At 36.3% G+C, this 60,948-nt stretch overlaps 12 protein-coding genes across 15 annotated transcripts; 7 read left to right on the top strand and 5 right to left on the bottom strand.

Annotated features, from left to right (window-relative positions):
- Positions 1–5,344: 5,344 nt before the first annotated feature.
- On the top strand, positions 5,345–8,633 carry LOC132181434 (Pentatricopeptide repeat (PPR) superfamily protein). Of its 2 annotated transcripts, none has more exons than XM_059594648.2 (2): positions 5,345–7,117; positions 7,437–8,633. In XM_059594648.2, the coding sequence occupies exon 1, from the start codon at positions 5,409–5,411 to the stop codon at positions 6,984–6,986; it is 1,578 nt and encodes a 525-aa protein (XP_059450631.2). In that variant the 5' UTR covers positions 5,345–5,408; the 3' UTR covers positions 6,987–7,117; positions 7,437–8,633. The 2 variants fall into 2 exon arrangements, with proteins under 2 accessions (XP_059450631.2, XP_059450630.2); XM_059594647.2 differs by having other exon boundaries at positions 7,204–8,633.
- Positions 8,634–8,735: 102 nt separating this feature from the next.
- LOC132180944 (22.0 kDa class IV heat shock protein) lies at positions 8,736–9,632 on the bottom strand. Its single transcript, XM_059593954.2, has one exon. The coding sequence runs from the start codon at positions 9,478–9,480 to the stop codon at positions 8,899–8,901; it is 582 nt and encodes a 193-aa protein (XP_059449937.2). The 5' UTR covers positions 9,481–9,632; the 3' UTR covers positions 8,736–8,898.
- A 2,299-nt stretch (positions 9,633–11,931) lies between these two features.
- Positions 11,932–13,787, top strand: LOC132182071 (B-box zinc finger protein 23-like). Its single transcript, XM_059595279.2, has 2 exons — positions 11,932–12,590; positions 13,374–13,787. The coding sequence occupies exons 1-2, from the start codon at positions 12,354–12,356 to the stop codon at positions 13,785–13,787; spliced, it is 651 nt and encodes a 216-aa protein (XP_059451262.2). The 5' UTR covers positions 11,932–12,353.
- A 2,134-nt stretch (positions 13,788–15,921) lies between these two features.
- Positions 15,922–17,043, bottom strand: LOC132182070 (ENTH/ANTH/VHS superfamily protein). The gene has a single exon (XM_059595278.2). The coding sequence runs from the start codon at positions 17,005–17,007 to the stop codon at positions 15,922–15,924; it is 1,086 nt and encodes a 361-aa protein (XP_059451261.2). The 5' UTR covers positions 17,008–17,043.
- Positions 17,044–20,102: 3,059 nt separating this feature from the next.
- Positions 20,103–24,652, bottom strand: LOC132183365 (Class I peptide chain release factor). Of its 2 annotated transcripts, none has more exons than XM_059596794.2 (7): positions 24,213–24,652; positions 24,044–24,119; positions 23,797–23,927; positions 23,631–23,701; positions 22,342–22,423; positions 20,753–20,803; positions 20,103–20,491 (listed from the first exon to the last, which is right to left on the bottom strand). In XM_059596794.2, the coding sequence occupies exons 1-6, from the start codon at positions 24,594–24,596 to the stop codon at positions 20,783–20,785; spliced, it is 765 nt and encodes a 254-aa protein (XP_059452777.2). In that variant the 5' UTR covers positions 24,597–24,652; the 3' UTR covers positions 20,103–20,491; positions 20,753–20,782. The 2 variants fall into 2 exon arrangements, with proteins under 2 accessions (XP_059452777.2, XP_059452778.2); XM_059596795.2 differs by having other exon boundaries at positions 20,103–20,483.
- A 4,400-nt stretch (positions 24,653–29,052) lies between these two features.
- Positions 29,053–31,242, top strand: LOC148585939 (monooxygenase 1-like). Its single transcript, XM_088516966.1, has 5 exons — positions 29,053–29,178; positions 29,261–29,458; positions 30,061–30,229; positions 30,353–30,581; positions 30,675–31,242. Exons 1-5 carry the CDS (start codon positions 29,099–29,101, stop codon positions 31,208–31,210), a joined length of 1,212 nt encoding a protein of 403 aa, XP_088373092.1. The 5' UTR covers positions 29,053–29,098; the 3' UTR covers positions 31,211–31,242.
- Positions 31,243–32,037: 795 nt separating this feature from the next.
- On the bottom strand, positions 32,038–34,409 carry LOC148585938 (uncharacterized). The gene is made up of 5 exons (XM_088516837.1): positions 33,962–34,409; positions 33,791–33,866; positions 33,544–33,674; positions 33,378–33,448; positions 32,038–32,173 (listed from the first exon to the last, which is right to left on the bottom strand). Exons 1-5 carry the CDS (start codon positions 34,343–34,345, stop codon positions 32,038–32,040), a joined length of 798 nt encoding a protein of 265 aa, XP_088372963.1. The 5' UTR covers positions 34,346–34,409.
- Positions 34,410–39,163: 4,754 nt separating this feature from the next.
- LOC132182503 (monooxygenase 1) lies at positions 39,164–41,592 on the top strand. Its single transcript, XM_059595768.2, has 5 exons — positions 39,164–39,406; positions 39,484–39,681; positions 40,274–40,442; positions 40,566–40,794; positions 40,928–41,592. Exons 1-5 carry the CDS (start codon positions 39,327–39,329, stop codon positions 41,461–41,463), a joined length of 1,212 nt encoding a protein of 403 aa, XP_059451751.2. The 5' UTR covers positions 39,164–39,326; the 3' UTR covers positions 41,464–41,592.
- Positions 41,593–42,840: 1,248 nt separating this feature from the next.
- LOC132182649 (monooxygenase 1) lies at positions 42,841–47,356 on the top strand. The gene is made up of 6 exons (XM_059595954.2): positions 42,841–43,010; positions 43,111–43,257; positions 44,197–44,247; positions 44,517–44,688; positions 45,538–45,766; positions 46,707–47,356. The coding sequence occupies exons 1-6, from the start codon at positions 42,928–42,930 to the stop codon at positions 47,240–47,242; spliced, it is 1,218 nt and encodes a 405-aa protein (XP_059451937.2). The 5' UTR covers positions 42,841–42,927; the 3' UTR covers positions 47,243–47,356.
- A 2,288-nt stretch (positions 47,357–49,644) lies between these two features.
- On the top strand, positions 49,645–51,129 carry LOC132182650 (B2 protein). The gene is made up of 5 exons (XM_059595955.2): positions 49,645–50,089; positions 50,216–50,316; positions 50,417–50,500; positions 50,577–50,687; positions 50,778–51,129. Exons 1-5 carry the CDS (start codon positions 49,726–49,728, stop codon positions 50,817–50,819), a joined length of 702 nt encoding a protein of 233 aa, XP_059451938.1. The 5' UTR covers positions 49,645–49,725; the 3' UTR covers positions 50,820–51,129.
- Positions 51,130–52,990: 1,861 nt separating this feature from the next.
- Positions 52,991–56,771, top strand: LOC132180904 (vacuolar protein sorting-associated protein 9A). Of its 2 annotated transcripts, none has more exons than XM_059593895.2 (6): positions 52,991–53,256; positions 53,387–53,534; positions 53,674–53,844; positions 54,916–55,095; positions 55,876–56,167; positions 56,485–56,771. In XM_059593895.2, the coding sequence occupies exons 1-6, from the start codon at positions 53,153–53,155 to the stop codon at positions 56,757–56,759; spliced, it is 1,170 nt and encodes a 389-aa protein (XP_059449878.2). In that variant the 5' UTR covers positions 52,991–53,152; the 3' UTR covers positions 56,760–56,771. The 2 variants fall into 2 exon arrangements, with proteins under 2 accessions (XP_059449878.2, XP_059449879.2); XM_059593896.2 differs by having other exon boundaries at positions 52,992–53,256; positions 56,488–56,771.
- Positions 56,772–56,954: 183 nt separating this feature from the next.
- On the bottom strand, positions 56,955–59,706 carry LOC132180903 (RING/FYVE/PHD zinc finger superfamily protein). The gene is made up of 4 exons (XM_059593894.2): positions 59,142–59,706; positions 58,760–59,030; positions 58,037–58,669; positions 56,955–57,944 (listed from the first exon to the last, which is right to left on the bottom strand). Exons 1-4 carry the CDS (start codon positions 59,476–59,478, stop codon positions 57,083–57,085), a joined length of 2,103 nt encoding a protein of 700 aa, XP_059449877.2. The 5' UTR covers positions 59,479–59,706; the 3' UTR covers positions 56,955–57,082.
- Positions 59,707–60,948: the final 1,242 nt, after the last annotated feature.

Raw genomic sequence — 60,948 nt, 5'->3', positions numbered from 1 at the left:
AGAGTTCTCAATTATTCGACGCATCATAATTGTTCCCGGATGTCCAAGACGATCATGCCAAAGCATAAACATCTTTGGATTAGAGCACTTCTGGTGCATCACAACATGTGATTCAATTGTTCTTATTGTTGTATAATACAACCCGGAAGAGAAAGCAGGCAGTTTTTCCAATATGAGCTTCTGGCCCGAAATTGTTGAAGTAATATAAAGATATTCATCACTGCCTTCATTAGTGGTTTCAACATGATAACCATTTAGACGAATATCCTTAAAACTAATTAAATTTCTTCTAGATTTAGAAGAATACAAAGCATCGTCAATACAAAATTTTGTTCCTTTTGGCAATATAATATTCGCTCTTCCAGAGCCTTCGATAAGGTTTGATGAACCTGATATTGTATTGACACTAGCTTTGTTTAATATCAAATATTGAAAATATTTCTTATCTTTAAGAATTGTGTGCGTTGTACAACTGTCTGCTAGACACAAATCTTCACCAATCATTTTGGAATTAATCATTCCATCAATATGACCCATACCTCTATATATAAACAAAATATATATTAAAATTTCATTAATAAAAAAGAAAATAACAAAATACAATGAAATTTGACAATGTAAACATACTATAATTAAGACATAAAGAAAACATATTAATTGTTGTAGACATATTCATCACCAATCAGAAGATCAGTATTTGTGTTAGAGTCTACAAAGAAATCAGAAACATCAAGATGAGTGCTACCCTCTCCATTTAGAGTATCAAGAAAAATTGGAGAATCTTCAGGATTATTGTGATTAGCAAAATTCATTTCAATCCCCTTTTCTTTTATGGAGGCTTGATATAGATCTACCAGATGTTTAGGCGTACGACAGGTACGCGACCAATGTCCTTTCATACCACACCTGTAACATTTATCTTCATAGTTCTTTGTAGGTTTATTCTGTAAACCTTTGTTTTCATTTTGTTTTGCCTCAGTGTGGTTCCACTTCTGGTGGTATGGGGTATTTCTTTTGTAAGAATTATGAGTACGTTCCCCTTGACCTCTATAATTTTTTCTACCACGTCCACGTCCACGACCACGGTTTCCTTTATTACCATGAAATGAGGTTCCATTTGCTTCAGGAAATGGTGTAGAACCCGTTGGACGAGATTGATGATTTTTCATTAATAGCTCGTTGTTTTGCTCAGCCACTAGAAGACAAGATATCAGTTCAGAATATCTTGTGAAATTACGCTCTCGATATTGCTGCTGCAGGAGCACATTCGAGGCATGAAATGTGGTATATGTTTTTTCTAACAAATCCACATCAGTGACTTTTTCTCCACACAATTTTAATTGTGAGCTGATTTTAAAGAGTGCAGAGTTATAGTCATTGACACTCTTAAAATCTTGCAACCTCAGGTGCATCCAATCATAGCGAGCTTTTGGGAGGATAACTGTCTTCTGGTGCTCGTATCTCTCCCTTAAATTATTCCACAAGGTCAAGGGATCCTTTACTGTAAGGTACTCAATTTTTAATTCTTCATGCAGATGATGGCGAAGAAAAATCATTGCTTTAGCGCGATCCTGCTGGGATGCTTGATTATCTTCCTTAATAGTATTTCCAAGATTCATAGCTTCAAGATGGATCTCAGCATCAAGGATCCAAGATAAGTAATTTTTGCCAGAAACGTCAAGAGCGACAAACTCAAGTTTTGTAAGATTTGACATTATCTATACAAAAATATATCAAGAATTAAATAAATAAACATTATTTAAAATTAAGTGATATTATACACAAACCAAAAATTTTCAAATATAAACTATTATATTCATAGCATTAGTATGATAATATTCTAGTTCATATAAATCTCACATGGATATGCAAATGTTAGAATGTTAATTAACAAAATAGATAATAAGATTACTAAACGTTAAAGAAACTTACAATGAATTGAGAATAGCTCACGGATAGCTTTTGATGTTGAAGATCAAAAGAACACAACAATTGGCTAGAGCTTCGTGCTGATAACGTGTTGTAAAATTAAAGAAAATAACAAGACAAGATAAAAGATTGCAATATATGAAACTAGTTCTTCAGGAACTATGTATTATTCTTCTCTATTATTGTGTGATTTACATACAACTCAATACTCCCTTTTATAGGCATGAAATCATAATGGGAGGTTAATGAATATGAAATGGGGAATATGAAACAAAAGGGTTAATCAATTTATTACATGGATGTTATAAGAATTCTAAAAGATGACATGAATGTGTAGAATTCCAAGAGATGGAACTAAATGGTCATCCACCTAATGCATGAATGCATTCATAACAAGGCAAAAATTTTTAATTTTTGTTACATGTTCTAGGTATTTATTGGTATTAGTCTATCAAAGCTCATCATGTCGTTGTATTAGTTGATATCAAAGCTAACCACGTTCTTGCACCATTCTACCAAAAAGATAGTTTGGTGCTCGAGATTTTATTGTAGAAGAAGTTTATGAATGAAGCAAAGCAAGGTTCCATTGACAATCGGATGCTTTTACACAACACAAAGCCGGTTCATTGCCTAGGTGAAGTAGGTGATCACCAAAGACTCTTATAGTCGAATAAAGTCCAAAATATTAATAGTATAATTAAGTTTAATTATAGGAGAAACTTCACTTACCCCCTATACTTTCGCGCTTTTTGCAGACACCCTCCCATTGTTCAAAACCTCTCACTTTGGTGTATCAAACTTTCGTTTCCTTTCAAATACCTCCTACCGTTAGTAAAAGACCTTTCTACACCTAATTTTTTTTTTAAAAAAAAATTATTTTTTAATAAAAAATAAGGGCACGATTGTAATTTTCTACTATTTCCGTTAGGATTTAACAGAAAATCCTAACGGAATGGGCAAAGTGAAAGGAAATGAAAGTTGGATACATCAAAGTGAGAGGTTTTGAACAATGAGAGAGTGTCTCCAAAAAGCGCGAAAGTATAGGGGGTGAGTGAAGTTCCCCCATAATTATATTAGGAAACAAAAAACTAATTTAAAGCCTCAATAATGATTAAAAAAAAAAGGTTGGTCAATACTCTTTAATTAAGGCTTAATTATGGTAAAAATAATTAGAAACAATTTTTTTTTTTGACACTTTCTTATTAAAATTATTCTCACGAGGATATAGCAGTACACTCCATCCTAATAATATCGGTAATACAATAAGGAGTAACAAAAATCCACTGTTGGTAACTTGGTTTACAGTCTTTGGTAGCCATCTTTGACAAAGCATGTGCAGCTGTATTTCCGTCCCTATATACGAAGGTCATCCGCCATTGAGGGACATTTTGGAGCTCAGATTTAATATCATTCACCATCAGTCCCTTACAACTCCAATCTCCTTCTATCGAGTGAACCCCGTCTACCACAAGTTTCGTTTCTCCTTCCAAATGAACCCGTTGTAGTTCCAGTGTTCTGCAAAAATGGATCGCCATCAGAGCCACCCCAGCCTCAACTAACGTCGGATCAAGACTGCCCAATTGAATCCCAAGATATTGAGACTAGAAGAAAATAAATAGACAAATGAAAAGTCACATTAATTGTTCATTAAAATAATGTTTCAAATAAAGTAAATTTCATTTTATGAAAGCTAAATTCTACGTAAAAAGAATTATATGTAGCTTAATACAAAATAAAATGTCTCGCATATGTTATTTAAAAAAAAAAAAAAATTAAAAGCACAAAGTGAAATTAATGAATTTTATTTATTTTTACAACAAATTGGGCTTTATTTAACCACCTCTTAGTGTCTTAATTTCCACTCTGCATTGACAACAAAGAAAACCACCAAAACAACATCTTCGGAAAATGTGTAAAACACAGACAATAAAGAAGTTACGGAGGATAATCTTCTAACAAAAAACGGTTGTGACAAGATTAGGATTTTACACTGATTTACAATGACTAGGATCCGACGGTGAAGATCTGGTGGAGGTGAGTTCCTTACCATGCAGTCTAGAGATTGACGCAAATCGAGATACATATAAAGTGTATGATAACCATTCATTTTTGAAAAATCAGAACACCCTATTACTATTTGATGAAAATCCACAACGAGTAGATTCAATTAGACTTAAATATTCTGTGTTCATATATTTATGTTGACAATTGTGGGGAGAAAGATCTCCTGTTAACCGGTTTGTCATCATATAATATGGAATATGCGTTCTCCACTAAACAATAAAGGAATTAAGCAACTTATGATCAAATTTGGCAAGACTTTGAGAAAAATAGAGGACTTAGAGAGGTTGACCTTGTGACCTGACCAAGCAAATAGGAGATTTGGGGTAACTTGTTAAAGAATTTTGTAGTGATTTTTCTGTTTTAACCGTAGTAATAAGTTATTGATGTGATATAAAATTAAAATGAGTTTTGAATTTTTTGTGTGAAAAAAAAAAGAAAAAAAAGTTTGGTAATAATTTTAAAAGGATGTTGATTTTTTTTTTTTTTTTTTTGCCAATAAGTATCATATGAGGACTCTATTTAGAAAGAGTAATGATATAAGGAGGACTAGAATACTCCTAGAGTCATCTCAAATGTGATGTGGCATTTAAAATCATCAATAGATCAAAATTTAATAATGATCATCTAAAATTCAATGGTGATTTTAAATGTCACATCACATTTGTGATGACTCTATGAGGACTCTAATCCTCCTTATATTATTACTCATTTAGAAATGTTGATGCCATAAAGGTTGCCGGACCATTCCTCTCCGATGATGAGTCTGGACACCTCACTTCCAAGAATGAAGAAGAATGAAAAAAGGAAATTCCCTCCCCCTCCAAGAAAAAGGGGAAATATATTTTACCTGAACTATCCACTCATTTGCACTTTTAATCCCAATGTTTAAAAATTGACACTTTACTCCCCCAAAATATCTGACATTGATACTTGACCCCATGAAATACACTTTACCCCTAAAGTATTTTGAATTGACACTTTAACCTCCTGAGTTGATATTTTACCCTCCAAAATTTAGTTATTTCGGAGAGTAAAGTGTTAACTCAAAATACTTCAGGGGTAAAGTGCACTTCATGGGGTCAAGTGTCCGATACTTTGAAGGATAAAATTTTATTTTTTAAACATTGAAGTTAAAACTTAAAAGTGCAAATTAGTGGATGGTTGTAAAGTATGTTTTCCTCAAAAAAAAAAAAAAAAAAAAAAAAAAAAATTGTGAAGAGTGAACCCAAAAACTGACTGAAGCCTAAGATCGTAGGGCATAATCTTTATATATATATATATATATATATATATATATATATATAAAAGATCAAGGGCATAAGCATTCTCGAAACAAAAGGAGGGGGCCATAAAAAGCTCGACGTGTTAGTGAACCCCAAAGACAAGTAACAACAACGCTCTCTGACCAAAATCAAATGAACCTAAACGAACATGTCTTAGCAGTACTTGCAAAATGCAATCACCTCAACCATCTCAAGCAAATCCAAGCCTTTCTCATCACCCTAGGCCATAACCAAACCCAGTTCTACGCCTTCAAGCTGGTCCGCTTCTGCGCTCTTTCTCTTGCCAACCTTCCTTACGCTCGCGTCATCTTCGATCATCTCCACTCTCCCAATGTCTATCTTTATACTGCCATGATTACTGCATATGCTTCTCGGCCCGACCACGAGTCCGCCTTTGCCTTGTACCGCAATATGGTTCGTAGAAGACACCCTCAGCCCAACCATTTTGTCTATCCGCACGTCCTGAAAGCTTGTCCCCAGGCTTTGGAGCCTCATGCAACTAAAATGGTGCATACCCAGATTTTAAAATCAGGTTTTGGTCAATACCCGGTTGTGGAAACGGCTCTTGTTGATTCATACTCGAGGTTTTGTTCGGATAATAGAAGCGCGAGACAGGTGTTTGATGAAATGTATGAGAAAAATGTTGTGTCATGGACGGCTATGATTTCTGGGTATACTCGACTTGGGGAGATTGGTAATGCAGTATCGTTGTTTGAAAAAATGCCGGATAGAGATGTTCCGGCTTGGAATGCCGTTATTTCAGGGTGCACTCAAAACGGTTTGTTCTCTGAAGCAGTTTCACTCTTCAGAAGAATGGTCAATCTTTCACAGGAGGGGCAGCATCAAGGTATTAGGCCGAATCAGGTTACAGTTGTTTGTGCGCTCTCAGCTTGTGGCCACACTGGCATGCTCCAGCTTGGTAAATGGATTCATGGTTATGTTTACAAAAATAGGGTTGATCAAGATACATTTATCTCAAACGCTCTAGTAGATATGTATGGGAAATGTGGGAACTTGAAAAAAGCAAGAAGGGTTTTTGACATGACTCCCAAGAAAAGCTTGACCTCGTGGAATTCCATGATCAATTCTTTTGCTCTCCATGGCCAAAGCGAGAGTGCAATCAGCACATTTGAGGAGATGATGCAATGTGCAGATGGTATGAAACCTGATGAGGTTACATTTGTTGGTTTGTTGAATGCTTGTACTCATGGAGGATTGGTAGCAAAAGGTCTTTCTTATTTTGAGATGATGACTAATGGTTGTAGAATTGAACCCAAAATTGAACACTATGGGTGCTTGATAGACCTGCTTGGTCGGGCAGGTCAATTTGAAGAGGCCTTGGAAGTTGTGAGGGGAATGAGTATGGAACCTGATGAGGTTGTTTGGGGTTCTTTGCTTAATGGATGTAAGATTCATGGTCGTTCTGATTTGGCAGAATTCACAGTCAGAAAATTGATTGAGATTGATCCAAACAATGGTAGTTATGGCATAATGCTGGCGAATATACATGGGGAGTTGGGGAAGTGGGATGAGGTACGGAAGGTGAGGAAGATGTTGAAGGAGCAGAATGCCTATAAAACTCCCGGTTGCAGTTGGATTGAGGTTGACAACCAAGTTTATCAGTTTTATTCTGCTGATAAATCACATTACAGAACAGAAGAGATATACAAAATCTTGGAAAGTATGATCTGTTTTGTTAGTTTGAAGTGAAAGTCAGGCAAGAATTCTCTATTTTTTTCCCTTTGCCACAAAAAAATTAAACAGAGGAGACGAGAGTGGGAGAAAGGAAATTATTCGGATAAAGGTGCATGTAATCTCTGGATCACAATCACCCGGTTCTGGTAAGAGTTTCAATTGTCTTTTTATAGATAAATATTTTGATAGATGACTTCCGTTTAAATGATTGGATTTTTTTAATGTCATCCAGAGAAGGGAAACCCTGGTGGATGTTGATTGGAGTTTGTTGGTGATTTTGCCCTCTTTCTTAATTCATTGGAGGGTCATAAATACCCTGGCATACTCATTATCATTTCATTATCTAATTTTAGTTTTTTGACCTTCAAGAAAGTCTTTAGTTCACACAAAGCTAGGCTAGCTTCAGGTTCTTCTCAAAATGCACTTCATATTCATGTGATTTGGTTGTCCTCCTTCCAAAAACAGGCTGAAAAACTGGGGTCTAAAGATGAGAGTTGAAGTTGGGTTTCTTTAGAGTTTGTTGAGTGCATTATTCACCTTCCGGGATAATATAATGGGGAAAGGTGGCCGTATATGGCGGACAAGTAAAATCTTGGAGTGCACTAAAGAGTTCCACCAAGCTCTAAGTTGCACGCGCCTATGGCTCCTATTAATGTAAGTTCCCCTTTCCCCATCCTAATCAACATATTTTTATGTGGATTTTGCATGCTTATTCATTATGTTATTTTGTCACTGATCTTGTATTCAAGTCTACTTTCTTGTTACTTTGTCTGCACTGATTGACATAAATTATTCATGATAATTCTTTTCATGAGTAAACTTCTATTCATAAAAATGCAAAAGGGTCACCGGAAGTACACATTTCCATATGATAAATTAAATATCTTTATGCTTTATTAGGAAAAAAGAAAAACAATTGATTTTGGATGTTGCAGGACTGACCAATCACAAATTTTTTTTTTGATGAGATTGTAAATGGAGTACAAAACAGAAAAACAAATACAACTGAAAAAATACACAGCCTGTCAAAAAGGAGGCCACAAAAACTCTCTAACAATGGATACAAATCTATGGGAAACTTGCCAATTGAATTGGTGGTATTGGCCTAGTGAGTTATGTTGTGAGCACAACAATTCTTATTCCTATCAATCTTGATAGTAGTCTAGTTATCAAAGGAGTTGATTGAGACCAAGAATATCAGAAATAATGGGGGCAATTCTCCAATTAGTGGTGAGGTGTGGTTTCAGGAGACCAAGTATAACAAATAAAGAATCGCTCTCTAGGACGGTATAGTGCTTGGGCTGCTTTTACTGCATGGAAGACTGCAAGAACTTCGCCCCCAGTTGAGTTGCACAGAAACCCAATGTAGCTGAGGCAAAAATAATGGACCCTTCAAAGTTTGTGCCAGTGGCAGCAAAGGCCAAGTGAGGTGCAAATGGCAGTGTCAAAGTTAAGACTTTGAGGTGGCCAAGTGGTGGGGAGGACCAGAGGATGGATTTAGGAACAAGGGCTTTCCAGGCTTTTGAGATGGGATATGCTAGTGGAGTTCATTTGCTTTGAAAGAGTCAATGGGCCAGGATTTGGATCCTTGTAAATTTTGTTAATTTGAATCCTTTGTAAAATTTGAAATTGGTTACCAAAAGAGAGCTGAGAAATTAGCGAGATAAATTGACTCCTCTCTCTCTCTCAGAATATTTGTATTTTTTTTGTTTTTTTTGTTTTGTTTTTTTTTTCCCCTCCCTAATTATATAGAAAGGCTCAAGAGAAATTAATATTAACTACATATATTAGGATATTTTAGGAGAAACTAGAAGGGATTACATCATCAGACACTGCAACAACACAACAAAACAAAACAAAAGATGAAAGATAAAGCGAAACCCTTTATTCACTCACAAAGCCACACACACAAAAGATGTTAAAAAGGTTAGAGCTCCTGCTTGGCCTCACTGCTCCTGAGCTTAGGAGGTTCATGGTCCTCTTCTCCGGCAATGCTAACTATCCTGGGACCGGGACCCTTGATCTTGTCGGGGGACAACTTGGCCAATGACAAAGTGAGCACCCCGTTCTCCAACTTGGCCTTCACAGAATCCAAGTCCACGTTCTCCGGGAACCGGAACTGCCTCCAAAACTTGCCGTAGGATCTCTCCACCCGGTGCCAACGATCCCCTTTCTTCTCCTCCTCTCTCTGCCTCTCCCCGCTTACTCTCACCACCCGGTTCTCGTCCACTTCGATCTTTATCTCCTCCTTCTTCAACCCCGGCACGTCCATCATGATAACGTGACCTTCCGGCGTCTCCTTCCAGTCGACCCTGGCCGGAGGGAGTGCCATGATATTGTCGTCTCTCTCCAGCCCATATGGGATTTGTTCCAACACTCTGAACGGGTCTGCCCAGAAATCAGCCAACATACTCCCCGGACGTTCTAGCAAAGACCCATTGGAGAACCCAACATTAACAAAGAGCAAGAGAAACAAAGCGAGAACAACTTGTTGTGCTTGTGCTCCCATTTTTCTGATATTGATGGTGGGTTACGAGCGTTGCAGCGTGCTTTGTGATTGTCACTTCTGAGTTCTGAAGAGCAAGGGGGTGCTACGCTGTTTATATGGGGAAGGGAAAAAGCAAAAGATATGGCGGACTTTGGAGAGGTGTAGAGAAATGGGGAAGGTTCCAGGTTGATTTTGTGAGGTGTTTGAGTGTTTCCAACATGTTCCAGACGCTTCATGTCATGTTCCACAACAATCATAGTTTATTTTATGATGTCAAGTATTAACACAGGTATTTCGCAAAATCATATTAAACATTAAATTACAAAATGGTCCCTGTGTTAATACTTGACATTATAAAATGGATTGGAGAGAATTTCGTTCATGGTTAGAAATATTTTAAAGAGATCTAACGACCACAACAATATCACTGTGTCCTACTAAATAGAAAATAATAAAATATTATTTAATGTTTTTTTTAAATAAAAAACAAATTAATAAAAAAATATAATTAATTATTTTTTTTTATTAGGTCCTCGGGGGTGGTTCGGCCATCATTTGGCCTGAGAGTGGCTTTGGCCACTCAAGACTGGCTAGTTTGGGGTAAACGAAGTCACTCCATGGTCCTTGAAAATAATTCGGCCACCACTAAGGGTCAAATCAATTTTTTTTTTATTTGGCCCTGTGGAGCCAAATTATATATATATATATATATATATATATATATAAAATAAAATTAAATGATATTTAATTATTTTCTATTTAGTGTGACATGTAGCATGTTGTGGTCGTTGGATCTCGTTAAAAATATCTTGATCATGAATACCTAATGTTTAATATGATTTTGTGTAAACACCAAATACTTGTGTTAATACTTGACATCATAAAATAAACGATGATTGTTGTGGAACATGACATGAAGCGTCTGGAACATGTTGGAAACACCTCACAAAATCAACCTGGAACCTTCCCCATTTCTCTACACCTCTCCAAAGTCCGCCATATCTTTTACTTTTTCCCTTCCCCATATAAACAGCGTAGCACCCCCTCTCTCTTCAGAACTCAGAAGTGAGAATCACAGAGCACGCTGCAACGCTCGTAGCCCACCATCAACATCAGAAAAATGGGAGCACAAGCACAAGAAGTTGTTCTCGCTTTGTTTCTCTTGCTCTTTGTTAATGTTGGGTTCTCCAATGGGTCTTTGCTGCCACTCGTAGAACTTCCGGGGAGTATGTTGGCTGATTTCGGGCTGATTCCGACAGGTTCCGATAGGGTCTAGGTGGGGTCCAGCGGGTTCTGGTAAGTTGCAGTGGGTAATTTTCAGTCGTGAATAAAAATTACATTTTATAGGTTAATATGATGAAATGAAAATATAAAAAATATTTGTAATTTTTTGTGCGCGCCCCAAACGCGAAAAATGATTTTATCGTAAAACATTTTCCTAAAAAATATTTTAGGCAGCAAACGGAACCTAAAATTATGGTTGAATTTTACTGATCAATACTTTGCAGTACTATTTTGAAACAAATAGTATGGCTGAGGCAAACATGCATGGATTGATTTAGGATTATGACAGAATATGACGCACAAAATTACCCATCCGAGTATTGCTACCTTTTTCTTTTCTTTTTCATACTCAAATAATAAGTGAACACCATATCTTATTAATATCTGACGAATCTTTATTTCTGGAAAATAGTATTTAGGGTGAGTTTGGGATTGCTGTTTTAATAAGTGCGATTTTAAAAATAACATTTTTGAAATCGCTACTTTTTAAAATCGTAAAGGTGTTTGGTAAAACATGTTAAAAAGTATTTTTTTTTATTAAATATTTGTTATGCGAATTCATGATTTTTGTTTAAATTCGCACTTTTTCAAATAAGTATTCCCTAGTTTACTTCTTGAAATCGCAGATTTTTTTCCTATTTTAAATTAAGTGTTTTTTAAATTGCAATGTCAAACACCTTACGTTTTGCAATGTCTTTTAAAAACACAAATTATTCTTACGAAATTGCAATCCCAAACGCACCATTAACAACAAAATTTAAAAACTCAACATAATATTGAAAACATAAGTCTGTGAAATACCCAGCACATAATATAGAGTTATGAAGCTCATGACCCTTGAAGTTTTAAATATCCAACACGAAATATACTGAATTAAGTTGAGTTTGTTACTTGCCTTAAAATTAATTCTCGCAGCTCACAAACTTTTTACCGAACTTTTTTTTTCCGGTGCAGACGGTTCTAAACACAGACCAGACACTTGCAAAAGACAATTAATGTTTTTTGTCTTTTTGGGGAAGTTCTGGTCATTATAAGTCAATAAATAGGAAAAAATTGATGGAAGGAACTAATTTGCCGCAGTTTATTAGTTTGTGAGCGTCGAATATCAGTTTTTGAACTTTAGACGGTAAAACGCAAGTGCAGGTTAAGTGTATTTTCTTCCTATTTATTGGTTAGAAAAAGGGAATGAAGGAAGCAAAACAAGAGGACTTTTCCCATGAATCATGATACAGTCGGCTCTCCGAGTAACAAAAGGTCAAGTTGTGGAAGATACAAGATATATATAGGGCCACATCCAATCTAATGTTTTTGGCAGTAGAGCATGGTGGGAGACTGGGAGAGGGATGGGGAAGATTTGAATATCACTTTAGCGCCCAGTCTCCCATACCAAATGGACCAACAAGTAAGCAAAAGCAAATCTCCCATACCAAATGGTCCCTTCCCAATTGATATCACCGCATGGGGAATGCACTGCACATCCTAGAACCCTCGAATTTAAGAAAATACCCAAGAATCTCTATTGCAGGCTTATTTATTCCTAATTAAAGAAACACAAAAAGGCATTATAAGAATAAGAAGGGAGGATCGAAGTCGAAGAAGAAGAGGAAAAAATGAAAATACAATGTGACGTGTGCGAGAAAGTGGAGGCAGAGGTGCTATGTTGCGCAGATGAGGCGGTGCTATGCAGGGGATGCGATCATAAAGTCCATGCAGCTAACAAGCTCTCACAAAAGCACGAGCGAGTTCTTCTCCTAAAAGACTCATCATCATCATTGTCCTCATCGTCCACGTCATCCTCCACCTCCTCCTCTTCCCATGCGCAGCTACCTCCATGTGATATCTGCAAGGTATGCCACCAACATTCCCAATTTCTCTGTCATCCTAACGAGAAGTGCTACACTCACCCAAAAAAAAAAAAAATCTCTAAAAATTAGTTATCTCATACCAGGAGACATCAGAACCAACTTTAAAGGAAAAAAAAAAGAGGGAAGTGTAGCATTTCTTCTTCCATCCTAATTCTCTCTCTCTCTCCCTCCAAAAAAAAATTAGAAGAGTTTTTTTAAAGATTTTTTAATGGTCTAGATTTAATTTAAGTTTTTTTTTTTAAATTAAAATAAAATTAAATTAAATCTGAACGGTTAAAAAAATTACAGAAAATCTTTATATGGATCCCGGCAATTTACCACTTCCTTTTTTGTAGGGGTGGATGTGGTGTAGGGATTTACCCTTCCAGACCACCCATTTGCAGGGCAGAACTAGAGATTTGTGTTTGAGGGGTAAAATTCTAAAAAAGAATTTTAAACTTTGTCACCTTACGTTTTTTTTTTTTTTTTTTTTTTTTTTTTTTGACATGTTCACATAAGAGAAAAATGAGGTGAATTTGAACTAGTAACCTTCGCTTCATAAGACGTGGTTCACAGCCGATTGAGCTGCTCATTGAAGACGACACCTTACATTTTAGATGCAACCTCTTATTATTGGCTTGACGTTAGAAAAAAATTACAATGCAAGAAATAAAGCAAACAGTAAGAAATGGGTCATAAAATGTCCCGTCTTCTCGGTAGGTAAGAAGATAATTTTCTTATTTGTCTTGCTTTATGGCTTAATTAATTATTTAAATATGCATGCAGGAGAGAAACGGCTACTTCTTCTGCATAGAAGATAGAGCACTCTTCTGCAAGCACTGCGACGTTTCAACCCACATGGGGAGCCCCTTCGCTTCATCCCACCGACGATTTCTTATCACAGGCGTCAAAGTCGCCCTTCAGGCTTCCATTAACACCAATGGCATAATTAGCTCGCCCATTTCGACTACTACTTCTTTCAATTTTCCTGCAGACAACGAGAGCAGGGCGGCAATGGCGCCAATGAACGTTGAAGCAGCGTCGACGACAGAAACTAGAGCTACCTTCTCAGGCGCTGAAGTTGATCCATTTGCAATCGGACCTAGTAATTGGTTACTGAATGAGATGTTTGACCCGAATGATTTTAACTACTATGAATTTTCAGAAGTTGGATCATCAAGAATAAGCACTACTCCATGAAATTCCTATTCCTCAACCCCAAATTGTTTCAAATGTGTAGCAACTTCTTTTGCTTATAATATCAATCTATATTTTGTTATGTACTATCCGATTCAATTCGTGCAAAACGCTCTTTTTGTACTAGCCTGAAGTTTACCCGACAGAAGTGGGTATACAAAGTGACCCTATCTTGAAAGATATATTCTCGTATATATAGTGACGAGACAACATATATATTCATGATGTGACATCATATACACTATTAGATTATCTTCGTTTGACTTCAAATTAATGTGCATACAAGTGGGCAGACATGGACATAGATCAAATATAGAGCGGATATGCTTGTCATGTGGTGGAAGAAATATATATATATATATATATAGCTACAAATCTTAGTTGATTATAATCACCCTTATCAATTTGAGTTTTGAAGGTGACATGATCTATTTGTAGTCACCATTCAAAGGGGCGAATCATTTTGAAAAAGTTGCATCAAACTTCCGAGTCATTGACAATATTGAAGGGATATAAACAGAACATAAATGGATGATCTTCACGAATTATTCCTCTATGTGGTTCAAATGTGATCACTTTATCATTGCCGTTGCCTTCAACTTTGTGCTTCTTTCTTTATTGTTCCACCCCACCCTTTTCCATTTTTTTTTTCCCTCTAGATCAATCTGGAATTCAATATCAAACGTTAAGGGAGCATGTTCCAAGAAGCATAACATTTTGTACTACTTGGTTAGATTATGAGGTACAACACGAGGGGGAAAAGGGGAAGCTTCCCTTTTCATATGATATATAGTACAAGTTGGTAATCATTTTGTACTACTGTATTGATTTTTGCTGGTACGATGTTATACTAGGGATTATACAATCTATTGTTGCACTTTAATCTTCATGAATGTTATTGCTCAGAAAAAGAGAGAAAAAAAGAAGAAGTAACAATTGGTGGATAATTAAAATCTCTTCCTCAAAACCCTCATGTCGATCCAGTTTGTTTTCAAGAGGGATAAAATTGTTATCCCTCTTGAAAACACTAACCGGCTGAAATGGAGAGGATCCTTCCCCATTTCTGTGGGTTGATTTTGAATATTTACCTTCATTTATAAAGAGGAAGAATTAGCATTGGGCCATAATGAGAGGTGTTCACACATTTAGTTATTAATTAACTAATACTCAAATGTCTACTTCTAATGTGATATGATCCGGTGAATTTAGTAGTGAGTGCCAATAGCTAGGTACTATGGTTTTTACTAAAGGTCCGTTTGGATTTGTAATTTTAATACATGTAATTTAAAATAATAGCAATTTTAAAACGTGATCTTTAAAACATGCATTTAAACATTTGGTAAAAATAGTGATTTGACTTTTAAAATCTTGTGTTCTTAAAAATGCACTGCATTGCTTATGATTTGAAAACACAAATTTTTTAACGTTTTCAACCCGTGATTTTTAAAAACACACTCTCAAATGATACATTTTCTGCTATCTTATTTAAAATCACAATATGAGCTACGAAATCGCACAACCAAACAAACTATAAGTCAAATTTACAATTTGATGTGATAGTTGACGTGAGACTTATCACATCAACCACTAAATAATTAAATTTATTCTCTCCACTAAAATAAGTTAGGTGAGTTTAAAAGAGAGGCATTTTTCCTTTACGCTAGTAATAGTCTACGAGCATAAACTAATTTTTTCATTTTTCCCGAAAACTTTGCGATCACCTAATTATTTATAGGTCTAATTTAGATTTGGGAATTTGGACTAGTCTCGAGAAGTATCTATATCTTTTCATCATTTCTTTTTCTTTGGTTTCTAATATCTGCCCCTTTATGCTTAATTGCTCTTCCTTAATTTGACGCCATTGAACTTGAGATCACACTTTCGCTTTTCTCACATATAAATCCTTCCTTGAAACAAGAAGCAAGCACCATTAATTAACTCACATAAGATCGATCTAAGAACAACGGAAATACAGTTGATCATAGTACAAAACCAGTTAGTTCATTGACTCCTACCAAAAAAAAAAAAAAAAAAGAAGAAAAAAACCAGAACAAAGCATTTACTTGTTGTCGGACCACGCTTGCGTTGTGTGTATATATATATATATATTTATTAATTGGTTTAGAAAAAGGCCTGTCTAGCATTTTTTACCACATGAAAGATGATCATCTTCTTCAAACAACACCCACACCATGCTTATTTTGGTCTCCAGCGCGCATGAGAAAATGTTGTTTTCATTCTTTTTCCCTTGTTTTGCTGCTCTTCTTAGGGGCTTGGCTGAGTTCGAGAGGCACCCCAAGATTGGAGGGGGTTGATTTTGCGGGCAACCCAAGCATTCCTCCAACGCCATCACATGCTCCATGGTGATGATCTGAACCGATGGGTATTCCAAGTTCTTGTTTTGGATTACCCTTTTGCACTTCTCGTACATGTCGTGAAGATCTTGAGTTTGCCGGGAAGCCCTCTTGAGAATTTCGCAGGCTAAGCCTCTCGCCGCCCTGTTCAAATCGAAGAACATGTTGACAAGAGCCGCGATGCCTTCGCAAAATGTGAAGTACAATTGGAAGCTCTCTTTCAGAGTGCTCATCATGGCCGCCTGAGCGAGGTAATCGGAGGGGAAAATATCGGACGGTGGTGAACAATCCAAGACGCGATCTATTAGAAGCTGGCATTTGGGTAATTTACGAAATACCATGTCGACTGATTTCTCTTCGTAGCATCGGAAATCCAAGCCGTGAGACATGACAACCGGCTCGAGCTTTCCGGCTTGGTTGATGAGCCACCCCATCCTTTCTTCCAGATAGGCTGCGTATTTGCTGAGGAAAGAATTCTTGGAAATCCACGGGTTGCAGAGCTGGAGATGGCCGGAAACGTGAGTGCCGCGTAGCTGCTGCTCGAAGCAGCGGTTGCCGCCTCGCAGGAGGCGGTGGATGAGGACGAGGGTCTTGAGCGCGACAAGGCGGTCTCTGGTTTTGCAAAGGCGGCGAGAAATTCGTTCGGCGAGAAAAGGAATCGACCCGGGAGAGTTGGAGACGAGGAAGAGGATCTCGTGCATGTGCTCGTCGTCGATGGGGCCGTTGTCGTGCCCTGTGGCCCGCAGGACGGCAACCTCTATGTGGGAAAAGCCGTCGTGGTGATTGTATATCATGGCTTTGCCGATCGACGCGTGGTCCTTCACGGAGCCGAGAGCTAGCCGGAGCTTTTCCTGTATATCTACGCCCATTTCCTCTGTTTTGAAATTATAATAAAACTGTGGGAGCAGTTTTTGTGGGTCGAGAGAAAGATGGGATGAGAGTAGAGATATATAAAAGAAGAAGGTTAGAGAGAGAGAGAGAGAGATAGAGAGAATCAGGAATCAAATCTGTAATATTATAACATTGATGGGTGCGCTCTCATCTCTACAGAAAACAGAGAGACAATGTGCGAAGAATGTTCTTATGAAAATACAATTTTTCCAATGGTCTTTGAAGGCCCCACAAAACTATCATTATTCTATTTCTATGCTACAAAGTAATTCACGTGGAAGTCAACGGGGACTGTACAAAATGATCCAACTGGAATTATACCTTAAAACGATTAACAGCTAAAAGAAAAATACTTTGATAAGACACCAAGCGCGTTGATCTCGTGTTAAAAAAATTTATAGCTAAAAGGAAATGCTGTTTGTTGTGTTAGTCTGATTAAATAGGTTTACATATAAACTGTCCACATAAGCTTTTGAGTAGCAGTTGATAATGGTGAGTTTATGAACAGTGTTTATGATCAATCACATTAATTTTATTTTTCTCTATTTGATTCGAAGGTTAATGTGATCGGCACAGTCTTTCAGAAATGATAGTCACACCTGCACCATTACTAGTTGCATGAATCACATGGAGTCAGAACTGATCTGAAAATTTATAGTGACTGACTATTGTATGTTATAAGGATGTAGTAGCAAACAGATATTTCTCCACAGATCTATGGGGTGGGATCCCTAACAAAGATCCATCTCGTAGGGATCTCTCCATGGGTTGCTTTGCCCATCATTTTTTTTTTTTTTTTTGCTTTTCAATTTGTTTAATTTTTAAATAATGATGATGTGGTATGACTAGTCGATCTCTGAGAAGTTTTGACATGGCGGGTCGTTAAGTTTTTTTGGATAGAGGGTCTAATTAAGGTGGCTATTTGATAATGGTCCAGAGTATAGGTAGTAAAAAATATTTAACCCCATTTTCTTTCTTTTGTTAACTGTGGGAGCAATTTGAAGGTGGGCTAAGAGTAGACATAGATAAAATCATAAAAGAAGGTTAAAGAGAGAGAGAGAGAGAGAGAGAGAGAGAGATTGAAAATAGAGAAGGAGTGAGGAATCAAATCTGTGATTTTAAAACCTAAAACATGGGTGAGTGCTCTCTCGACCCTCCAAAAAACAGAGGGACAATGTGCGAAAGAATGTTGTTATAAAATATAAGCCATTAGTCTTCAAGCCCTACAACCATCATTATTCTATGTGGCACAAAGTCATTCACCTGCAAGTCAACGATTACTGTAGAAATGAACTCCAATTATACCTTAAATCGCTTAACAGATCCAATAACCAGCCAAAAGAAAAATACTTGGATAATAACCCACCAACTGCATTAAATCCGTGTAAAAAATGAAAATCAATACACACAAACATTTCAATCAGGTTCAAATCGGAGAGGGAAAATGTCCGAAATATGTGTGCATATATACTCGTGTGGGTGTCATTGTGCAAATTCTGCATGCATGTGTTTGATGTACGATGAGCATAGAAGCATATATATATATATATATAATAATATATATGGCCTTCCATACTTGATTGAGAGAAAAATGGCAGCCCCAACAAGGGAAAAAAAAAAGAATTAATGGATAAAGGAGACTTGATTTGTTTATACAAAGAAAGAAGAAAAGGGAGTATGATAATTGGGTCATTGGGGACACCACTAAAAGCCTTGGATTCTCTTTATACTCCCCATCTAATTAATTGTTTTCATGAAGATTTCCACTTCTTAAAGGTTTACTTGATAGGAGTTATGAATATGAAAGTAGAACAAAAAGTTGGGAGGAAGCTAAGAGGGGGGGGAATAAGAAGAAAGAGTGGCTTTGAAGGCTTTCTAAACTTTCTTTTGATGTGAATGAAGTATTAGCATGCAAAAAGAGTCAACGAGGGAAAAAGTTAATTGTGGTGGTGGGGGGGAAAACAGAACCTCATTCTTTAGGAATTGGATTCTTCTGCATCAAACTCTCTTCCCATTCGCAACATCACAACATAAACAAAAGCTTTTGACCAAAATGTTTTTGGTTTTTTTTTTTTTTTTTTTTTTTTCTCATCCACACCCACAGCTTCTTTCATCGTCATCATCATTATCATCATATATATATGCAATGCAACTTTTTCTTTCTTCTTGTAGGGGGAGGTTGAAGCCCCACTCAACTGGCATAGAAAGTAAATGGAAAAAAAAAAGGAGCTTTGTCATATTCTGTAATAGCAATTATCCATATGTTTCTCCAATCACTCTTACTTTAGCCCATATTAACAACAAAATCCCACTATTATGTCCATACAAAGTAGATCACCAAACGATGCCTTATTTGTTACAATATTAATTATTTTTTATTAGCTTAACCTTTTGAGATAAGTGGTGATTTAACATGACATCAAAGCAGAAGTTTTGAGTTTGAACATTTTTTTTTGTCATTCACCTTTCATTTCAATTAAGTATTTCAGGTGTTGAATGCCATTTATTAAAAATGAATTTAAGGTCGCACACGAAATAAGTAATGATTCTACGTTATTTAGATTATGGGAAACTGGGAATTTACTTGACTGACTTATGTGAAGAAGCTGACTTGATGGAGCACTACCTTTTAGATAAAAATAAAAAATAAAAATAAAAAAATAAAAATAAAAAAACAGAAAAGAAGCATAGAAGAAAGAATATAATTATTAGCAGCATATCATACATTTATTTATATATGCGGTTTTGCCTGGCCAGAATAAATAATCATTCTCATTAGGCCAAATACCATGTATATCGTATGCATCATAATTCATAAGTAATCTGGGATGCCTGCTGAGATCTGTCAGCTTCTGATTTGTGGAGATTATTGTTGTAATTGACACTCTTGCTCTAATTGGACTATTTCTTGATTAGAAAAAACAAAAAAAATTATTCAACTGCTAAAAGATACATTACAATCTGGCCAGCAACAAACAAACATATACAATGAACCCCACCCACACTTTAACCAATATTTAGTGCGGCCTTTCCATATTAAGTATGAAATTTTTCAGGAGGCTTCTTCCAAGGCTATGATGTATAAATTCTTTAATAATATGGGTTAGTGATTTTACAATCTCTATTGACATAAAATTTCTTCTGCGTAAATACAATAACCCAAACATCAAGCATCGAGCCACATGCTTTCCAAAAGAGAATATAGGGAAGATGATACATTCAACAATAGCTGCAACCAAAAGAATAATGAAAATATCCTTCCTCTGAACTTGACTAAATCTGAATGGATGATGTCTAACCATGTCCAAGTTATGTCAGTGATGTAGAATATCAAACAGGTAAGAATTCCACCACACACGTTTTTCCCGCTATTCATGTGCCCTGGCTGCTGCTGCACACAAGAATTCCAGACCATAAAATGATGCCATAGTGATGCCTTTTACTTTTCTGAGTCCTGCATCTCTAAAATCATAGTACATTAGAAGGATGCTCCAAGTTTCCAACCATGAAGAGAGAGAATATATAAACAAATGACTTGGAAAATAAAAGAAAAACTATACAATGCGGGATGCAGAGGGATTGAGGTAAAGACAACAAATCAGGCAGTTTATGGATTCATGCAATGGAAACAGTACATGGGGCTCTGGGGTTTTAAGCAACAAGACCAGTTTCCGTGCAGAGTAGTTATGTTAGCCTGAAAAGAACAACAATTCTATATTGTACCTGATGCGTGCAATTAGCATCCAAGAACTCCTACTTGAGAGGCTTCATACCCTGCGCAAGTACCAGAACACCTTTGTTATTGTATTCCAGAACATATATTTATGTTTTAATAACTTAGGTCAACTAGAATGAATGAAGAGCCTGTAGACAGATAATGGAAATACACAACCATACTTCCATAAATTTCAACAACAATGAATACAGAGTTCACGGAAACTTCTTGGTAACTTCTTTTTTTTTTTTTTAACCCTGGTTTACACATAAATTGGCACATTTGATTAGAAAAAAAGAAGAACAGAAACAGCACACCACATTCATTCATCACGAGGAGAAAAACAACAATTGGCTTAATAATGATTCTAGATGCATATACTAGTAAGCAGGAATGTTTGGGCCAACTTCAGAACAATTTTCACGATCCAAAAAATATATGCCAGCACAAGATGTCCAAAGAAGGGTGTGTGTAGTGTGCGAAAAAACATGACCTCGTACGAAGATCCATACACCAAAGCCAAGCTTAACCACAGTCCAAGTAAGAATATCATGGATTAAGGCTTGCTAATTAAGCTGACAAATATTCCTCCAAAAAAATTAAGCTGACAGAGATCAATTCTCTAAGTTGATATAGTCTAACTGGCTTTTCCCATGGTCAGGGATGTTTTTTGGCTTTTGCTGTTTTTTCCCTGTTTAGATGACAGTCGCTATTGCGGGTAGTGGAATTTGGTCCTCTTGTTTTGAGACTCGCCCTCTTTATTTCTTGTTCTTTTGGTCTAATAAATTTCATCTTCAGTGTATCAGTAAATGGATGTCTCATTCTTTAGTTCCTTCACCTTGCATGTCCCTTCTTAGATACTAGGACAAACACTCAGACTCTCGTGATAGGAGTCACTTATTTATTATGAAAATGGAGGTTATAAACTAAAGAATGGCCTTCCAAGCCAAATGAGATCCAAGCAATTCATCTACAAACCCTGTTCTTGCAGTTGACAACATTAATGTAAACAGAGCTCCTAGTAAACAGGACTGCATTGCATTGATAGCATCTATTTCTAGGTTTCCATTAGAAACCAATCCTATTAGTTTCTTGATGTCCAATATCCTGATCAAACCATGCATTATCAAAATTACAAAATCATCCAGGCCAGTATAGAAATTTGACGCGAAAAATGCATTCGCACAAGGTGATTTCAAGAACTTCATCCAATTAGATTGCAGCCAAAACCGTGTTGATCCCATAGGAGACATCACAGTGATATGAGTTCCCGTTGCAATAATGACATCTCAGCCAAAGCCCAAAATATTGTTCATCTCAGTCATTTTGTCATCATTTTAGGACGCAATGCCAAGACATGAGAAACACTAAGCTGTCTTGCCAATATATAACCAGAGTATTTACATTTTCTGTACTATGAAAGAACAGTTTAGACGAAGCATGAGAATCCCAGCAAATCCCATGGTTAAATTGAGATTCCATATTTAAAACCATTATCTATTTACTTATTTATTTGTTTGCTTATTCAGCCATGTGATACAAACTAGTAAGCTAAAACCATTTCAAAAGCTCCTATAATATGCATAGGGTGATGTACCTTAGAAGCCCTCAGCTCATTGACCGTCTTCCGAAGAGAATCATCCGATAGTATTAAGCGTGATAGCGCACCGGTGCTTAACCTGCGATGTTTAATAGAAATGCCAGACCAGCATAAGGAGGGAATCAGTCATGTCTTTAGCATGCTATTCATCAAAAAACACCAATGGACATATTTAACAATTTGAGTTAATTGTGCTAATCTGACCAAATACATACTTGAGGCAATGATGGATCTTACCGTTGGTGGAGATAGGGGGTAAGATAGGGAGGCGATTGTCTTTGCTTCGTTTTTTAATTTATCGTATTTCCTTAAACTGAAGCAAGGAGGTGAAAGACAAGCTTTGTTGGGCCCCCACCAAGAGAGGGTTGTTCAACGTTAGATCTTTTTACATCGTTCTTGTCCCATATGATGGCACTCCCTTCCCTTGAAAGAGTATTTGGCGGATTAAGGTCTCCTTGAGAGCAACTTTCTTTGCTTGATCGGCCACCCTAAAAAAGATCCTCACCATGGATAACTAAAGGAAACAGTATATCTTTGTGGTCAACTGATGTTGTATGTGTAAGAGTATTGAGAAGTATGTGTATCATCTTCTGCTCCATTGTGAGGTTGCTAGTGCCTTACAGAGAGTGCTATTTTCAATCGTGCCGGGCTAACTTGGGTTATACCTAGACGAGTAGTAGAGCTCTTTGCTTGTTGGAAAAGGTTATATGGTAGTCCTCAGGGTGCAACAGTGTGGATGATGGTGTTTTCATGCCTTTTGTGGTGCATTTGGAGAAAAAGAAATGATAGAAGTTTTGAGGATCACCAGAGGACGATGACAGAAATAAAGTCTTTTCTCTTCAATACTCACTTTTGGACAGTAGTGTTAGACTATCCTATTTTACTTAGTTTCCTAATTTTCTTGATCTTTTTTCTCTTTTTAGATAGGTGATTCTCTTACATGCTTCTCGTGTACCTACGTTGCACCATTTTCATTTTTTTAATGATATTTTGATTATTTATAAGGAAAAAAAAAAATCCTAATTCAACCTATTGAGAACAAGAAGCCCTTTTAACCCGTAGACAAGTGTTTTTATATTTTTTACACCAATAATCTATAATCTTCGCATTTCTATGTATATCACACTGAAAAAAATGAAACTTCCGGTCATATTATAAGAATTCTCAATTTCCAATATGATGCTTTTTAGCATTTAGGATTCTGAAACTTTATTTCTAAAAATATTCTTTTATTAGTCCTGCCCCTAAAGAGAAAAACAATATCATATAGTGCAAAATTAACATACCCAAGAAACTTGGCAGCTTCTGATACAGAACCCTCAACTGCAAAAATTAGATCCAAGAGAGCTTGCAGTCCCTGTCAAGAAAGAATAACATGGTTGTTCCTAAACAAACTCCTTCTGCCCCACAATTCTGATTCAAAAAAGTAACAGAGAAAAAAAAAAATCTTACGAAACGGAATTTGGGGTTATTATGACCAATCTGGGGGCCAGTATCGGAAGGTCTAACGGTGGACTTAAGAGGCAGAATCCGAAGGAGCTCCGGTGGCGGCGAATAAGCCTCAAGATCCACATTGTTCCTCACTAACATGCAATAAAAACCGAAAATGCTAAGTAGTCAGTAGCCAAAGCCAAAGCAAAATGCCAAAAAGAATGAATTATGAAAGTAATCTCAGCCACTCCTAATCTTACCTACCTACCTCTAAGGGCTAAGACAGTGCGAAGGCGCGCTAACGCTGATGCGCGGTTCATGTGCTGCGATCGGTCCTCCACAGCCTGCAATTGAAATGCAAAAATAATAATTATAATTATAATTATTCATTTATTGACTAATTAAAATATGTATATTTTTTTTTTAAAAAAAAGGACCTGAGCAATGAGACCGGTGGGGAGGTGCTTGATGCGAACGGCAGACTCGCGCTTGTTGCGGTGCTGGCCGCCGGGGCCGGAGGCCTTGAAGGTGTCCATCTCGCACTGTTTCATGAGCTCCTGGTCAGTCAATTCCAGGTATTCTTTCCCCTTCCAATTCTCAACAACCTTGTTACTAGTTGTTGTATATGTGTATCCCTGGCGCCACCGCATGGTTCCTCTTCTGGTTATTCTTAGCGGCGATGCAGGCCGAGAAGCTTTGAGAAAGAGTGAGCTTGGCGATGATGGCGAACTACAACGACTAGAATTGTAATAGTAAGACGATGAATACCCCAAACTCATTCTCATACCCACGCACCATTTCCACACCGATTGACTCGCCATCTCTCTCTCTCTCTCGCTTCCTTCTATCAATTTCGTTCCCTTTTGCAAACGTCTCTTGCTTTGGATTTCTCCTCCTGCGTTACGTTCAGTGGCCTTCACCTGTAAACGAGTCGGATCAACCCAGACCAGCCCAGACCCAAAATGATTGGCTAGGCTCACCAAGACAAGCCCATTGAACCGGGCTGGGGAAGTATTCTTGGTCCGAAATAACTTTTGGGTTTATTTGATTTGACTTTATGGTTAAATGCATAATTGGAATATTTATCAAAACAGTAAGTTTAAGAAAGTGACAAAATTGATACGTATAATTTATAAATTTATCAAGTAGATGCTTTGCCATCTACCGTCTAAACTTAATAGATTTTTTGTCATGGGTAAAAATGTCACTTAAGCTTGACATCTAACCAAAAGCTTAAAAATTAAAGAATTTTTTTATAAAAAAAACTTTTTCTTTTTTTTAAAAATGTGGCTGAGTGGGTGTCCCTCCCCTCTCCACCACCTAGGAGGCTGGGAATGACTAGATCACCCTTTAATTTAGGGGTAAGAGCATTCACAATAGAATGGCCAAATTTTTATGCAAAATAGCTTTTTAAAACTCACTTTTATCTAGTTTAATTAATGAATTTTTAAATGCATCTGCATCCGATTAGTTATATTTTTATCTATATGATTTAAATATTATTAAAAGTGAGAAAAGTTTTGGGAAAAAGAAAACTTGCAGAGAAAAAGTAGGAAAATATTTGGGAAAAGGGGAAAACAGATGAGAGAAATAATAAAAAATAAAATTGCTCCCTTAAAAATGTTGTTACATTTAGCTTTTTTTTTAGCTCTTCCAATCAAATATTTATTTTACATTTTCTTTTGTCTAATGTAATGTAGGAGGCTTATTAAATATTTGAAGAGTCATTTTAGATAAAAGTAACATTTGGCTCTTCCATTAGGAATGCTCTAAGGGATTTGGCCACCCCCGAAAATAACTTTTAAAGGTGATTAAACCACCACCTCTAGCCTATTGGAATTAGATCCTCTCCGGTCAATTTTGGACGGGAGAAAATCCAGTTCATGATCAGGATTTCTTTAAAGAGATCCAACGACCACAACGATGCCACCCCCAAGGGCCACAATCAAATTTTTTTTTTTTTTTTTTTTAATTTTATTTGGCCATTGGTGGTGGTCAAACTATCCCCAAGGGCCATGGGGTAGCCGAAGCCACCCCAGACTAGCTGATCTCTGGTGGCTGAAGCCACCCTCAGGCCAAACGGTGGTCTTCGAGGGTGGTTCGACCAACGGGCCTAGTAAAAAAAATAATTAATTATATTTTTTTATTATTCTGTTTTTTATTCTTTTGAAAAAACGTTAAATAATATTTTATTATTTTCTATTTAGTAGGACACGTGGCATCGTTGTGGTCATTGGATCTCTTTAAAGAGATCATGACCATGAACCAAATCCTCTCCGATCTATTTGGACTAGAGAGGATTCGATTCCAAGCCTGTTAGTGGTCTAGCAACTGTGTTAATTCATTAAGGGAGTGGTTGGGCCACACCCTTAGTTAGGGTGTGTCCAGATCTTCTTCAGTTGAAATAAACGAGAGAATATCGAGTAACGTGAGGGGACAAAAATACCCCTCAACTATAACTAACTCGATATTTACTTGTTCATTTGAACTGGAGATGATCCTAATTCATCAAGAGTGGCTGAACTATCCCTCATTTAAAGGGACCACCCTCTTAGGCTCACGGGGGATTAGGTGGTGTAGAGTTCAGGGAATGGGTCGTGTGCATGGTAGAGATAAATGATAGCACTTTGCAAATTTGTGTGCAGTGCAACGACACGACAGTCTATTTTATAAAGTGATGTTGTTTCATACGTAGTTTAGAAGTTTCTTTATCAACTTATATGCAAGCATTAATCATATGCCTATATATCTAAAAACTGAAAAAACAATTCATATAATTGAAATAGGCTGAAATTTAGGGTCCGTTTGGCAAAGCTTTTTTTGCAATTTTTTACTGCTCACACATCTTTTTCTCAATAAAATTAACATCAAAACATTTTCACTTTTTATATCACATTATTTATTTTATTTATTACTATTTAAATAAAAAAAATCACTACAAAATAAAACATTTTCACTTTTCATTACAAAAAATTCAAAATTTTATAACACATTATTGGAACTGGTGGCTCATATTAATACCAGTGGAAGGCTAAGTAGACGGGAGCGGAGTGAACGTCGCGATAGCGACATTCATGGAGCGGGAGTATTTTGGGGATTTCATTAATAGTTCGTATAAGTAAGGCTTAGGGTTATATATATATGATATAACCCTGAATCATTAAGAGTAAAAATACAGTCGCCTCTCTGTAGACGTAGGCAAATTGTCGAACTACATAAATCTGTGTGTCGACTCTCTCTCTCTTAATCTCTTTCTTTTCGATTCTATATTGTTCATCAATTATTGTGTACGGTAGCAACACATATCAATCGATATCAACGACAATATCAATCGATATATCAACTACAGTATCAATTGAGATATATATATAGGGAGAGGGAAAGGAAGGGAAGGGAGGTGAAGTGAAGGGAGGTGATAATTAATTGAAAATAAAGCAGTAGAACCATCCGTGTAAGTGGTAATTGCAATTAAAATAAACATGATGCAAGAATTTTCAGAGTAAGCGCAAAATTGGAGCGTATAAAAGAAAAATGGAACAGATTGATAATGAAAAGATATCAAAAGATCTGATTAATTAACAAGAGTACTTACAGATTAAAACGTAGTTTAGAAGTAGTGAAAGTACACAAGAGCAGAAGGGATTATAAATAGTAGGCAGGATAGTTGCAGCATGATTTCAGTGTTTTAGGCTGAAAGCTTCTGCCTTACAATGAATGGGATCTGTCCTTTTATAGACAAAATCCAATGGGAAAATGAAAATTACATTAGAAAAGTTAACAGTAAAAGTAAAGAACTGTAGTATCGGTAGGAACTATTGAAGACTATAGTATCGGCAGAACTGTAGCAGAAACTGTAATGTCGGCAGGCACTGTGCCATGATGATAGGCAAATGTCTTCAAGAATAGAAATGGTACCCTGATGGGTAAATGTAGCGGTGTCTTTGTAAAAGGCAAGTTGAACGGTGCCACTGTGAAGGCAAATGATTATAAATCTTCAATTTTGGGGTAATAGTTATCGGGGCTATCGCCAGAAAAACCAGAATTTCCGTACCATTCTCTCATGGGGTTAAAACTTAAAAGTAGCTTTAGAAAATGCATAATAATTTTCTTCTTCATCTTCATCAGAATTATCATTAAGAGATTCTAGAAGTGCTTTTAAAATGTCATTCTTTTCTTTTTTCTTCATAGAAGATTTTTTCTTAGAAGATCTGGAAGAAGTAGCGAGAGTAACGGCATCTTTGGGAGGGGAAAGGAAAGTACTGAGAATTATCAGTTTGGCAGGATTGCCAATGATTAATTGATTGGGAATTGGAGGGGCTTGAATTTTTGGCAAATGTGCTAAATTTTTGACATTTTCAACGATATTATCAACTCGTGAGTAATTATCCTACCATTTTACATACCATTGTCGTTCTAGCTTGTCATCAAGAATGACTGACATATTGTAATTTTATGATCCAAGGAATTTTGAAGTTTTTGACCAAATGCAGAATGTGGGGAAATTTGGCCCCATGTTCATCAATATTATAAGATTCTTAAATGATTTGAACGTCACAACGAGTTTTAGTGGGAGGATATCAGGAATAAGACCAAACTTCATTTACCATTTGGAACCATAGAGGGAGGATGCCTCCAAATTCTTTGTCAAAGTTTATGAACTAAGAGTGGTCAAATTTGGGGTTTTGGTAGAGCATGAATTTGGACCGGGCATCAATGTAATCATAATAGCAAAACGGGATGGAGAAATCTTTTATATATATATATATATATATATATAAAAAGAAAACGTTTCTTATCGGACAACTTAAAAAATTCAAACTGAGTGTTCACAACGGTCAACATGCCGCCTTTCAATCTTTTGGAAGGTCAACAAGAAAAGTTGAAATGGAGTTAATGAAGGCAAATTGCAATTTTATTTATTTATTTTTTGGTTCTCAGAAAGTAAAAATTGAACTACCAAAGAAAAAAAAAAAGGCAAATCAAATTGCAATTCACATTTGGTCAGTGTGAGGGCTAATTAAAAAAAAAAAAAAGGTCCTCTGGAAGGTCAGCAAGCAAAGATGGATGGATATGCCATGTGGTCCACGGACAATCTGTAGGCCTGTCAGTAAACAGTTGTTGATGCATAAAGATGCGGTCAACCTTCTCTCGAAGAAGGAGAAAAGGAAAGAAACTTGCCGTGGAAACCAAGGGAGCCCTATTCATTCAAGCTTCTCTATAGTATATATACCATACGAGTATTTTTCAATCCGGTGTGAAAGAAAAGAGTGCGACTTTTCTGATAGATAAAACAGAGGAAGTAAAGGGAAAAATCGAGATCGACATGGAAGTAGTTGAAGAGATGGAGATTGTGATAGTCGGCGGTGGGATTTGTGGGCTTGCCACCGCACTTGCTCTTCACCGGTAATTTGTTTTGTTTTGTTTTCTTAACCGATTCCTAGCCGTTAATTATTTATTATTAACTGCTGCTTCATTTGACATGCAGGAAGGGTATTGCAAGTGTAGTTTTGGAGAGATCGGAGTCTCTGAGAGCCGCCGGAGGCGGTATTGCTGTTCACACTAATGGCTGGCGTGCCCTGGATCAGCTCGGTATTGCTTCTGAGCTCCGACAAACTGCCCACACTATTCAATTGTTAAGGACCATGTTTCTTGACAGTGGGAAGCAGAAAGAATCACCCGTCTCGTAAGTTTTATAGCGCTTTTCATTTTGCATTCAGTTAAAGTAATAGTTAAGTCACGTTGAAATTTACCGCTTTTTATAAGTTTTAAGTTTAAATTTTTGAGATAATTGATAATTTAATATGGTATCAGAGTTAAAGGTCCTAAGATTAAACATTGACTTTGTCTATTCATTATATTTAAATTAAATTTTTCACTTGTTGAGCTACACTTATTAAAATAGAGTTTAAACCTGCACGTGAGGAAAAGTGTTAAAGTAATGTTTAATGCAAAAATAATGAAATTTATCTCTTTTTATACGCTTAAGCTTTTTGGATAATTGGTAATTTAATATGGTATTAGAGCTAAAGGTCAGGGATCGAACTTTGATTCCGTCAATTCATCCTCCATTTAAATTAAATATTCCACGTGTTAGACCTCACCTATTAAAAAGGAATTTGAACCCGCACGTGAGGGAGAGTGTTAAAGTAATGATTAAGTCACAAGTAAAAAAATTTATCTTTTCCTATACACTTAAATTTTTGGTATAATTGGTAATTTAATACGTTCAAAATTACTTTTTAACTATTTGTACCATCAAAATAATATATACTATTTTGGCTGCAGGGAAGGGGAAGCTCGGTGTGTTGAACGGAGTAAATTAATCGAATTGCTGGCAGCTCATCTGCCGCTTGGAACAATTCGCTTTGGGTGTCAAGTAAACTCAATCAAATTGGACACACAGACTTCAACTCCAATCCTTCATATGCATGATGGAAGCATAATTAAGGCTAAGGTACTCTTTTCATTTACACTTCTTTAATCTTGTTCAGTTATTAATTAAAGAAAATTAAATTATGATCAAACACCCTTAACTTGTGTTTGTTTATGAATTTCTTACATCATTTACTCATCGCAGATTGTGATTGGATGTGATGGAGGCAACTCAATCATTGGGGAGTTTCTGGAGCTGAAGCCCCCGAAGCTTTTATCTGCATGTGCGGTGAGAGGTTTTACTAATTATCCAAATGGCCATGGATTTCCCCCTGAATACATTCGCCAAAAAAAGGGCCAAATCCTGCTTGGAAGATCTCCTGTAAATGATACATTGGTTTTCTGGTTCGTAGTTCCTCAAGGTTACCCTCAAGGTACACTCACTATATATATATACACACGCCATAATTAATTTAATTTGCATTATTTGTTAATGCTTTCTAATTAATTACGATTTATTTCTACAGATTCAGATCTTTGGAAAGATCCAGAGCTTATTAGACAATATGCTCTGGAGTTGACCAAAGACTTCCCGACAGAGATGACAGAAATGATAAACGGGAGTGACGAGAAATCATTGTCTCTCACGCACTTGAGATATCGCGAGCCACATGACGTGCTATTCGGAAGGTTTCGGAAAGGAAGTGTGACGGTGGCAGGGGATGCAATGCACATAATGGGTCCATTTCTTGGTCAGGGTGGCTCGGCGGGTGTTGAAGATGCCATCGTGCTTGCCAGATGCTTGGCGCCGAAGTTGCAGGAAGAAAATCTGGAAAGAAATGGAAGGGAAATGATGATGGTGCAGAAGGTTGGGGAGGGTTTGGACGCGTATGTGAAGGAGAGGAGAATGAGACTGGTTTGGCTGTCTACGCAAACTTATCTCATGGGGAAATTGTTGCTTGATGCTTCGCCATTGCCGATGAAGTTGCTTAGTCTTGTCATCGTGGTTGCTCTGTTTAGAGACCCAGTTGGTCATAGTCGATATGATTGTGGCCGCCTTTAAGACCAATTTCCATGCATGGGTTAATGCTATTTTGTTGTTGTAATTCAAATAATATCCCTCTGTTTTCCACTTGCTGCTTAGAGGGTAAACATATGTTCATATCTTGAATAATATTGGAACATTTTATGTAAAGTTCTCTTTGTCTTCTAGCAAGGTTTATGTAGTCTCAGGAAACTAGGTTAACTAATATACATCATTAGGAGATCTAAATAAGGAAAAATTAAGTCGGCGTTTGGACGGTCCAATGTTAACGTTCAGACGAAACTAGGGTTTCATGCCTTTTGCCTGATGGCGTTCAAACTTCCTAGCGAACATCCCACCAAATTGTTAACGTTGCCAAATTCTAATTAGCCAACGTCCGGCCACTTCATTGAACGATCCTATGAATTTATCTTGTGTCTCGCCTTTATCGAGAACTTTTTGCCTTACGATCCTATGACTCTGTAAGGCACAAGGTGATTTCAAGAACTTCATCCAATTAGATTGCAGCCAAAACCGTGTTGATCCCATAGGAGACATCACTGTGATATGAGTTCCCGTTGCTATAATGACATCTCAGCCAAAGCCCAAAATATTGTTCATCTCAGTCATTTTGTCATCATTTTAGGACGCAATGCCAAGACATGAGAAACACTAAGCTGTCTTGCCAATATATAACCAGAGTATTTACATTTTCTGTACTATGAAAGAACAGTTTAGATGAAGCATGAGAATCCCAGCAAATCCCATGGTTAAATTGAGATTCCAAATTTAAAACCATTATCTATTTACTTATTTATTTGTTTGCTTATGGTCATACTAGGTAATATTCAGCCATGTGATACAAACTAGTAAGCTAAAACCATTTCAAAAGCTCCTATAATATGCATAGGGTGATGTACCTTAGAAGCCCTCAGCTCATTGACCGTCATCCGAAGAGAATCATCCGATAGTATTAAGCGTGATAGCGCACCAGTGCTTAACCTGCAATGTTTAATAGAAATGCCAGACCAGCATAAGGAGGGAATCAGTCATGTCTTTAGCATGCTACTCATCAAAAAACACCAATGGACATATTTAACAATTTGAGTTAATTGTGCTAATCTGACCAAATACATGCTTGAGGCAATGATGGATCTTACCGGTGGTGGAGATAGGGGGTAAGATAGGGAGGTGATTGTCTTTGGTTCGTTTTTTAATTTATTGTATTTCCTTAAACTGAAGCAATGAGGTAAAAGACAAGCTTTGTTGGACCCCCTCCAAGAGAGGGTTGTTCAACGTTAGATCTTTTTACAACGTTCTTGTCCCATATGATGGCACTCCCTTTCCTTGAAAAAGTATTTGGCGGATTAAGGTCTCCTTGAGAGCAACTTTCTTTTCTTTATCGGCCGTCCTAACAAAGATCCTCACCATGGATAACTAAAGGAAACAATATGTCTTTGTGGTCAACTGATGTTGTATGTGTAAAAGTATTGAGAAGTATGTGTATCATCTTCTGCTCCATTGTGAGGTTGCTAGTGCCTTACAAAGTGCTATTTTCAATCGTGCCGGGCTAACTTAGGTTATGCCTAGACGAGCAGTAGAGCTCTTTGCTTGTTGGAAAAGGTTATATGGTAGTCCTCAGGGTGCACTAGTGTAGATGATGGTGTTTTCATGCCTTTTGTGGTGCATTTGGAGAAAAAAAAAATGATAGAAGTTTTGAGGATCACCAGAGGACGATGACAGAAATAAAGTATTTTCTCTTCAATACTCACTTTTGGACAGTAGTGTTAGACATCCTATTTTACTTAGTTTCCTAATTTTCTTGATCTTTTTTCTCTTTTTAGATAGGTGATTCTCTTACATGCTTCTCGTGTACCTAAGTTGCACCATTTACATTTTTTTAATGATATTTTTATTATTTATAAGGAAAAAAAAAAATCCTAATTCAACCTATTGAGAACAAGAAGCCCTTTTAACCCGTAGACAAGTGTTTTTATATTTTTTACACCAATAATCTATAATCTTTGCATTTCTCTGTATATCACACTGAAAAAATGAAACTTCCGGTCATATTATAAGAATACTCAATTTCCAATATGATGCTTTTTAGCATTTAGGATTCTGAAACTTTATTTCTAAAAATATTCTTTTATTAGTCCTGCCCCTAAAGAGAAAAACAATATCATATAGTGCAAAATTAACATACCCAAGAAACTTGGCAGCTTCTGATACAGAACCCTCAACTGCAAAAATTAGATCCAAGAGAGCTTGCAGTCCCTGTCAAGAAAGAATAACATGGTTGTTCCTAAACAAACTCCTTCTGCCCCACAATTCTGATTCAAAAAAGTAACAGAGAAAAAAAAAAATCTTACGAAACGGAATTTGGGGTTATTATGACCAATCTGGGGGCCAGTATCGGAAGGTCTAACGGTGGACTTAAGAGGCAGAATCCGAAGGAGCTCCGGTGGCGGCGAATAAGCCTCAAGATCCACATTGTTCCTCACTAACATGCAATAAAAACCGAAAATGCTAAGTAGTCAGTAGCCAAAGCCAAAGCAAAATGCCAAAAAGAATGAATTATGAATGTAATCTCAGCCACTCCTAATCTTACCTACCTACCTCTAAGGGCTAAGACAGTGCGAAGGCGCGCTAACGCTGATGCGCGGTTCATGTGCTGCGATCGGTCCTCCACAGCCTGCAATTGAAATGCAAAAATAATAATTATAATTATAATTATTCATTTATTGACTAATCAAAATATATTTATTTTATTTTTTTAAAAAAAAGGACCTGAGCAATGAGACCGGTGGGGAGGTGCTTGATGCGAACGGCAGACTCGCGCTTGTTGCGGTGCTGGCCGCCGGGGCCGGAGGCCTTGAAGGTGTCCATCTCGCACTGTTTCATGAGCTCCTGGTCAGTCAATTCCAGGTATTCTTTCCCCTTCCAATTCTCAACAACCTTGTTACTAGTTGTTGTATATGTGTATCCCTGGCGCCACCCCATGGTTCCTCTTCTGGTTATTCTTAGTGGCGATGCAGGCTGTGAAGCTTTGAGAAAGAGTGAGCTTGGCGATGATGGCGAACTACAACGACTAGAATTGTAATAGTAAGACGATGAATGCCCCAAACTCATTCGCATACCCACGCACCATTTCCACACCGATTGACTCGCCATCTCTCTCTCTCTCTCGCTTCCTTCTATCAATTTCGTTCCCTTTTGCAAACGTCTCTTGCTTTGGATTTCTCCTCCTGCGTTACGTTCAGGGTGGCCTTCCCCTGTAAACGAGTCGGATCAACCCAGACCAGCCCAGACCCAAAATGATTGGCTAGGCTCACCAAAACAAGCCCATTGAACCGGGCTGGGGAAGTATTCTTGGTCCGAAATAACTTTTGGGTTTATTTGATTTGACTTTAGAGTTAAATGCATAATTGGAATATTTATCAAAACAGTAAGTTTAAGAAAGTGACAAAATTGACACGTATAATTTATAAATTTATCAAGTAGATGCTTTGCCATCTACCGTCTTAACTTAATAGTAAAAATAAAAAAAATGTCACTTAAGCTTGACATCTAACCAAAAGCTTTAAAATGTGGCTGGGTGGGTGTGTCCCTCCCCTCTCCACCACCTAGGAATGACTAGATCACCCTTTTATTTAGGGGTAAGGGATTTGGCCACTCCCCAAAAGAACTTTTAAAGGTGATTGAATCACCTTTAGCCTATTGAAATTGGATTCTCTCCGGTCCATTTTGGACGGAGAGAATCCAGTTCATGATCAGGATTTTTTTAAAGAGATCCAATGACCACAACGATACCACGTGTTACACTAAATTGAAAATAATAAAATATTATTAATGTTTTTTTTTTTAAAATAAAAAACAAAATTATATATATATATATATATATATATATATATATATATATATAATTTGGCCATTTGGGGGTGGACAAGGGCCACAATCTTTTTTTTTTTTTTTTTTTGATCTAGCCCTTGGTGGTGGCCAAAGCCACCCTCAGGCCAAACATTGGTCTTCTGGAGTGGTTCGACCAACCCTAAGGGCCTAATAAAAAAAATAATTAATTATATTTTTCTATTATTCTTTTTTTTTTAATGAAAAAACGTTAAATAATATTTTATTATTTTATATTTAGTGGGACACGTGGCATTGTTGTGGTCGTTGGATCTCTTTAAAGAGATCATGACCATGAACCGAATCCTCTCCGATCTATTTGGGTTGGAGAGGATTCGATTCCAAGTCTGTTAGTGGTCTAGCAACTGCCTTAATTCATTAAGGGAGTGGTTGGGCCACACTTTTAATTAGGGTGTCTCCAGTTACCCTCAAAATTTCATCAAGAAGGAAACAGAATCCGCTTCAATTGAAATAAACGAGAGAACATCGAGTGTGAGGGGACAAAAATAACCCTTAATTATAACTAATTTGATATTCTCTAATTTATTTGAATCGGAGATTATCTTAATTTATCGAAAGTGGTTGAGCTATCCCTCATTTAAAGGGGCCACCCTAAGCAAGTAGCCAGACCACCCTCTTCGGCTCACGGGGGATTAGGTGGTGTAGAGTTCAGGGAATGGGTCGCGTGCATGGTAGAGATAAATGAGCGGCGCGCGGTAGAGTTTACTTCCAAGCTCCTACAAAAGAAAGAGAAAGAGAAAAGAGTAGTAAGGGAGAAGGGACAATATATAAAGAAGTAAGAGAAGGAGAAGAGAGCGAGAAACAGCCTTCCGAACTGTTCACTGAGATGGGGGTTTGAGAAGCTAGAGATGTTTGCTTCGTCCTCTCCACGAAATAAATGATAGCACTCTGCAAATGTGTGTGCAGTGCGACGACACGACAGTCTATTTTATAAAGTGATGTCGTTTCATACGTAGTTTAGAAGTTTCTTTATCAACTTATATGCAAGCATTAATCATATGCCTATATATCTAAAAACTGAAAAACAATTCATTGTTGTAAAATCAAAGAAAATAATAAGACAAGATAAAATATTGCAATATGTGAAATTAGTTCTTCAGGAACTATGTATGATTCTTCTTTATTATTATCTGTTTTACATACAATTCAATACTCCATTTTATAGGCATTGAATCATAATGGGAGGTTAAGGAATATGAAAGGGAGAATATGAAACAAGATGGTACATCAATGTATTACATGGATGTTATAGGAATTCTAAAAGATGACATGAATGTGTAAAATTTCAAGAGATTGAACTAAATGATCATCCACCAAATGCATGAATGCATTCATAACATTCATATAATTGAAATAGGCCAAAATTTAGGGTCTGTTTGGCAAAGCTTTTTTTGCATTCTCAATAAAATTAACATCAAAACGTTTTCACTTTTTATATCACGTCATTTATTTATTTTATTACTATTTAAATAAAAAAATCACTATAAAACAAAATATTTTCACTTTTCATTACAAAAAATTAAAAATTTTATAATACATTGTTGGAACTAGTAGCTCATATTAATACCAGTGGAAAGCCAAGTAGATGAGCGCGGAGTGAACGTCGCGATAGCAACGTTCACGGAGCGGGAGTATTTTGGGGATTTCATTAATAAGTCCGTACAAATAGGGTTTAGGGTTTTTTCTATATATATGTATGATGTAACCCTGAATCATTAAGAGTAAAAATATAGCCGCCTCTTTGTAAACGTAGGCAAATTGTCGAACCACGTAAATCTGTGTGTCGACTCTCTCTCTCTCTCTCTCTCTTTTCGATTCTATATTGTTCATAAATTATTGTGCACGATAACAACACACATCAATCGATATCAACTACAGTATCTAAGGTAAAAATACTTTGCCAAACGGATATATATTGGGAGAGGGAAAGGAAGGGAAGGGAGGTGATAATTAATTGAAAATGTATGAAAATAATTAATTGAAAATAAAGCAGTAGAACCATCCATGTAGATGGTAATTGCAATTAAAATAAACATGATGCAACAATTTCCAGAGTAAGTTGGAAATTGAAGCGTATAAAAGAGAAATGAAATAGATTGATAATGAAAAGATATTAAAAGATTTGATTAACAAGAGTACTTACAGATTCAAAAGTAGTTTAGAAGTAGTGAAAGTACACAAGAGCATAATGGATTACAAATAGTAGGCAGGATAGTTACAGAATGACTTCAGTGTTTTAGGCTGAAAGCTTATGCCTTACAATGAATGAGATCCGTCCTTTTATAGACAAAATCCAATGGGAAAATGAAAATTACATTAGAAAAGTTAACAGTAAAAGTAAAGAACTATAATGTCGGTAGGAACTGTTGAAGACTATAATGTCGGCATGAACTGTAGCAGAAACTATAGTGTCGGCATGCACTGTGCCATGATGATAGGCAAATGTCTTCAGGAATAGAAATGGTACCCTGGTGGGTAAATGTAGCGATGCCTTTATAAAAGGCAAGTTGAACGGTGCCACTGTGAAGGGCAAAGGATTATAAATCTTCAATTTCGGGGTAATAGTTATCAGGGCTATAGCTAGGAAAACCAAAATTTCCGTACCATTCTCTCATGGGGTTAAAAGTAGCTTTAGAAGATGCATCAGAATTTTCTTTTTTATCTTCATCAGAATTATCATTGAGAGATTCTAGAAGTGCATTTAAAATGTCATTCATTTCTTTTTTTTCTTCATAGAAGAACTGGAAGAAGTAGCGGGAATAGCAGCATCTTTGGGAGGGGAAATGAAAGTACTAGGAGCTATCAGTTTGGCAGGATTGCCAATGGTTAATTGATTGGGAATTGGAGGGGCTTGAGTTTTTGGCAAATGGGCTAGATTTTTGACATTTTCAACGATATTATCAACTCGTGGGTAATTATCCCACCATTTTACATACCAATGTCGTTCTAGCTTTTCATCAAGAATGGCATATTGTCATTTTATGATCCAAGGAATTTTGAACTTTTTGACAAAATGCAGAATGTGGGAAATTTGGCCCCATGTTCATCAGTATTGTAGAGATTCTTGAATGATTTGAACGTCTCAATGAGTTTTAGTGGGAGGATATCAAGAATAAGACCAAACTTCATCCACCATCTGGAGAACCATAAAGGAAGGATGCCTCCAAATTCTTTATCAAAGTTTATGAGCCAAGAGTGGTCAAACTTGGGGTTTTGATAGAGCATGAATTTGGACCAGACATTAATGTAATCATAATAGCAAATCGGGATGGAGAAATCTTTTTTATATATATATATATATATATAGAGAGAGAGAGAGAGAGAGAGAGACAAAAGAAAACGTACTTCTAATTCTTATCGGACAACTTAAAAAATTGGATGGAAGGAAAATCCAAACGAGTGTTCACATCAGTCAACAAGCCGCCTTTGGATCTTTTGGAAGGTCAACAAGAAAAGTTGAAATGGAGTTAATGAAGGCAAATTGCAATTTTATTTATTTATTATTATTATTTTTTTTGGGTGGTTCAATATATATATATATATATATATATATATATTTTGTGTTCTCAGAAAATAAAAAATTGAACAACCAAAGAAAAAAAAAAAAAAAGGCAAATCAAATTGCAATTCACATTTAGGGGGTGTTTGGCAAATGGGATGGCCTAAACACTGTAGTTGATGTAGATTGATGTGAAAAAAAGTAAGAATATTTGGTATAAAAAAAAAATGAAAAAGTGGTATGGAAAAGTGAAAAAATTTTATTTTATAGTGATTTTTTTATTTGAATAATAATAAAAAGTGAATGATTTGATATTAAAAATGAAAAAATTAGAATGTTTTGATGTTGATTTTTTTGAGAAATAGTAATAAACAGTATTTAACCCATCCCCATCCCCATTACCAAACAAACCCTTAGTCATTGTGAGGACTAAATAAAAAGTCCTCTGGAAGGTAGCAAGCAAAGACGGATGGATATGACATGTGGTCCATGGACACCTGTAGGCCTGTCAGTAAACAGTTGATGATGCATAAAATGCGGTTAACCTTCTCTGGAAGAAGGAGAAAAGGGAAGAAACTTGCCGTGGAAACCAAGATAGCCCTACTCATTCAAGCTTCTCTATAGTATATATACCATACGAGTATTTTTCAATCCGGTGTGAAAGAAAAGAGTGCTACTTTTCTGATAGATAAAACAGAGGAAGTAAAAGGAAAGATCGAGATCGACATGGAAGTAGTTGAAGAGATGGAGATTGTGATAGTCGGCGGTGGGATTTGTGGGCTTGCCACCGCACTTGCTCTTCACCGGTAATTTGTTATGTCTTCTTAACCGATTCCTATCCGTTAATTATTTATTATTAACTGCTGCTTCATTTGACATGCAGGAAGGGTATTACAAGTGTAGTTTTGGAGAAATCGGAGTCTCTGAGAGCTGGCGGAGGCGGTATTGCTGTTCACACTAATGGCTGGCGTGCCCTGGATCAGCTCGGTATTGCTTCTGAGCTCCGACAAACTGCCCACACTCTTCAATTGTCAAGGATCATGTTTCTAGACAGTGGGAAGCAGAAAGAATTACCCGTCTCGTAAGTTTTATAGGGCTTTTCATTTTGCATTCCGTTAAAGTAATAGTTAAGTCCCGTTGAAATTTACCGCTTTTTAAGTTTAAATTTTTAAGATAATTGATAATTTAATATGGTATTAGAGCTAAAGTTTTTAGGATTGAATCTTGACTCTGTCGATTCACTCTATTTAAATTAAATATTTCACGTGTTAAGCCTCACCTATTAAAATTGAGTTTGAGCCTGCACGTGAAGGAGAGTGTTAAAGTAATGATTAAGTCAAAAGTAGTGAAATTTACCTCTTCCTTTACGCTTAAGCTTTTAGGATAACTGGTAATTTAATGTGGTATCAGAGCTAAAGGTCAGGGATCAAACCTTGACTCTGTCAGTTCACCTCCATTTAAATTAAATATTCCACGTGTTAAACCTCACCTATTAAAAATGAGATACGTGAGGGAGAGTATTAAAGTAATGGTTAAGTCATAAGTAATAAAATTTACTTCTTGTTATAAACTTAAATTTTTGGAATAATTGATAATTTTACACATTCAAAATTACTTTTTAACCATTTGTACGATCAAAATAATATATATATATTTTACTATTTTGGCTGCAGGGAAGGGGAAGCTCGGTGTGTTGAACGGAGTAAATTAATTGAATTGCTGGCTGCTCATCTACCGCTTGGCACAATTCGCTTTGGGTGTCAAGTAATCTCAATCAAATTGGACACGCACACTTCAACTCCAATCCTTCATATGCATGATGGAAGCATAATTAAGGCTAAGGTACTCTTTTCATTTACACTTCTTTAATCTTGTTCAATTATTAATTAAAAAAAATTATATTATGATCAAACACCCTTAACTTGTGTTTGTTTATGAATTTCTTACATCATTTACTCATCACAGATTGTGATTGGATGTGATGGAGGCAACTCAATCATTGGGGAGTTTCTGGAGCTGAAGCCCCCGAAGCTTTTATCTGCATGTGCGTTGAGAGGTTTTACAATTTATCCAAATGGCCATGGATTTCCCCCTGATTTCATTCGCCAAAAAAAGGGCCAAATCCTGCTTGGAAGAACTCCTGTAAATGATACGTTGGTTTTCTGGTTCGTGGCTCCTCAAGGTTACCCTCAAGGTACACTCACTATATATATATATATATATATATATATATATATATATATATATATATATATATATATACTATAATTAATTTAATTTGCATTATTTCTTAATGCTTGCTAATTAATTACGATTTATTTCAACAGATTCAAATGTTTGGAAAGATCCAGAGCTTATTAGACAATATGCTCTGGAGTCGACCAAAGGCTTCCCGACAGAGATGACAGAAATGATAAACGGGAGTGACGAGAAATCATTGTCTCTCACGCACCTGAGATATCGCGAGCCACATGACGTGCTATTCGGAAGGTTTCGGAAAGGAAGCGTGACGGTGGCAGGGGATGCAATGCACATAATGGGTCCATTTCTTGGTCAGGGTGGCTCGGCGGGTGTTGAAGATGCCATCGTGCTTGCCAGATGCTTGGCGCCGAAGTTGCAGGAAGAAAATCTGGAAAGAAATGGAAGGGAGATGATGATGGTGCAGAAGGTTGGGGAGGGTTTGGACGCGTATGTGAAGGAGAGGAGAATGAGACTGGTTTGGCTGTCTACGCAAACTTATCTCACGGGGAAATTGTTGCTTGATGCTTCGCCATTTCCAATGAAGTTGCTTATTCTTGTCATCGTGGTTGCTCTGTTTAGAGACCCAGTTGGTCATAGTCGATATGATTGTGGCCGCCTTTAAGACCAATTGCCATGCATGGATTAATGCTATTTTGTTGTTGTAATTCGAATAATATCCCTCTGTTTTCCACTTGCTGCTTGGAGGGTAAACATATGTTCATATCTTGAATAATGGAACATTTTATGTAAAGTTCTCTTTGTCTTCTAGCTAGGTTTATGTAGTCTCAAAAAACTAGGTTTACTAATATATATCATTAGGCGATCTAATAAGGAAAAATTAAGTCGGCGTTTGGACGGTCCAATGTTGACGTTCAGAAGAAACTGGGGATTTACGGCTTTTGCATAGTGGCGTTCGAACTTCCTAGCGAACATCCCACTAAATTGTTAACATTGCCAAATTCTGATTAGCCAACATCTGGCCACTTTATTGAATAATCCTCTGAATGAACGTCTTAAGTTCTTTAGTTGTAGTCTCATGTTTGAATTACCATCGAACCGAGCAACAGACAAAATTCTCTATTTCTCCCAGGATTATTACATGCCCTAACCAACTAGAGAACAAAAGTCCCGGTTCTTCTAATGATGCTTCACGTCTGAACTCACTAGAGAACCTAGTAGCGAACGAAGGTCTCGGGTCCTTCCATTGATGCTCCATGTTTGAACTATACTTCGAACTACTAGTTCTATAAGCTTGTTTTGTCCATGTAGTTTAAACCAGTCAGAATGTCCCAACAAACAAAAACCAACATCCATCTAAGATTACCACTTTTAATTTGGACATTGAATTAGTCAATCTAAAACCTAAAATTAGGAATTGCAAGAACCTCAATGCTCTAAGAGTCAATAAATTCTTTGTTTTGAATAGAATTTATCTTGTGTCTCGCCTTTATTAAGAACTGTTTGCTCCTTTTTCTTAATTTAATCATTTAGATGAATCTTAATATTTTTTTGATAGTGACACAATTAATAGTTTAAAAGAATGTTGATAATTTGAAGATGGTATGTGTAGTTTTTCAAAATGTTTATCTCAGCACTTATTTGTTAATTGCACACCTTTGTCAAAAAGTAACCCTTGGTTGCCTCCGAAGAAGAAAATGAAATGATCCTTTGTTTCTCACAAGAAATCATAAGATTTTATTTATATAGTAATTGGCATTTTCAAAGTAGTGGACCATTAATTACAATCTTAAAAAAGACAAGCAAACACCCATTATTTAAAGATCGAATAGAAAAAAGAAAAAAAGAAAAAAAAAATAGTGATCATACCTGTACTGCCTTAAACAATTTGAAGCACCAACATGCCTAAAGACAACTAGGCAGTGGGATCAAAAGTCAAAACATGCGACAGTGGGGGCGTTTGGCAAATCAGCGTGGGAAATTCCACAACACGGTCGTGTTTCAATCAGGAAGAAGTAGGGGCAAAATAGGGAAAAATTGGTAAATTCTTTCACCAAAAGCCGACCCTTGACCCAGACACTGTTCCTGTTGCCAAACAAAGCCAGTGAGAAATTGGAGAAGGGAAAAAATGGATCAAGTGGAAGAGATGGAGGAGATCATAGTAGTCGGCGGTGGCATTTGCGGCCTTGCTACTGCTCTTGCTCTTCACAGGTTTTCTTCTTCTTATATATTATTTTCTTCCCATCATAGATATAATTATTATAAAACAAGTAATTAATCCTTGTCTTTTTATGGTATATGAGTTGCTTAGGAAAGGTATTAAGAGTTTGGTTTTAGAAAAATCGGAGTCACTGCGCGCCACCGGAGCAGGTATCACTATCCGGACAAATGGTTGGCGTGCGCTTGATCGGCTTGGTGTTGGCTCGAAGCTCAGAAAAACCGCCCTCCATTTACAACGGTATACCCTTTCCTCTCGTAAATAGACTGCTAGTTTCATGAGAACTCGGCCAAGAGCACTTTGAAAAATTCATTTGATTATTGTATTTCATGAGAACTTGGCCTTCAAGGAAAACAATGGTTTTTTTTTTTTTAAAAAAAAAAAAAAAAATTTATTTTTTTGGAGTATTATGACTTGTGGACTTAGTTCGGTACATCAATTTGAGAATAATATTTCAGTAATTTTGAGCCCGAAAACAATGCTAGTTGAATGTAGCTGGGTGGTCATGAAGTGCATGCCAAAAAGAGCTTTTCAGATTGGGGTGTTATGCACGATTCTGATATTCGTAGCAAAAGTTATACACATTTTATTGCACGCGATTTTTCTCCCAATTACATTTATTACAGCGATTCTTGTCATTCTTGCATTGTCATTCTCTGTCAAAATGTTTTGACGCTATTAGTCTAGTATATGACAACTTAACATCGGTCGATTCTCCTGCATCAAGGTGCCAAATATTTTTCTTTATTATGTTGCGTGCCATTATGTCATGGGTCATATCAAAAATTGCTTGTCATTATGTCACGTATCGAGTTTGGGTCGTGTCGGAACATAGGTATCTAAGATTATATAGGTAAACTCTAACCCAATTCATTGAATTAAACAGGGTCGGACTCCTCAATCCTAACTCTTTAATTTCATGTTGAGTTCGTGTTAAAAACTGTTAGCCCTAAACCTAGCCTCCAAGAAAAGAAAAACACAATCTAATCAAGGTTTTGGACAATTTCTACAATTGTACACACTTGGGCCCTTTTATTCTAACAACTAACAAGGTCACAACTCATTATTCATTTCAGCTCATTTAAATCACATACAACCCAATTATTACAAAATGCACACCTAATAAAAAACCCGTTAAATATATTTCCATATTTTCTTATGTTATAATAATAAACACAGGGCACAGGACATATGGCTTACTGACGGCAAGCAACAAGAAATACCACTCGGGTTAGTTCTTCTCTTCTGCTTTTAGTTTGGCCATGTTTTACTTTGTGTGCAGAGGCTTTTTCTGCAAATTGTGTGAAATTCAATTCAATCATTTTCAAGCCAATCGAGGACAATATTATTTCAAAGATGCAGAGGAGGAGTGAGTTGATGGAAGGCTCAAATCCTATCCAACTCAACCATGAAAAACACATAAGATATCCTTCAAAAATGAGAGTAAAAATCAATGATATGGAACCCTGTAACAAAGATTTCAAGATATATATGTGCAGGGTAGGGGCAGAAACTCGATGCTTGAGGCGGAGTGATCTTATCACAAGCCTAGCAGAAAGCTTGCCTCCAGGCACAGTACGGCTTGGATGCCAAATACTCTCGGTGACACAACACCCTTTAACTTCCTATTCAATCATTCAACTCCAAAATGGAAGTTCCATAAAGGCTAAGGTATTATTTCATTAGTCTATATATTTAGTATTTTGCTTCATAATTTGTAGGACATATCCTATGTAAATTGTGGAGTAATGCTAGAAACTACATGTTTATCCTATAACTATTTAGGATCAATCCTTGCATCTGAAATTTTTTTTAAAGGGTTAACTTTACAAAGGCCTTATGAACTTCTATGCATTTTGAAAATACTCCCCCAAAGTTCAAAAATTCTTAATTTCACCCTTCGAATTTTTAATTTGATGCAATTCACCCCATTCGTTAGGATTTAATGCCAAATCCTAATGGAGGCTATAAAAAATACCAAAATACACTCAAATTTTTTATTTATTTATTTTTTTTTATAAAAAGTGAAATTAAGGATAAATTTGAAATTTTATAAAAGTTTCAATGATATAAAGGACATTTCATCTATTTTAACGCCCGTTTACTGTCAAACCCTAATGGAGGGAGTAGATTGCATCAAATTAAATTAAATTTAGAGTTTTTAAATTTTGGGAGGGTTTTCTCGAAACGCGTGAAAGTTCAAGAAGCATTGTGAAGTTTTTCATTTTTTAAAAAATTAAAAAAAAAAAAAAAAAAATTCAAAGGTTAATTGGGGTTTCTACTATAGCATTGTAGAATAGTTATGAGTCAAGGTATATATATATATATTGCAATGAACCTAATAGTAACAATCAAGATAATGATAAAAATAGCATACTTCAAATGTGTATCATCTCCTTACCTACAATTAGATGGAGAGCTTAATTAGTATATAGCTATTTCTTTTCAATTATTTTTTTTTTGATAAGTAGCTATTTCTTTTCAATTATTCATAATCTTTCATTAATTATCATATCACAGGTTCTGATTGGATGTGATGGAGCCAACTCAGTAGTTGCAAACTTTCTTGAGCTAAAACCACCAAAGCTTCTGCCATCATCGGAGGTTAGAGGTTTTACCAAGTTTGCAAATGGTCATGATTTCTGCAACGAATTTGTCCAAGTTTGGGGCGACCACAGTATAATTGGAAGGATCCCAGTTGACAATAATTTGGTCTATTGGTTTGTGACTCTCAAAGTGAATCCTAGAGGTACACTCTTATGTATATGACAACCTTAAAGCATATAACATGAGCATGTATGTCAATCCCTAACAAGACATTAAATGTACACAAATCTTCATTGTCTCACATCATCGTTATGATTAATTCAAGAACAAGTAAAGCTCTTTTGATAAGAATATATAAGATCAAAGAAAAACTAGGCATCATCCCAACACTACACCATATGTTCTGCTGTCAAGAAATTGAAGCTTCTTGTTGATCTTCTAGTTTTTAAAGAAGTTTATAAATAGGAAAATCTTTACAAAGGACCCATGAACTACCACGTACGCCATTTGAAAAGACTCTCCAAAATTTCAAAACTTCTAGATCAATTTTCCTCTCCGAACTTTCAATTTAATGCAATCTACCTCCCCCGTCAATTTTTGGACGTTAAAAGTGATGAATTGTTCTGTATACATCTGAAAATTTTATAAAATTTCAAAATTACCCTAATTTCACATTTCAATTTTTTTTTTTTTTTTAAAAAAAAATGAATATTGAAGGGTAATTTGGTCTTTTTAATGGTTTCAGTTATGATTTAATGACAAAAATTGACGGAATAGGTTAATTGTATCGAATTGAAAGTTCAATGGGTGAAATTAAAAGTTCTTAAAATTTGGAAGATATTTTCAAAAAGTATGATAGTTAAAGAGTTTTAAGTAAAGTTATCATTTATAAATAAATGGAAAATGAAAGAAGGGGGAAAGAGAGAATATGGAGATACGAATTTTACGAGAGTTCAGTGTTAGACACCTACGTAGAGCTATTGGCTACATTATGATGTTATTGATTGACATTACTCTATTTGTAGAGCTTTCAAATGGTTTGAATTTATTCAAATATAATATAATCTTATTCAAATATTAGTTGTCATGCAGCAGCAGGCTTGAATTTTCACTATGATGTTTATTTGTATGTACATGAACAGGTTCAGTCGTTGCAAAGGATCCAGAGCTCATTCATCAACTGGCTCTTGAGTCAATTAAAGGTTTCCCTGCAGAACTGGTGAGCATGATAACTAACAGTGACCGCGAATCGCTCTCTCTCGCACGCTTGAGATATCGTGCGCCATGGGAGATACTGCTCGGAAGCTTTCGGAAAGGGACCGTGACGGTGGCTGGAGATGCCATGCATGTAATGGGACCATTCTTGGGGCAGGGTGGCTCAGCAGGTTTAGAAGACGCAATTGTCTTAGCAAGATGCTTGGCACAAAAGATGCATGAAATTGATCATGTTAAAACAGATGGAAGGCAGGTGATGATAGCCCACAAAGTGGGAGAAGCATTTGATGAATATGTGAAAGAAAGGAGGATGAGATTGGTGTGGCTGTCAGCACAAACTTATCTCTGTAGTTTATTAGTCAAACCTCCATCTTTTCTAGTTGGATTTGTATGTAACATCTTGATGATGGCTCTCTTTAGTGACTCAAGTGCTCATACTCAATATGATTGTGGCCTCCTCTAAGATATATATTCTGATGATTCTTAATGTGATTTAAGAGTAGTCTTAACTATATGTATATAAGCTCTTGGACGTCATTCTCTTGCAATAATGAGTTTTACTTAAAGTTTATATCAATTTTTGTGACTCAGCAACACTTGCAAATTATTTTACTCGCATATGGTCAGATTTTCTTCGATTGTTCATCTAGTATTGCCAATTTGATTCATCATTCAAAGTTTTACTTGGGTGTGGTAATTCATGTTCATGAGTTGAGTTTGGATTGTGTCGAAGTATGAGTATAACACTACATATATAAGTCAATTTTAATTCGACATATTTAATTAAACGGGTCAGACCCCTTAACCTATTTCACTAGTTTTGTATTGGGTTCGTGTCAGATTCCCAGATCGTGTTAAAAATTATTAGCTCTTATATACTATAAGAATATATAGGTTAACTCTAATCTAATTCATTTAAATAAACCGATCAGAACTATCAACTCTAACCTACTAATTTCGTGTTCAGTTTGAATTAGGATTCTCTTCATTTCAAATGAATTGGATAATATCCAGTTAGTTATAGTGGATATGTATTTTTATCTCCTCAAAAAGTAAAAAGACAAAAATACCCCTCCACTATACCTAACTGGATATTATCCAGTTCATTTGAAATGGAGAGGATCCTATTCCGTTGGGTTCGTGGTTCACTAAATTTTTACTAAGAATGGATCAGTATTCAGTGACATTTATTATTGCTAGGACCTAGGGGGCAAGAAAGTGGGATCTGGATCCACTGAAATTCTAGGCCGTCTATTTTTCATCAAATTGTAAAGTCCACATACCCCCTCAAACTATCACCCAATTGACAATGTCCTCCTCAAACTTTCAATTGCGACAATGTACCTCTCAAACTACCAAAATATTGTCAATATTCCCCCCAAAGCTAGCAAAAAGATCAAAATGCCCCTATATATTTATCAATATGACAAAAATACCCCTAAAATTAAAAGGAAAATTTTAATTTTTTTAAAAAATTATTTTAATTTTTAAACAATTTTTTTTAAACCGAAATTTTTATTTTAAAAAAAAATCAATTTTTAGATTTTTAGATTTTTTTTAAATATGTTTTAAAAAACGAAAATTTTATTATTTTTTTAAACGAAAATATTTTAATTTTTTTTAAAACGGAAATTTTTATTTAAAAATTATAAAAGAAAACATTTTTTTATAAAAAAAAACAAAAAAACAAAAAAAAAAAACGAAAAATTTTCAATTTTTATATAAGAAAATATTGAAATTTTTTAATTTTTTTTTTCTAATAAAAAGATTTTTTAATTTATTTATTTTAGGTTTTTCCAGAAATTTTAGTATTTTCTTTTATAAAAAATTTACTAAGGGTAGTTTTGTTAATGAGGGGGACATTAACAATGTTTTGGTAGTTTGGGGGGTATATTGTCGCAATTGAAAGTTTGGGTGGGACATTGTCAATTGGGTGGTAGTTTGAGGGGGGTATGTCGACTTTTCCCTAATATTTATTATTTTATTAGTAGTGAGACACGTAGCAGAACAATAACCATTTAATGGAAAATAGACGTCCTGAATTCGAAATTCTAGAAACTGAAATTCCTAGGGAATTTCAGTAGATCCTGATCCAAGAAAGAGGTATTGGGAACCCCAAATTTACAGTAATGATGCTCAATTGATTATTAATCAATGAGTGCAACACTTGTTTGAAGTGGATTTGGATCCCCACATATTTTCTAAAATATGAGATTTTCATATTCTAAAATCTTACCCATCCATTTCATCTAACAGTTTAAATAAATGCAGAAGTTTGTGTTACCGAAATAAGTAGATTTGACATATTGAAAACTAAAATTAATTACCTCTGTAATACACAAACTCTTGTATTTATTTAAACCGTTAGATGAAATGAATGACTCAAATTTTAAAATATGAGAATCGTATATTTTAGAAAATAGAAAATATGAGGGGATCTCAATCGGTTTGAAGTGATAATGGACCTAATAAAATAAGCATTATTTTGCATCATTGTGGAGGGAAGTTTATTACTGATCCAATTTCGACTCATTCAAAATTAGAGAACAAAACCTTTTGGTTTCTTGACACTGCATTTCACCTTCTCTATGTCCAATTAACTCTGGAAACGTATGAGAAAGTGGGCCCCAATTGGACAGTTCTAATGAATACATTGATAGCCCTTTTTAAGATGGTAGGAGGGAGATTTCAAAATCAAATCACAACAAAAATATACATATATCATAATAACTTTATAAGACTTGAAATTTCAATGGCGCACTCTTCTTTCAAATTCTGCCTAAAAATTGAATAAATAAATAGATAAGATCCCTAAAAAAGTGTACCTCATCAAGATCTTTATAAATTCATTAAATTGGCAAAGGTCATTCATTTCTCTAGCTGCAAAATCCTATCTCTCTCTCTCTCTCTCCCTCTCTCTCTCTCTCTCATAGACATACACACACAATGTCAATGATCAATAATACTAGCATTGAGAGCAACACAATTAATGGGTGCTCTCTATGGCAGTTGGGTACTGAATTCCAGCTCCATCAAGCAGTGGGCGGTAGGGATGATTACCAGAGATGGAGGTCAGCAGCATCAAGGGGGTTTGCATATGCAGATGCAGATGATGATGATGCTCAATGCAGAAGGTATCATTTTTCCGACATGTCTCTCAAGTTATCCGAGATGAAAATCCAGCATCCTGATAAGTGGTATAAGACACTCCCCCCTGCTGAAATGCTGCCTAGGAATGAGGTCTTGGGAGGCTTCATTTTTGTCTGCAACAATGAGACCATGCAGGAGGATCTCCATCGCCAACTCTTTGGTAATCTCTCTCTCTACTCTTATATTTGATTCTTGTGATTTCGTGCGTTTTAAAAAACAAAATCGCAGAAAGTGTCCCGTGCGATAAAGGAGTGCTTTCTCATTGCTAGTCCAATTCTGTTTGCAGGGCTGCCCCAGAAATATAAGGACTCTGTTAGGGCAATAACCCCTGGCCTACCCCTTTTCCTTTATAACTACACAGCCCACCAGCTACATGGAGTTTTCCAGGTTTGTTTATCTCTTGCTCTCAACCATTTGCTTGGCCCTTGAAAAAAAATCTTTAAAAACATAAATTGATTAATCTTTTTTTAAAAAAAATATGAAAAAGGCTGTGAGTTTTGGGGGGTCAAACATAGATCCAACAGCATGGGAAGACAAGAAGTGCAAAGGAGAATCAAGATTCCCAGCACAGGTAAAACATTTCTCTAAACTTAATTCTCTTATGTGATTTAGAATTAATTTCAAAGAAATGACATGGTTAATGCCAGGTTAGAATCCGAATCAAGAAGAAATGCAAACCTTTAGAAGAGGATGCATTTAGACCAATCTTGCACCATTATGATGGCCCAAAGTTCCGATTGCAGCTCTCTGTGCCTGAGGCAAGCTTTCAATATTCCATGCCTTTTTGTTTTTCACTTGAAAAGTTGCAGCAATTTTTATGAGTTTCATATTGGAATATTCCATGGCAGGCACTTGCATTGTTAGACTTGTTTAAAGAGGAGGAGCTCTAGAAGGGTCTGTAGCACTCGAGCTAATTGAAGATCAATACAAGTAGTGGGTGAAGGACTGCCACATTGACTGGTTGTTGAACAAAAGTCAGAAAATAATGAAGATCGCAGCAAACTCGATCGACGGTGTTCGTCATTCTGACGTGTAGAGTGGACAATTTTACACGGTCAAGATTAAGAATAGCATGAAGTTCGATGTGTACGATGAAAAATTTATATATATTTTTGGTGCATTAGATATGTTATAATTATGGGCGGCTACAAAATCAATGTCGTGAGTTACAAGAAAGTTTTTGTTGATTATGTAGAGTAAGAGATGATTTGGGTAAAGAAAATTTTCCCATAATAATGTGAAGGGTAAAAGTAAAACAGTTTTTCAACAAGGATCCTAAGATCTTCAAAAAATGAAAGAAGAAAAATAAATTCATGACAAGAAATAACCAAAATTCAACTTGTTATTGAAGTCACTACTGCAAAGGCCAAAGGGAGTAATGATGATATAAGGAGAACTAGAATTTTCTTAGAATCTTTCGAAGTGTGATGTGACATTTAAAATTACTAATAGATCAAAATTTAATAATAATAATCATATTAAATTCAATGGTGATTTTAAAAGTCACGTCACATTTAGAAGGATTATAGGAGGACTAGAATTACTCATGCAAAGGATATCTTGCACTTAGCAAGTTAGCATTTTTTTTTTTTTTTTTAAAGAGCAAGTTAGCATTAACGATAGAGACTTGTTAAATATCATTTTTTTTTTTAAAGAGAAATAATTAATGTCAATATTTTGCCCATATCATCTTACAAATCAACCATTAGATTTGTGGATTTATGTGGACTCCACGTAAGTCAATAGTGGACTCTACAAATCTAATGATTGATCTATTAAATTTATATGAGAATATGTAGAAAATATGGGCAAATTATTGACACCAATTATTATTATTATTTTTTAATTATCTCTTGTTTGTAAATTCAATGGATCTACCATTAAATTTGTAGACATGTTGATGTCACATAAATTCAATGGTGAATTTATCCATTCATTATACAAAGATTGGAGGAATAATGATTTTTCTTAACAATATGCTTTAGAGTTGCTTTATGACGTTAGAACTCATCAAATTCATAATATTAATTAAATGATTATTATTATTATTTAAAAAAAAAAAAAAAAAAAAAAACGTAGCAAAAGCTCTAAATTCAGCCTTATTAACATAGAATGTTTGTTAAAATTAAAACTAGTATGGCTAATTAATGAATGTGCACTTAGTTTACACGGGCTTAAGAGTAATATTATTTAGTAGACTACTATATGAATGTTTTATAATTGAAATGTCATAGCAGTAAAAATATCTTTAGTTTTTTTTTTTAAAAAAAAAAATTTAAAATACCGATTCAATGATTGATATTCATTGCCACATTATCAAATTATAGGAATATGATCATCTCCAGTACATTTTGGACTAGATAATATCTCGTTAATGATCAAAATCTTTCTAGAGAGATCATAGGGCCATAAATGGGACATCTGTCCCATTAATATAAATAATAATAAAATATTATTTATACTTTAAAAATAATTAAAAATTAAAATTAAAAAATATTTAAAAAAAAAACTAAGGGGTGGCCCCCATAAAGGGTGGCTGGACCACCACCATTGGCTTGGGGATGGCTTCGGCCACCACAGATTAACTGGTATGGCTATTGGGGGTAGTTCGGCCATCCTATGCCCAAACTAAACTAAACTTAAAGAAAAAAATTAAAAAAAAAAATTATTGGCCCTGTGGGGTAGTCTGCAGGCTACCCCCATCTTTGTATATTATTTTAATTTTTATTTATTTTTTAAATATTAATTAATATATTTATTTTTTTATTAAGAGGACACGTAGTACATTTGTGGCACTAGGATTTCTTTAAAGAAATCACAGCCATGAACTAATATCCTTTAGTCTATAATGAACTGGAAAGGATTCGGATCACAAATTATATGACAATACTATAATAGTCTACTAAATAATATTAATTCAGCAATTAATACTGACAAGTGGACTGGGCCCAACCAAACCCAACACTTGCTACGGTTTGGGCTATTTAGTGTTGCCAGGTGGGGAGAATCGAGCCTCAAAGGTCACGTGCTAAACCTAACATTCTTGGTTTACTATGCTTCCTCTAATTGCAGAGTTGAGTTGTTGTGGCCCTGTGGCCCGTGGGGGTAAACTCCGTGTCTTTGAATTTTCAGTCTTCAGTCGGAGAGGATGAGCGAATAGGAAGGGGATCATATTCTGATATTCATGCTTCTCTGGAAGTAAAAGCTTCAAAAATCCTCATCAATGGAGGCTCCGGCCGATGCAGCATCGCCGTCGGTAACATTCTACGATTTTCTGGATCGAATGCGTAACCCCGCCTCCCTCGATCTCGTCCGATCCATCAAAAGGTAAAGTTGAACCCCTTAAACCTTATTTTACTTCTCTATTTTATGTCTGCTCATGAAACCGTTGCCAATTAATTGATTGCAATACTTAAAGCTTTGAATATATGAACAAATATATGTAATTTTTTCTCAGCTTCATAGTATCGTTTTCGTTTTACACGGCCAACCCTGAGAATGATGGCAAAAGGGTGCAAGAGTTCTTCTTGACAATGGAGGCTGCTATTAGGGAACATTCTTTGTGGGCAGGTGCTACCGATGAAGAAATTGACTCTGCATTGGAGGTACTAATAATATTAATTTATATCATTCTTAGCTCACGCGTGCTTGTTCTCTTGTTGGAAACACACTGAGTTGTAGTGCCTAGTTTGTAAATTTTGAGGTGGCATACTGAGCTAGATATGTTGTTTTTTGTACAATCAGGGTCTGGAGAAATATGTGATGACAAAGTTGTTCTCGCGGACATTTGCTTCTGTTCCAGAGGATTCCAAGATTGATCGTGAAATCTCGGAGAAGATTGGCTTGTTGCAAACCTTCTTGAAGCCGGAGCATTTAGATATACCGGCAGTACTTCGCAACGAAGCTTCGTGGCTGGTATGCGTGCTGACATTCATTTAGGTTTTGGTCTATGTTATTTATGACTGCATATCGAGCTATTTTCAATATGTGGTGATGGTATGCTTGGTTTACATATTTTTAGGCATGGTAAATATTAGCCTTGTTAATTCCATGGGGATGCTAGCATTGCAGGATTATTGAGCATTTCATGATATTATTTGATGAACCAAAGGAATGAACATATAAAAATTAGGTAACAGAGATCAAATTTTGTTCTAGTGAGATTGATTTACTGAAGACAAGTAGCAAAAGAGAGTTTAGAATCCCAAAAGGCTTTCAGACCAACATTTGTCTAAAGCCTAAAATTCTTCAAAACTGACCCCAAGTCTATGCAGGGGAATTAGTAATGTGTCTGGAGAAATTAGTACAATTATACTTTTGCTAAGCAAAATAGTAAATAATTAGAACTGAATGGCATACAGCCTAATATTTGATTAGGTAGGACCATTCTTTATTTTTTTCATGAATAAACCTTAAGTCATTGCTGATATTGTACTGTGTCATCATTATAAGCATCATTTAAGGTTATTATTTCTAGCCAATATCCCAGTACTACTTGCTTCCATTTAAGAAAATACTGGAATAATCACTAGTAGAGGCAAACCAAAAATTAGTTATAATATCTGCTGTAAAATAGAGGCTTTGATTGTTCAAAAACATATTTTAACGTTATGTAGGTGTATCTTTATCTTTTGTATTACTTATTGCATTTTTTGACAGACAGATGATATTTAATCTGTACCTCATAATTTTAGTTTATGGTAGAGTCAAAGAATTATCTAAAATAAATTTCTTTGGTCAGACCTACTTGTGGTGAAAACCAGATCATCGAATGATCTTTGGACCTTCACCTTTGGTCATAATTTTGTCATGTTCCTCCATGCCCCCTCTCCCCTGGTGCCTAGAGCAACTTCTTCCTGTATTATTTTTTCTTTTATAACTGATGTAAAGTCATCACCAGTCTTTTTCTATTAGCAATCGGTTATAACAATGTTACCTGTTCCCCCAAGGATTGTCTTAATTTTGCCCTTTATTTTTCTGACTCAGCTTGCAGAGAAAGAATTGCAGAAAATCAACTCTTTCAAAGCTCCTCGTGAGAAGCTTTTGTGTATCATGAGTTGTTGTAGGGTCATCAACAATTTGTTGCTCAATGCATCGATGTCAGAAAATCATGTACTAGCAGGGCTTGATGACTTTCTTCCTGTCCTTATATATGTTACGATCAAGGCAAGCTCTCCTTGGTAATAAGCCATTCTGCTGATCGTCATTATGTTTCTTAATTATTAGCATCGTTTGATCATATCTCTATGAACTGTGATCTTTGGATGTTGTTCATTTTCAAATGAATAAGCAAGCTGAAGGTTGCTGTCATTTTTCAATCAACATCCATGTTGATTATTTTTGTACAGTTATCAACATTGCTACCGTTAACTTTGGTGACATTTCTGGTTCATTTCCTTTATCCTTGTACAGCAAAAGTAAACAAAGAAACAAATGAATAAGTTCATTGTTATGAATGAAAACTTATCTCTAATGGAAGTCGAACATCTTGAATTATTCACTGGATTAAGTGCTTAAATTGCAGATGGAAACTGCAAATTCCTTGTCTTTAAAGTATAGTTGCTAAAATTGCTTGTGGTAGTGGAGTAAATTGTAATGATTGAGTTAGGGCACACGTTCAATTGTATTCAGAGTTTCTTGCTCAAGGTCTAGCCTTTGATTTAAATGTTTGGTATGTATTTGAAAAATTGCAAGTCATTCTCCCTTGTGTAATTACTAAATCTGCCCTGCATCCATGAAACCATGACAAATCTGTGAAAGTACATTTTCTGATTGATGTCATCGGTTAAGTTGTAAAAATTCATTATTGATGACATAAGCTATGTTTGTCATGGAAATGATCCATTTTGTCCTTTTGATGGTAAGAATGTCGTTGATTTTGCTTTATTTGTTACAAGGACTTTCTTAAAATAGTATTACTGAATTTTTTTAACTTGTTATGAACAGGCCAATCCTCCACAGTTGCACTCTAACCTCAAATTCATCCAATTGTACCGGAGGCAGGCCAAACTTGTCTCAGAAGCAGCTTATTATTTTACCAATCTTGTGTCAGCCAAGACATTTGTTGTTGATTTAAGTGCTAAATCTCTTTCGATGGATGAAATGAAATTTGAGGAGAGCATGCAAGCAGCAAGATTAACCAATAAAGCAACACAAATAGAAGCCTCACCCACATTGCAAGGTCAAACAATTCCTATTCCTCCAACAGCAATGCACGATAAAAATAAAGATATAAGTGGTAAGCCTGAAACTGCTAGTGTTTTTTTCCCCCAATTCTAATGAAGTTTTAAAAGATTGTCTTTTATTTGTTAGTATTAGTTTTTAGAGGATAAGTGCTATTATGTTGCATGAGCTATTTGTTGCATTGTCATTTACCTGCTGCAGTTGCTACCTACTGCCCATATATCAATCTCTCATGTGGTATTCTTTTTTTTTTTTTTTTTTTGATAAGCAATCAAATCTTTCATATAGTATCCTTAGAAACGTTATAATGTCTTTATTTCTGAGCCGAAAAGAAAAAAATTGCAAGTATTGATTACAACGCATTTTATGTAGCAGATATGCAAATGCCTTCGATTGCAATAGGTGGATCAAATTATCCTTACATGGACACACAGGCCGGTGAATTGACAGTCGGAGATGTGGAGAGATTGCTGGGTCTGTACAAGGATGTAGTCACAAAGTATAGGAATCTGTGCACGGCTGTTAGACAGAACCACATCTCTGTGTCCAAGACAGAACAACCTGTTCCTCATTCTGAAGGAACGAGTTTTTTGCCTAAACAGCCAGAAGGAATAAATACAAAAATTGATATTCAAAGAGAAGACTAACAAGGTAGCTGTATCTCTAATGCATTTTTTGACTTATTTGCCATAACTTCTTTGCTACTTGTATTAAAATTGTAATAGAATGTTGTCACGTGAAAGCTTTATTTACAATGTTAACAACTCACATTCATAAACGAGATCGCATACAAAATTCTCATCTTCTTTGAGCTCTTGCTTACGGGACAAACTGATAAAAAGCCATACACTGAAAAAACAGGGGAGGTGGTCACAAATGACAGCCTCCCAAAAATACATAAGGCCTTGTCACCAATCCTAAACAAAAAAGAAACTGTACATGTATAAGGAATTATACACAGAGCATACACTCAACCTACACCATAAGTTAAAGGCATGTTAGAGGCAACTCCAGGACCATCAGTTGCTAGTGCTACTGCTTCATCCCTGCAAAATGTGCTGGGTGAAAGTCCCCTATTAGTCTCACTAATAGAAACATCAATCCTTCTAGATTCCTTGCAGTATGATTTGAAGCACCTCATGCAAACAAACTTTGCCGGGATTGCACGGGAATTGTCAATCCCAGCACACCTTGTGTGCTGCCAAACACCACATGTATCACAAGCCAACATTCTCTCACCATCATCGTCCTTAGCCCCACAGGTGCAATCAACCGTCCAGTTCTCCATTCCCCTCTCCATCCGGAATCGGCTTAAACCATGTTTTGCAGGGCATCTTCCTCGGACTCGGATTGGCGCAACCATTCCAACCAAAAACTTGACGGTAATTGAATCCTCTACAGGGCCAAACTCCGGCAGTTCCTCAGCCTGAAACATTTTAAACATTGCATACACCTCTTGAAAAGCTTTAGTAGCTTCACTTTTAAGGTCAGCAACGGTGGCATTCAAGGGCAAGACAACTAGCTCTGGAGGTAGAGCTAAGTCATCTTTCGGCCTATCTAAGAGCTCAACATAACACCAGAGCTGTATGGCAAAAGGGTTCTTTGCTGTCATTCTATCCGGCTCATAGTCCTTCATAAATTGCTTGCAGTCAAGCAGCTTAGTTGCTAAATCCATAAGACATTCCCGCATTGCTTGGGGTCTAAAGTTCACCATGGTCTCTGGGTGTAGAATTGAATCATATAGAAACTTGAGATCACAAACAATCTGCTCTACTGATGGGTGGTTTGAACTCAAATCAAATCCACTGTGCACGGTACTCAGAGGCTCAAGCCTATTTATCAAATTCAAGTCAAAACAAACTTAGTGCGTGCAAACAAAATTGACAAAAGCAGCTCAAACCAATGAATTTTTGTCCCATTTTACCTGAATTCCACTGCACTGGAAATGGGATTGTACCGGGAACAAACCACCATGCCATCAGCTGCCAGCTCCCCTCTCAAGTGCTCGAGGCAGTAATCAAGAAGCTCCGGAGATGCCGACCTGCACATTGCGCCCTTGATAGCACGCTTCGTCACCCAGCAGGGCTCGCCAGCTGCTGCTGCTGCTGCTGCAAGTAGCACCTTCATCATCGCTTGTTGCACACACTCAACATCATTCCTCGTCCATGCACACAACTCCTTTGAAGTGCTGAACTCAACCTCCATAGATGCACAACCAGGCATCTTATCCAGTGGATTCCGAGCTCTATGCATCAAACGCAACAAAAAGGAGAAAAGATCCCTGATTGTTTGGAGTTGGGTTTCCGATAGAGACTGGTAAAAAGCAATAACGTCCTGCAAATGGGTTCGAGGTCCTCTCCCACGGAACAAAAACGAGGACAAGGGTATGGTTGATAGCCTATCCACTGCTTCCTGGTAAGCCTCCCGCGTGAGAGCATAACTTCCCGCACCAAAAAGGTAACCCCATTCACCATACCATGACTGACCTTTGGTGACTGCACGAAGCAGCCGGTACTCCATCCCATGTTTTTTTGACACATCCATCACGCTAACCTTCCTGACCAACAAACGAAATTCAATGAATTAACTAATGAATGCCAACCAGGGAAGCAGCAGTTTTTACCATAGACAGGGCAATTTATTAAACCTGACGGCAAGCGATGCGCAGAGCCTATCCCAGAAGTCCATGATTTGACGTCCGCACAGGAGCGTGGAGCCACCTTCTCTGCCATTGAGAGTAAGAAGATGGGCGTAGCCATTGGAGTGAACCACAGCGTGCAGAAGATGCGTGTGGTCTTCCAGCTGAAGATGGACCCAGTCTTCCATATCCAAATCTTCATCATCCATCGGAATACCACTCTCTTCCCTTCGTATTATGAAATGGTATCGCTTTCTACACACCGGATGCCCACTCCACCCTATCAACCAACACAATGTAAAATAATAAATAATAAATAACAAAATCTGATTTTTATTAAAAAAATAAATATTAAATATGAGTAACTTAACGGTTAAGAAAAAAGACTCACCCACGACTCGGCACTGGTCACAGTAGACGGATCTACGAGTAGATCCGGTAACGTCCTCCTCCACCACGTGGAGGGTCACGACCACCGGATCCGGGCCGTCCGCGACTCGGAACAGTAGCTGCCAGGTCAGCAAGGCGGGTAGCACAGAGGGCGTGGGCGTGGGCGTGAGACGCGCGTGCCTCTCCAGAAACACCCTCACGCTGTCCCTGAAGGCCTTCCGGTGGACTCCGACGCCGCTCTCCGCCTCCTCTTCCGGCGGAGGGAAAGCAAAGAAGTCGTTGAGATCGGCGAAGACCCTCCTCTTCATCCTCTTCAAGGGCCTGTCGTTGACAACCATTGCCTCTGGCTAATTGGGGGCTGTCTAGCCGTCTAGGGTTCCTAAACGTTGGAGGAGCGGAAGGGTAGGAGTGTTTAAAAGCTGAAAGCTGTCCGAATAAGAGTGGGTGCTCTTTTATATATCGGGACGTTATGGCGGTTCAGTCTCTGTACATATTTTTATTTGGCTCTTAGGCTACTATTGCTAGTCGTGCCCAAGTGTGTCTTTTCCTTTCGTTGTCGTATTATGCGTACCTAAAGGTGGCCTGGCCTGGCCTGGCCTGTATCATTTACCTTTTCTTTTTCTTTTTTTTTCTTTTTTTTAATCTCTTCCTTTCTCCTTCTAAATTCAGATTCCACTTTATCCAGCTTTCGGTATTATTTTTTTATTTTTATTTTTTCCTTTCAACAAAAGATTCCACTTTTATCCAACTTTGGCCATGTCATTTTTCAATTAGGGTTGAGGTATGAATTTTTATTAAACTACTTCATAATAAAATTGACAAATGTGGTGTTCGGATTAAATATGACATGGTATTACTGTTAGAAATTTAACAAAAGATAAAAGAAATAATATATTTGAGAATAATAGAAATCTAAGAAAGTAGGATTTGACTTATTATTTAGTAAAAATAAAATAAAATAAATAAGAGTGGTAGTCGCACAACCACGCCAATGAAAAATAGAAATAGTTGCACACCTAATGGCAAGTTAAAGGTGGCAGCGAGGTTACCACTTTTGTTTTTTTAAACATAACATTTTATAAATGACAGAAATTTTCTCTAGATAAAAAATATTTTTCAATCCATTTAAAATAATGCCAATGATCTATAAACATTTAAAATGTGAAAATAACTTAACAAACTGCTATTAAATGTTTAGTTTAAATGTTTATAAATACTTTGTACTATTTTAAATGGGTTAAAAAATATTTCCTCCAAATTAGTTTGTTTGGAGGAAATTTTTATCCTTATGTAAAAAGTTTATTATAAAAAGTTATAAATAATTTATTTTCCAAGTATAGACTTCCCATAAACACTTCTCGACTTTAATGACATTTAAACAAAAAATCAAATCAAAATACAGTAATAATAATATTATTTTTTGCAAAGGTCAGCACTTAAAAAATATTAAAAAAATTCACCATCCAGATGATTATATCCACTATAATTGACGAGGAAAGGCAGTCCAGAAAGGTAAAGTTACATGATTGGAGTGAAAATCTTAGGCGGGAGACGGCGGGAATCTCTCGACCAAAATTTAAAAATTTATAATTTAGACAGCATAAGCCGCCCTTTTCCTTTTTGAGTCTTCGTCAAAATCTGTTGGGCCGGGCTCACGCATATATTATAGACAAACCGATTGGGGCCCGTAGAATCATTTTCTTGTTCAGCTTTTTGAACGTTGACTAGTAGTTGAATTCCATATAATATATATATAATATAACCAAAAAATATCTCATGGTTTTCTATGTAATTAGAAGATAATTCGG

This window comes from Corylus avellana, chromosome 5 (genome assembly GCF_965113065.1).
Source record: "Corylus avellana chromosome 5, dhCorAvel1.hap1.2, whole genome shotgun sequence".
NCBI classification, from domain to species: domain Eukaryota; kingdom Viridiplantae; phylum Streptophyta; class Magnoliopsida; order Fagales; family Betulaceae; genus Corylus; species Corylus avellana.
This window is presented reverse-complemented; position numbering and strand designations above follow the sequence as displayed.

Bases quoted from the DNA above. Each gene is read 5' to 3' on its own strand.
- LOC132181434 (XM_059594648.2), top strand. From the start codon at position 5,409: ATGAACCTAAACGAACATGTCTTAGCAGTACTTGCAAAATGCAATCAC.
- LOC132180944 (XM_059593954.2), bottom strand. From the start codon at position 9,480: ATGGGAGCACAAGCACAACAAGTTGTTCTCGCTTTGTTTCTCTTGCTC.
- LOC132182071 (XM_059595279.2), top strand. From the start codon at position 12,354: ATGAAAATACAATGTGACGTGTGCGAGAAAGTGGAGGCAGAGGTGCTA. The intron at 12,591-13,373 runs GTATGCCACCAA...ATATGCATGCAG, and splicing joins CTCCATGTGATATCTGCAAG to GAGAGAAACGGCTACTTCTT.
- LOC132182070 (XM_059595278.2), bottom strand. From the start codon at position 17,007: ATGGGCGTAGATATACAGGAAAAGCTCCGGCTAGCTCTCGGCTCCGTG.
- LOC132183365 (XM_059596794.2), bottom strand. From the start codon at position 24,596: ATGGCGAGTCAATCGGTGTGGAAATGGTGCGTGGGTATGAGAATGAGT. The intron at 23,702-23,796 runs GTAAGATTTTTT...CTTTCTTGACAG, and splicing joins ATAACCCCAAATTCCGTTTC to GGACTGCAAGCTCTCTTGGA. The intron at 20,804-22,341 runs GTACATCACCCT...GTACTTGCGCAG, and splicing joins ATGAGCTGAGGGCTTCTAAG to GGTATGAAGCCTCTCAAGTA.
- LOC148585939 (XM_088516966.1), top strand. From the start codon at position 29,099: ATGGAAGTAGTTGAAGAGATGGAGATTGTGATAGTCGGCGGTGGGATT. The intron at 29,179-29,260 runs GTAATTTGTTTT...TTTGACATGCAG, and splicing joins ACCGCACTTGCTCTTCACCG to GAAGGGTATTGCAAGTGTAG. The intron at 30,582-30,674 runs GTACACTCACTA...TTATTTCTACAG, and splicing joins TCCTCAAGGTTACCCTCAAG to ATTCAGATCTTTGGAAAGAT.
- LOC148585938 (XM_088516837.1), bottom strand. From the start codon at position 34,345: ATGGCGAGTCAATCGGTGTGGAAATGGTGCGTGGGTATGCGAATGAGT. The intron at 33,675-33,790 runs GTAGGTAGGTAA...ATTGCATGTTAG, and splicing joins CACTGTCTTAGCCCTTAGAG to TGAGGAACAATGTGGATCTT. The intron at 33,449-33,543 runs GTAAGATTTTTT...CTTTCTTGACAG, and splicing joins ATAACCCCAAATTCCGTTTC to GGACTGCAAGCTCTCTTGGA.
- LOC132182503 (XM_059595768.2), top strand. From the start codon at position 39,327: ATGGAAGTAGTTGAAGAGATGGAGATTGTGATAGTCGGCGGTGGGATT. The intron at 39,682-40,273 runs GTAAGTTTTATA...TTTTGGCTGCAG, and splicing joins CAGAAAGAATTACCCGTCTC to GGAAGGGGAAGCTCGGTGTG. The intron at 40,795-40,927 runs GTACACTCACTA...TTATTTCAACAG, and splicing joins TCCTCAAGGTTACCCTCAAG to ATTCAAATGTTTGGAAAGAT.
- LOC132182649 (XM_059595954.2), top strand. From the start codon at position 42,928: ATGGATCAAGTGGAAGAGATGGAGGAGATCATAGTAGTCGGCGGTGGC. The intron at 44,248-44,516 runs GTTAGTTCTTCT...ATATATGTGCAG, and splicing joins CAACAAGAAATACCACTCGG to GGTAGGGGCAGAAACTCGAT. The intron at 45,767-46,706 runs GTACACTCTTAT...GTACATGAACAG, and splicing joins TCTCAAAGTGAATCCTAGAG to GTTCAGTCGTTGCAAAGGAT.
- LOC132182650 (XM_059595955.2), top strand. From the start codon at position 49,726: ATGTCAATGATCAATAATACTAGCATTGAGAGCAACACAATTAATGGG. The intron at 50,090-50,215 runs GTAATCTCTCTC...TTCTGTTTGCAG, and splicing joins TCTCCATCGCCAACTCTTTG to GGCTGCCCCAGAAATATAAG. The intron at 50,501-50,576 runs GTAAAACATTTC...GGTTAATGCCAG, and splicing joins AATCAAGATTCCCAGCACAG to GTTAGAATCCGAATCAAGAA.
- LOC132180904 (XM_059593895.2), top strand. From the start codon at position 53,153: ATGGAGGCTCCGGCCGATGCAGCATCGCCGTCGGTAACATTCTACGAT. The intron at 53,845-54,915 runs GTATGCGTGCTG...TTTCTGACTCAG, and splicing joins GCAACGAAGCTTCGTGGCTG to CTTGCAGAGAAAGAATTGCA. The intron at 55,096-55,875 runs GCAAGCTCTCCT...TGTTATGAACAG, and splicing joins TTATATATGTTACGATCAAG to GCCAATCCTCCACAGTTGCA.
- LOC132180903 (XM_059593894.2), bottom strand. From the start codon at position 59,478: ATGGTTGTCAACGACAGGCCCTTGAAGAGGATGAAGAGGAGGGTCTTC. The intron at 59,031-59,141 runs GTGAGTCTTTTT...GTTGGTTGATAG, and splicing joins TGACCAGTGCCGAGTCGTGG to GGTGGAGTGGGCATCCGGTG. The intron at 57,945-58,036 runs GTAAAATGGGAC...TTTGATAAATAG, and splicing joins TCCAGTGCAGTGGAATTCAG to GCTTGAGCCTCTGAGTACCG.